The 72,089-nt window shown below is 42.9% G+C and overlaps 2 protein-coding genes across 6 annotated transcripts; one reads left to right on the top strand and one right to left on the bottom strand.

Moving 5' to 3' along the window:
• Positions 1-37,545: 37,545 nt before the first annotated feature.
• On the bottom strand, positions 37,546-68,458 carry LOC147625697 (uncharacterized). Of its 5 annotated transcripts, none has more exons than XM_086817213.1 (13): positions 68,078-68,342; positions 67,718-67,791; positions 67,454-67,544; positions 67,194-67,370; positions 40,969-41,049; positions 40,599-40,712; positions 40,040-40,501; positions 39,412-39,869; positions 39,138-39,237; positions 38,880-38,939; positions 38,689-38,781; positions 38,460-38,579; positions 37,546-38,367 (listed from the first exon to the last, which is right to left on the bottom strand). In XM_086817213.1, the coding sequence occupies exons 7-13, from the start codon at positions 40,472-40,474 to the stop codon at positions 38,047-38,049; spliced, it is 1,587 nt and encodes a 528-aa protein (XP_086673339.1). In that variant the 5' UTR covers positions 40,475-40,501; positions 40,599-40,712; positions 40,969-41,049; positions 67,194-67,370; positions 67,454-67,544; positions 67,718-67,791; positions 68,078-68,342; the 3' UTR covers positions 37,546-38,046. The 5 variants fall into 5 exon arrangements, with proteins under 5 accessions (XP_086673339.1, XP_086673340.1, XP_086673337.1 ...); XM_086817214.1 differs by having other exon boundaries at positions 67,194-67,339; positions 68,078-68,248; XM_086817211.1 differs by lacking the exon at positions 67,194-67,370 and having other exon boundaries at positions 68,078-68,458.
• Positions 59,572-60,884, top strand: LOC147625698 (uncharacterized). Its single transcript, XM_086816983.1, has 3 exons — positions 59,572-59,625; positions 59,851-60,159; positions 60,290-60,884. The coding sequence occupies exons 1-3, from the start codon at positions 59,572-59,574 to the stop codon at positions 60,713-60,715; spliced, it is 789 nt and encodes a 262-aa protein (XP_086673109.1). The 3' UTR covers positions 60,716-60,884.
• Positions 68,459-72,089: the final 3,631 nt, after the last annotated feature.

The following is a 72,089-nucleotide window of genomic DNA, read 5'->3' as shown; positions in this document are numbered from 1 at the left end:
TCGACTTGTGGTATTCCAAATCAAAGGAGCCTTGCACATTTGGGTTAAAACCAATGGATTACAGGTCATCATGGATTATCTCATCTAGCTCTTCTGTTATCATGATTTTTTGGCATCTACTATGTAGCGATATTATTTATGATACAAAGGTTACATGGTTACAAACTTATAGATGAGCATTTTTTTAAATAACCTCCTCTCAAATTTGTAGTCAAATGTTGCGACCATATGTGTTTTTCACGTCCTTAGCCGTAAACCTATGTTCTACCTATATCACCTTATCCTAGGTATATTTTTTCTTTAATTCTATGCAAAACATCAAGTTTTATGGAAAAGTTGATGTTTTGCATAAAATCAGTAAAAAATCAACTTTTTCATAAAACTTAATGTTTTACATCAACTCGATGCATAACATCGAGTTGTGTGGAAAAGTTGATGTTTTGCATCAACTCGATGCAAAATATCAACTTTTAGCCTATGCAAAACATCAACTTTTCCACACAACTCAATGTGATGCCTAAAAGTTGATATTTTGCATCGAGTTGATGCAAAACATCAACTTTTCCACACAACTCGATGTTATGCATCGAGTTGATGCAAAACATCTGTGAGAAAGAAGAGATGAGAGAAGAGACAATGTACTCAAGAACTCATCAATGAACCACTAGGCATGCCATATTTCTCAAGCAACCTTAAAGTATACTTCTTTTGACAAAGAAAGATGCCAGAAGCAAATTGCCACACTTCTAAACCAAGAAAATAGTGGAGTAGTCCAAGATCAGTCATGGCAAATGATGTTGTGAGTTGAGTTTGAACCCATTTGAGTAGGTCCAAATTAGATCCAGTGAGTGTCAAATCATCCACATAAAGCACAAGAATGCATATATCATCATCCACAATAAGCACATAAAGATTAGGATCTGCATGAGTCCTCTCAAAATGTAGAGAAAGGAGAAAACTGTCAATCTTCTGATACCAAGCTCGAGGAGCTTACTTACAACCATAAAGAGCTTTTTGTAATAAATACACATCATGTTCATGACCCTGTGCAAAGAAACCTTCATGTTATGCCACATAAACTTCCTCCTCTAAATCTCCATTCAAGAAGGCAGATTTAACATCCATTTGATATATAGGCCATGCATAGTGTGCAGCAACAGTAAAAACAACACGAATAGTAGAATATCTAGCAGTAGGAGCAAAAGTTTCATCAAAGTCTTCACCTTCTTTTTAAGCATAACCTTTAGCAATAAGTCGTGCCTTGTACTTATCAAGAGTACCATCAAAATGAAACTTGACTTTGAAAATCCACTTAACACCAATGACCTTTTTATGTGAAGGTCGTGGAACTAACTGCCATGTGTTATTAGATTCAATAGAAGAAATCTCTGCTTGCATTGCTTCACACCAATGTGGTAAGGAAAGAACTTCCTTAACCGTTTCAAGCTCAAACACATCACCAATATGAGACATCAAGGCAATATTTACTGAAGGGCGTGTACGTAAGACACATGTAGTAGATTGTTGAGCATCTGAAAGTGATATACCTGAATCCTGAAGTAGAAAGCGAACCCATTTTGGAGGACCAGAAGTCCGTGTAGAATCCAATGAAGTAGTAGGTGTCACAATCGAAATGGATGGAGGGGATGAAGTAGGAACTGATGGTGTAGATGAGGATGAGACTGTAGGGAATGAGAGAGGCTCAAGCTCAAGAGATGGAAATGGATTTGAGGGAGATGTAGAAGGTGGTAACTCATCAAGACCAAAAACATGCTCATCAAAGATGACATCACGTGAAAGCACAATATCCTCACGAGAAAGATCCCAAAAACGGAACCCTTTGGAGCGAGAAGCATATCCTGTGAATATCATAGGTTTGGACTTAGCATCAAGAGTCCTCCTCTTAGAAGAAGGCACATGCACATGAGCAACACAACCAAAGACATGAAAATGAGAAACAGTAGGCTTGTGGCCTGTGAAAGCCTCCTCTGGAGTCATGCCGTCCACTGCTTTCGTAAGAGAGGGATTGAGAAGATAAACTAAAGTAGCTATAGCCTCACCCCAAAAGGAGGAAGGTAGCTTTGCATGATGTAAGAGGGAGCGGGCCATTTCCTTCACCATTCTATTCTTTCTTTCAACCACACCATTCTGCTGAGGAGTGTAGGGTATGGTGGTTTGTCGTTGTATGTCTTTTGAAGCTAGAAAATCCTCAAATGCTGTAAACTCACCTCCATTGTCAGTCCTGAGAAAAGATACCTTTTGACTTGCTTGATTCTCCATTTGGGCAAGCCAAACCTTGAAATGAGAAAGAGCATCAGACTTCTTAGGTAAGAAATAAATCCATGATTTGCGAGAGAAGTCATCCACAAGAAGCATATAATACTTGGATCCACCAAGCGATTGTACTTCCATAGGTCCTGCAAGATCAGCATGAATAAGCTCAAGTATGCATGTGGGCCTATGAGTAGCCTCCTCTGGAAAAGAAGCCCGATGTTGCTTTCCTTGAGCACAAGAAGAATAAATGTGATGGCGAGGTTTCTGAAGCTTTGGTAGACCTGTAACCATGTCATGTGAGACAAGATGTTGCAAAGTAGCAAGAGGAACATGGCTAAAGCGAAAATGCCATAGATCACTATCTTCATTAGGAACAAGTGCTTTAGGAGAAGCAAATAATTGATGAAGATGAGACTTATGTGGTGGCAACTGTGCTATAAAAGAGCTTATATGATAAAGCCCAGCATTTTGATAACCATGTGCCACACAAGAAAGCGACTGTCTATCAATGATTTCAATCACTTCATCATCAAAGTTAACCCCAAGACCTTTAGAAGTAGCCTTAGAGATAGAAAATAAGTTGGCAGACATCTTAGGCACATGCAAAACATCATGTAAGATAGCATCTCCAAAAGAAACATCACTAATATCAATCACAGGGAGAGACGAAGCATCACCAATGTGTACTGATGAAGAGATAGACTTATGGTTTTCCAATAAGGAAGAACTATTCGTCATGTGAGAGGTAGCACCACTGTCGGCAATCCACTCATCCGCAGTATGCGTATCAAGATCTTTGATTACCACAAGTGATATGTCACATGAAGAAGTAGAAGACATAGCAACATATGCAACCTTGGCGTTGTCGTCTTCCTTCTTGTCTTTGTCTTTGTCGTGAGAAGATGTTGATGTAGAAGAACCCTTAGATTCGGATTCAAGTTCAGCTTTTACCTTCTTGGATGCTGCCTTCTTAGCAAAACAACGATCCTCCGTATGGCCACTACGACTACAGAAAGGGCACTCCTTGGAAGAATCCTTTGATTTGTCCTTGTCGCCTTTGGTTGAAGAATCTTTAGCATTGGAATTAGAGCCTTTGCGTTGATCATTCCCCTTGCCTTTGCCTTTGCCCTTGCCTTGGCTTACAACAGCCAAGTCCTTTTTGTTTTGCTTGCGAGTAAGGCACTTATCATGAAGAAGACCCATAGTCTCTTCAAAGGAAGGCAAAGGAACTCGAAGAAAGATGTTATCTTTGAATGATTCAAAAGAAGAAGGCAATTTACCAAGTAGCTTGTGGACCGGATTGCTTACCAATGTACCAAACTCTTCAAGTTATCGCTTGATTCGATTGAATTCTCCAAGCTTCTCCACTATGTTGTCGGATTCGGAGATAGACAGCTTATCCAAATCTTCTTCCAACTTAGCCATCTTAACCGTTGAAAGTCTTCCATATTGCATTTGTTTAGCGTGCCATAATTGTTGAGCCGTACTCCTTGTAGAAAGAAATTGAGACACAACTGATGTAGACATGCCATGCACAAGTAAAGCTTTGGCCCGTGCATCCATATAGGTTTGATATTGAGAAGGCACCATATGAGGAGAAGTGATTATCGACCACACCCCTTTCCAAAAGAAGTTGCATAAACAAGGACCAAGTGTGGTAGTTGTTTGGGGTAAGCTTTTGTGAATCGGAAAGACTTGGAAGACTCAAAGATTGAGTGAATGGGTTAAAGGGCTGATATGATTGAGTGGGAAGAGGAGTAGTAGTGGAAGTAGTAGAAGGAGGAATCATAGTAGATGAAGTTGCCATAAAAGGCATAGATGATGTAGGGGGATATACCATAGAGGGCATAGAAGTATGTGGATAGGAAGGCATAAAGGACAAAGAAGAAAGAGAGAAAGGATCCGTAGAAGGTAATGGATATGACGGAAAAGAGAAAGTAGAAGCACCTACCGAAGAAGGAATTGCACCAACTTCCGTTGTAGTAGTTGCCGGTCCAACCGTCGTAGGAGATGTAGGATCCATAGTATCTTCAAGTTTGCCTTTGTCTTTTGGAGTAGAGGACTTCCGAGATCCCATAGGGAGAGGAGGGTGGAAAAACACAAGGGAAGAAGTGTCGTACCTCCAAAAACGCAGCCAATAAATGGGCTGTCCACCAAGGAAGTATCTCCAAAATATGCACAAAGATAGTGCGAAAACGTAGCCACAAAACGCAGCCGATATATGAACCAATAGACTCCGTAGAAATTACCAAAAGAGGGCTGAGAATGTAGCCTTAGGTAGAAGGAGTATGGAGGAGTTGATTGTCCACAAAAACGCAAACACAAAGTGTATAGCAAAGTGGAATTTTCAGCCTCGCCAGTAGAAAGGTGTAGAAAAGAGGATGAATATGTACCTCAAAACACCATTAAGAGGGTTGAAGTTGATGATGAAAACGGAGCCAAGAAATGGCTACAAATCTCTCCACAAGAAGCCTCCAAAAAAACGCTACCGCATGTAGGAAAAACTAGTTGGCAATGTTTTCACCGCAAGTAGAGTTGCAGGACTCGGATTGAAGTGCTTTAAAAACACACTTGTAGAGGATGGTAAGGGGCTGGTTTGAAGCCTTTTGTAACATTAAATGAGTGCAAGGATGATGAGTAAGGGCTTCTGCAAAAAATGCAAGCAAAAATTCTACATGCAGGCAGTCTGCGAAGAATAACTCAAAAACGGTGAGGAATTTGCGAAAACTTTCTTCTACTAAGTTGTAGACCACAATGATTCCAATAGGGCATTGCGGGCACAATCCTCAAAAATGCATTCGTTTAGAAGAAAATCAAAAAAATAAAAAAATGCCATTGAAAAGCGGGGTTAAAGAAGAGGACTAGAGGTAGAGAGGAAGAAGGATAAGGAGGCTCTATGTGCGCCACCACCTTGCTCTGATACCATGTGAGAAAGAAGAGATGAGAGAAGAGACAATGTACTCAAGAACTCATCAATGAACCACTAGCCAACTTGATTAGAAATGAACTACAATGCCTCATATATATAGGCACAAGATGAACATATCTCTAGAAAAGTTCCTCCCCGGGGGGTTCACCTAAAAGTATGTAAGTGTAGCACGTCAGTTCATCTAAGAGGGGTATTTAAATTCCAAAAAGTTACAGGTTTACATATACAGGAGGGGCTTTTTTATCCAATTTTGAAAAAAAGTTGTAAGTTTCTTAAGAAAGAGGGGTCATTTTATTAGCCTGTGACATGTAAGTAGAGGGGTTTTTTTATTACCTCTTGAATGCACGTGATATGCAACATTTTTTAAAGGTGAACCCCCCGAGAGTTCCTCCACCCTTTCCTCCACCCAAAAATGTGTAAATAAGAAAAAATGGAAATGAATGCTATAAATCCCAAAAATGCCTAGAGGCTAAAGAGTGTGCCACTAGCGTGACACCATCTGGAGATGACACCTATCCAACAACATCAACTTTTTCACACAACTCGATGTTTTGCATCAAAGTTGATGCAAAACATCAAATTTTCCACACAACTCGATGTTTTGCATCAAAGTTGATGCAAAACATCAACTCTACCACAAAACTTGATATTTTGCATCAAGTTTGAGATGCTCTGGAGAAAAAAGTTGGAGGATCGGAGGTTAATTTTCACAAACGGACCTTTTTAGCAATTATGTTCATGCTAGTTTGCTCAGACGACCTATTCCATAAATTTTGAGTATGAACACGACTATGTTTCGATGCGATTTACAGACGTCACAAAGCAACTTGTAATGTATGCAAATTGCATCGAAACATAGTTGTGTTGGTACTCAAAATTTGTGGAATAGGTTGTCTGAGCATGTTAGCATCAACGGAATCGCTAAAACAGGCTGTTTGTGAAAATCGATCTCCGATCCTCCAACTTTCTTCTCTGAAGCATCTGAAACTTGATGCAAAACATCAAGTTTTGTGGTAGAGTTGATGTTTTGCATCAACTTTGATGCAAAACATCAAGTTGTGTGAAAATTTTGATATTTTGCATCAACTTTGATGCAAAACGAGTTGTGTGGAAAAGTTGATGTTTTGTATCAACTCGAAATGCAAAACATCGAGTTGTGTGAAAAAGTTGATGTTTTGCATCGAGTTGATGCAAAATATCAAGTTTTGCATTGAGTTGATGAAAAACATCAAGTTTTATGAAAAAGTTGATGTTTTACATCGATTTTATGTAAAACATCAACTTTTCCATAGAACTTGATGTTTTGCATCAAAGTTGATGTAAAACATCAAGTTTTGTGGGAAGTTGATGTTTTGTATAATGTTGATACAAAACATCAAGTATTGTAAAAAAGTTGATCTTTTGTATAGAAAGTTAATGTTTTGAATATAAAGTTAATGTTTTGAATATAAAGTTAAATTATATTTTACATCAACTTGATGCAAAATATCAAATTTTCGTAAAAGTTGATGTTTTGTATCAAGTTGATGGAAAACATCAACTCTTAGTTGAGAAGTTCTTACTCAGCATTAAGTTGGCTGCAAATATTATAGCTAAAACATCCTTACTATGTGTAGTAACGAGTAGGATTCGAACCTAAGTCCCTGCTGCCTGATATTTTACAAAAAAGTATTTTAGAAAGTATAAACTTTTGTTTCTTAAAGAGACATTTTTCATACTTTCTAAACTCATTTAATAACTAAAATTACCATTTAACCCTTTTTTGTCACATTAAGGACATATCTTCTTTAAAAATGAGTGTGGAATTATTTTTTAAAATTAGACAACTTTTAAATAGCTTATTCATGATATTTTAAAATTCATATATATGTAACGAACTCTTTTTAAAAAAGTATATATTATCAATTAAGAAATTGTGATACTCAAGAGCTTCAAAATGGATTTTAATACTACTCTCATCGAGAGCCAAAATAGGGTTTTACAATTAAGATAATAATTGTATCAAGATAACGCTTTTGTAATATAATTATACAAATAGTTTTTTATAGTTGCACTCTGTATTACATCCTCAATCATGCTAACATGGCAGATGACCCAAGGAGTCTAAGCTTCAAGTGTACACATAGAAGAAAAAAAATGTATTTGTGGATAGTGAAGAAGAGGATGCCTCATCTACCTTCTCAGGAGGGAAAGGCACATCGACTAGTGATGGTGTAGCAATGATTATGAGGAACCATACCTATGCCATAAGCTATATGTTTAGAAAATAGCTTCTTTTATAGTTGTATCATTTTTTTAATGGATTGAAGATGGAAATAATAAACATTGTCTCTATTTTGGCATGTTTTTTGAAAACTTAGATTTTTAATTATAATCTAAAAAAGTAAGCAAAACGAAGTCTTTTTTTTCATGTCAATTTTTGTCAAAATATTATCGTTTTTTGCAGTGTTGTATGCATGCATAGACCACTTTTTAAAAAGAGGTAAAAAACTGAACTTTTTTGGAATCTTTGAAAGATATCAAATGTTTCTCGTTTTTAGGAAATATTACCTATTTTGTCCGCAACAGTGTTGGTAGTGTGAAAAACCATGCTTTGCTACACTACAACACAACCCCCCTCCCCCCGCTTAGCAATGGGCCCGAAATGATGGGATTTTACAAAAGCATCATTTACGTGATGATGAATGTTGTATAAATGACGTTTATTTAAGGTGAAAACATTGTGTTGCATGAATCGTCACTTTTTTGACGTATCTTTTCATGTCACTTTTTTGACGTATCTTTTTATGTCACTTATACGACGCATGTAGCGATGCCTACAAACTACATTTCATCACATAAACGTTGCACCTACACCAGCGTCCTTAAGCGACCGACTCTAATATTTAAAAAAAACTCAAAACAGATGGCTCCTTTGTAATCACACAAGCCATCTCAACCACACCACCTACAATCGTCCATGCCCCAGTTAGTAGCCCATCCGTGCCCCTTCCTCATCTCGTCCACGCTGCCTTCCTGTGCACCAGGCCATTGGAGGGGGGGATGTGTGTGTGTGTGTGTGTGTGTGTGAGAGAGAGAGAGAGAGAGAGAGAGAGAGAGAGAGAGAGAGAGAGAGTGAAAGAGGGATGTGTGTGTGTGTGTGAGTGAGTGAGAGAGGGATGTGTGTGTGTGTGAGAGAGAGAGAGAGAGAGAGAGAGAGAGAGAGAGAGAGAGAGAGAGTGAGGGATGCATGTGTGTGTGTGTGAGAGAGAGAGAGAGAGGGAGAGTTGTGTGTGTGATGTGTGTGTGTGTGTGTGTGTGTGTGTGTGAGAGAGAGAGAGAGAGAGAGAGAGAGAGAGAGAGAGAGAGAGAGAGAGAGAGAGAGAGTGAGAAAGAAAGTTTTACTAACATCTTCAAAAGACCACTAGGGTCTATGAGACAAAAAGGTATTACAAAGTATCCAAGTGATACACTAATCCTGGTAAAACAAAAAAATAAAACACTGGAAAAAGACTACTACCTACAAATACAAGTAGCATCATCAGGAATACAATAGCACGATGACCCAAGGTCCTAAGAACATCAATCTAGGGTGGCTGGTGGAGAGGTCTCATCATCATCCTGATGAACTATGTAAAGGGCATCAATGTCCACATGTCGTGTGAGTGCATCTCTGTATTATCAGAGCATCTCCTAGACTTGGAACTAACGGGCGGAGCGCCTATGCAGCCCAGTAGGTCTTGGGTGCCTAGCTTACTACATTTGAACTGCCGGGTCTATGGTAACCCGGAGGAAACGGAGAGGCTCTTGTGTGCATTGTCTGACTCATCTAAGAGGTGGGGGTCCTGGGTGGGTTCCTCTCTCAGGCGGCAAGGTGAGAGGCTTCCTTGATGTGGGAGAAAAAGCTCGTGATACAAGGCTGCGAGGTATCTATGCCCAGTCATAATCAGCGTGATCCAAGTAGCTAGTTTTTGTGTCTACGCAACTCCAAAAGGTAGAGCCTGAGACAACACTGATCCGGATGACTCTAGATAATGGCCAAAACCCTCTTTGAATAAGCAGAGGAATCTCCTACGTATCTCATAATACACCGAGAATTTGCATAGTGCTCTCCTTAGTCACCACCTCCAGCGAACAAAGTGTGCATATGCGGTCCACTCTATCAATACCCCCTCAACTCTCCCCGTCTCCACTCTAAGCCTATGTGAAGAGACCCGAATCTGCCCAATAGCTATCCTTATGGCATGTGACATAGGTCAGCCGTAGGAAAACCTCTCTATAGAGTTGCATCTTTGTCCCAAGATGCTCGGGTGCTTGCCATGTGATATGAGTCTCTTGTCATCCTAAGAGGTCAGCTCATATGAGGCAGTTAATCTCCTCACATATGAGAGGCAAGAGGGGGGCATCCAAGCTATAGTTAAAGGGTGGAGGGGGCGATCGATCTGGAAACCATATATCTGGAACCATCTCAACACCCTAGCATACCACGAAGTTATAGATAGGTACTTTTCACACCTACAAACACGTGCCTCCTGGTGTCAAAATCTCATGAGATTTGGTATGTTTCAAGTACGGACATTCTCCACATAAAACCTTATACCCTAGTTCTTTTCTAGCATGAAGAAAACAGGGCTGAAACATGGCACTTTGACTAGTTTGGATTTTGGAACAAAGCAACACTGCTAGTCCCAATCTCCTACCTTCCACACTCCCACCAACTGCAAAACTTATAGTTTCAAGGATTCCACTCTGTAAACCTTGTTCCCTACTATCTCTCACCTCAACCTCCTCTCCTAGTTCCACACAGCCCCTAGAATTGCCTAAAGGATTGCCTACAATCCATAACCCACAAGAAAACACCAAGAAAGAGATAGGAAGAAACACTAATATTGGAGCCTGATGCATATAAGAAAAACCCATCATTTCATTTAGATCATCACTACTCCATAGAGCATAGCTAGCATAAGAATTAGGGCTTACATCAACATTAGAGTAGATCATCATGGGCACTTATTTGAATGTGTGTGTGCGTGTGTGTGTGTGCGTGAGAGAGAGAGAGAGAGAGAGAGAGAGAGAGAGAGAGAGAGAGAGAGAGAGAGAGAGAGATCCAAGTGTGAGCAATAAAAAGTTGTAAGAGTAATGTAACGTAATGGTCATAGTTTATTGTGTGGGAAAATCCATTAAAATCTTAATCAAAGTAATTAATTTGCACATGTTATATTCAATGGCTAGAGTTGAAACATTGACAAAGATAGTCAATGACATGTTGTTGTTGGTCACACCCCAAAACAATCAAGATGCTTACCACACTGCACTTCACAGAAAGCAGTATGTCGCATATCTTTTTTGTGTCACACTAGTGCATGCTAGGTGCACTCAAGATAACATTAATAAAGCACAAGAGAAGCTTTCAATGAGTGGAGATAGAATCGGCTTATCGATTCCACACAAGAAAGAATAGCTCATAAAATGAGCTAACCGATTTAGTGCATCGAGCTTAGCAAAATTTAGTTTAGGATGTAGGTGTAATGGAATTCTCATAATGGAGTATCATAATTATGTACTTCTCTTTTATCATGTACTTTTTCTAAAGTTTAATAGAACTATCGGGTTTATATCCCTGATAGCTTTCTCATAATGTCATCGATGTTGTTGTGTTGGTGGCATTTAGAGATACATTATGTTGTTGTTGTTGCCCTTAGTGGCATTTGGAGTTGGAGTTGTAGTTGAATATGTTGTATTTTACTGAGAATGTGACAATGGTGATTGTGTGCATGTGTTATCTTACGTATATGTACTAGTGGATTGTGAGTGTATGCTTATAGGTTTAGGATCGAGCTCCTTCTTGCATGTGTATAGACATCCATGACGGACTCTAGGAAGGTAGGTCTCTTGATAGCCATCAAGAGACTATTGTAGAGTCTCGGTTTGAGTAGGTCCAAGATAGAGGACATGGCAAAGTATTCTACGTTGAGCATTGACAAGCTGGGGACTACCGTCACTTGGCTCTCTTGCTTCTTGCGGCCCATAGTCCCTCGCAAGGGCACCTCTAGATCCTTCAGAGGAGTAGGATGATCCAGAGCAGGAGGGTCAGGAGGAGGAGGGTCAAGGTCAGGAGGAGGAGGGTCAAGGTCAGGAGGAGGATGTGGCACCAAAGGATCAAGATTAGGAGTAGGACATGGTGCTGAAGGATCAAGATCAGGAGTTGGATGTGACATAGCACAACCATATGAGTATGTATAATTTCTATAGTTTGTCTCTTTTGAGCTATCATTTGTTTAAAAATTTCTATAATAGTTATATTTGGTCAATTGTACAGGACACAGAGGAGAGGTACACATGGGCCTAGCTATGTCACCCAGGACTCTCAGTAAAGGCATCATCGACGCAGGTATGAAGTATGTTTTGTATGTTATACTAGTTATTTCAATGTCTAATAACCATTTGTTTTAATTTCCTTATAGGAGTGATGAGCGGAGTATCACAGATCTGCCTGAGCAGCCAGTCCCACCACTATTGGTGCCATGATCTTGTGTAGGGGATGTGGGCATAGAGTGCTCCACCGACAAGCAGGGACACATTGTGGATCGAGATAGAGGCAAGGTTTTCCGTCATCGGCTCTGAGACCTCGTGGTGGGGACCTCTATATGCCTAAGGTCCACAAGATATGAGGTTAAGAGATCTTTGATTGTAGTATGAGATGGTTGTAAATTGTAATTAAACTGATTAATGACCATAGAATTTTCTTTTAAATGTAGGGACCAGGACAAGTTCAGCAAGAAATTTTTCATTGCATAGCTAGAGCGAGAGTTTGGGGTCGATTGGAGCCCCAAGGGAGTTCTACAAGAATGCGCGATATTGCTTAGGCAGCACTGGAGAGATAACTCACGGTAATAATACACAACCTTGTTTGAAAGACTAAGCGGATAAACATATGTGTGATGTTTGAAAGTTTTGAAAGCATGTGTCATTGAAACTAGGGGAACCACCTCCTCTCATTCCTCATTCACATTAGATGGTCCTGGTCTATCTCCTTGAGAAATCACGATCACACTGTGTCGAAATGTGTACACTCCTCCTTAGTCACTGATGTATATTCTTGGATATCAATATGGTTGCTATCCTCGAGCAAGGAGGCAAGTGCGCTATCAATCACCATCACGCTGAGGTTGGGATGTGTACACTCCTCCTTGGTCACTAATGTATCTTCCTAGATATCAATACAATTGCTATCCTCGAGCAAGGAGGCAAGTGCGCTATCAAAAATTTATTGACCTCAAGGATTGACTTGCACAATTTACCACCATGGACTGCCATATGGATTCTTATTAAAGAATGCTTGTTCTCACAGTGCATCAGAAGAAGGTAAGGTTATTTGCTTGCTCGTATAGCAACTTGGAGGAGTCGATACACCAAAAACCCATGGGATGTCTTTTTACGGTATCATCTCTGCCTCTATATTGTGTACGAAACCAGCAAACCTTCAAAATGGCCTGTAATAAACATGCTCTAGAATTAGCACCAAATATATCAACATGTGAGAGACTGAAACAATTTCTAGTTGATTTATAATTGTTTCATAAAACGATAATTAACTTTGTATATTTGCTCTAGATCCCCCAACGTAACCTAGCTCATCATAGACAAGCTTCATGTCACGGGAATTTACATGAGATTGTTGTTGAAATGATGCAACAATACATGAGTCTTGAGTATGACGCATATCATCAATCCTTTTGACTCGAAGATGTTGTCCATAGGCTTGTCCATAGGCCAACATGCTACTATATACCTAAACCTAAAATCACAAGCGTAGAGAACGTTAACATCACAAAAGCACGCACATAGAATATTGGGAGTGTGGGCCATGCCATTTGTTACCTCCTTGTCACACCTGAGACTGATCTCAAACTCCTCACGCGTAACTTGCACACCTTCTTCTCGCACCTTTTTTACTCGCTCTTGTATCCATGTCATTGACATGGTGGGGGTCACCCGTTGCCTCTTGGGCTGTTCTTTGTATATTTTGTTGCCATTATTTATCGTGCTCTTTGATCCATTTTAACCTACATTCTAAATTATAGATCATGAAAATACTTAAATTCTCTCGCTCGTCGTGATCAAGACATGCTAGAAGTCTCTTTCCACATAACACATCTTCTGATAATTTACTTGATTCTTCTCCCATCCAAACAGGGGGGAGCCTCCTCATCAACAAGCTACAAGTACTCATAGAGATAGCACATGCACTCATGATGCAACCATCCCTATGCAATAGATTCTTCAGGCCTTGCCCTCTGATGCACAAAACCCCTCAAGAATCCCATGAATCTTTCAACCCAAAACATCCATCGTGTGCTTACAACTCCAGCAAACTCTATCTCCTCAACAAGGTGGATAAGCACATGGACTTGGATGTCAAAAAAGGATGTAGGAAATTCTTTTTCCATCAAGCATAAGAGCTCTATGCAATCCAAAAAAAATTTGTGGAATCTCCAGAGTGTCTATTTTCTTTGACGTGATCCAATTGGCAAATGACAAAACACCAATCGATAACTAACTTCAATTGTAAAAGAACAACCCTAGACACTTTTTTGAAGGAGAAGTACCTTGCAAGCGACCCCAAAAGGTATACGATATCTCAAATTCCCTTTGTTAAGAATCCATCAATTACAAGTGGCAAGATATGCTGCAAATAGTCCACCTTTGATGTTAGTATTCAATTAACAAATGTCAAGAATAAGATTCAGAGCCATGGCCTACCTTTAGTAAGTTATGCTAGTCATGTGTCTTTAATCCAGAAAGACAGTTATCGTCCATAGTAAACATGTTTCGTAATGATGCACCATAGCATGTAAGTGTACGTATCGATCTCATGCTATCATTGATCATGTTCATCTTGTCCTTTGTTAGTACCCATGGTGTGTGATGATAAGTCATCTTTCCTGTTTTAGGACTTACAATAGGCCATAAAGATGGTTTATAGTTTTGTTCCTTTAAATCCACCCTCGCAGCCTTTATATCTTTGATACCCACAAGATGTTTCCAAAGTGAGTCCATTTTTGAAAATATGCATGGGGTCAAGAATGTGTGATTTCCAATATTCCAAGCTATACCATATTAAATCTTGGGTGCCATTGATTTTTTCCTTTTGTCTCTGTGACAATCCTTATCTTCCTCATCGCTTATGAGCTCTGCATTTGGGCCTAATTGTCCATTTTATGTACCAGGTCCAAAAGGAGTCATTTGTATAGCGCACACTCCACTCTCAATCCTTCTATTGAAATGTCTTGCTTATTCTTTCTATCGCAAAATATGTGTCCTTCAGGCAGAAATCTTCTATGTCAAAGATATATAATCTTGTTGAGATTCTTGCTATATTTTGATTGTAGCCGTATGGTGGACATGCCTTGTAACCCTTTATTGATAAACCTATGAACAATCAAAGTCTTAGTGCAATTGTTATTCCACGTCACTTTCAAATCCAAACAAAGTAACTCTAATCATGTACGTGAAGAACAACTGTAGGAAAGATAGTCATGAATAGCCCGTGTTAGAATGTCGTGAACCTCAAAGCTTCGTTCGCATGTAGGCTTAGACATGTCAAGCACTTTTATCCCTTTCCATAGTTGTTGTAGATCTTTGATTAGTGTTGTGCTTGAGCAAAATTTCATGTTTCCTTGTTTACTTTAATAATCCTTTCTTGTTATACATTTCCCCCATCCAAATTTCAAACTTCTTTTCCATGGAAAACTCATTGGCTATAGGTGGATGTAGGTGTTTCCATAACATCTTTCAACTAATTGGCTATAGGTGGATGTGGGTGCTTCCATAATATCTTCACACCCCCTTCAAATCTTGGTTGCATCCAACTCATATACTTCTATAAGGGTTGTGGGATTCATATTCTGCAAGCTTGGCCTCTACCCTAATGAGCAAGATCTTGTCTTTATCCTCCCTTACCAGCATGTCATTAACTACCTCTAAGTGCCCTTTTAACATGATGTCTGGATTTTGGGTTGTTGTTACTTTGGTAGTGGCTTCCTCCATCCTCTCCTTAATTTATCTTGTCTCTTGGTCTCTTGCCTAGCCAATGTAACCTTTAAGGACCCTGTTTCTTTTGCCAAGCTTTTGGGCTGTTGTTACTTTGGTAGTGGTTTCCTCCATCCTCTCCTTAATTTATCTTGTCTCTTGGTCTCTTGCCTAGCCAATGTAACCTTTAAGGACCCTGTTTCTTTTGCCAAGCTTTTGTTAATTTCTTGTAAACCCAACCTCTATGTTTCAATCTTTTCTACTTCTGTAGCTTAGCTTTTAGGAGTACTAGATCCTTGTGGTCTTCTTTTAAATTGATCTCTCTTTCCTTCATTGCATCCTTAAGCCTCCTTCTCCCTGCGACCTTTTGCTACACATGTTTGCTGCCTTGATTTCAACCTCGCCCTGTATGGTAGCTTAAATACTTCTGCTACATAAGAGAGACTGGCAAAAACTTCACATTCTTATCAAATGGTCGTTTCATCATGTTTGATTTCTATAACTTGGTTAGTTGCTTTTCTACATGTAGATTAAATGGAAGTTCCTCCCATGGTAACTCTCCAAACTCTTTGGGGCCTACTCTCTATAGCCATTTTGCATGCTTCTTTAAGGATAGTAGAGCTCAAGTGTCCAAATTCCACCATCTTGTTTGGGACATTTGATTGGGTTGGTTGATGATAAAGTAAGGGACACAGAAAGAAAGATTGCAGAGGTAGCAATGCTCAAAAGGCTCAAAGCAATAGTGAAGGGTATCACATAGTTTATGGAGCTCAAGAACATGCTATAGTCACTAATGGCCATTGGCTTCGAGTGCACTTTTTAATATGTACACCACTAAGATCCTCATGATTGAGCACGATCTCCTGCTTTTTGAGTAGTTTTGGAAAGAAGGTACACAAAATAATTCAAATCATGAGGGGGTAGGGGGCGACCATTTTCTAATGTGACCTTCATACACTTTTCCCTATGCTTATTATTTATGGATATTTCCTTTGGCATTATTGGTATCACCAGCCCCACAATTCGTTCCTCTTCTCCCATTATCAGATCAATCATAAGAACAACAGTCATAATATCAACTACCTCTTGGTCCGGATCTTTTTTTTTTTGGATTTGGTTTCTTAAGCTATTTTTCCAGAACAAATTTATGGTAAAGCTTCATCTTATACCCATTTACTATCTTTTGGATTTGTTTTTTTGAGCTGCTTTTCCAAAAAAACTCCATGGTATGACTGTAGCCTATACCCATTGACTGTCTTTGGTAGTCTTTTGTCATCCATTCTAATTCAAATGTTTATGTACCCGGCTTCCTGAAGATTTTATATGGTCCGGCCCATCTCATTTTCAGCTTTTCTGGTTGTGTGAATCCATCTTGGAATTGAACAACATCACTACATCTCCTTCCTCAAAGATTTTGAATTTTGAGTTCCTCTCCACTTGGATCTTTCTTCTATTCTAAACCACTTCAATTGTCCATGCACACTGAATAGCCTTCCCTCATCCAGCTTTAGGAGATTCTCTATCCTATGCTTCTTAGACTCCTCCAAAGAGAGCCTTTTTGCGATAGCTAGGCACAACCGCCTCCAACTCATACACCATGCTAAAGGATGTAAGACCTGTGGTGTTCTTGTAAGCTGGTCTAAATTCACACTGTAGCTTCATGTTCGATTATCATTTTTAGTCTTGACTAGTATCCCCTTTAGGATTTGGTTTGTAGATATTTCTTAACCATTGACTTGGCTTGTGCATAATACACAATTGACTTCTTGTGTATCACCTTGTGTTATTTCGTTAATTTCTTGATTACCTCATTCAAAAAGGGTGTCCCTTGGTAACTCATTAGTTTGAATATTGGTATCCAAATCTTGTTGATAACCTCATATAGGAATTTGGGCACTGATGTTGCTCTGCACTCCCATTGCTTGTGCTTCAACCCACTTTGTACAATAGTTTATTGCCACTAAGATGTACTTGTTTCATGTTATTTGGGCTTTAGATTTGAATGGTTCTACAGAGCCTAGGCCTCATTTTTGGAAGGTTGAAGAGGTAGCACTGGGTTTAGTGGAATTTTGTTTGATGCATTCGATTGTCCCATCGTTTGGCACGTGTCACATTCTTTTGTAAAAGTGTGAGCATCCTTGAGTGTTTTTGCTATCATAGTCCTTCTTAAAACACTTTTCTTCTTGTTATCTCTCCAAAGAAGTGTCCTCCACTAACTTGTTGATGTGGCTACTCATGCTTTGGGAACCTCTTCAGTATTTTATCTCCATCTTATAGAGTTGCCCAGCCACCACCATGAATAACTTACTCCTAAGGGTCATCTTCTTTCTCTGGTCCATTGACATATAATTGGAAAAAGATAATTCAATCATGAATTACAACATCTCTTGGTACCAGTTTAATTTTGCACTATCCACTGCAAATAGTTATGCATCTACTAGAAAGTCATCCTCTACCCATGTTGGAGCTTCTCCAGTCCAAACTCAATAGCAAATCAACTACCACATGCTTATTACCCTCAAGATTTTTTTGATGGTGTAGCAACATCCGTTGTGCCAACTTTCCTACAAGATCAAGTTTGTTCACCAAATACAAAAGTGCCTTGCGGTCCACATGGAACTCAAAAATATTGCCCAGTACCTAAACTTTTTGATGGAATAGATCATCTCTAATGATTCCTTTCCTATGATGGAATAGTTCTTTTGTGATTTAGATAGCCTTCTGCTAGCTTATTACACTAGTCAAAACCATCCTTCTTATGCCATCATGATACTTTCTATGGCCACATCTGAGGAATCCACAAAAACATAAAGCTGAGTTCATAGTTGGGATGTTAAAGTATGGGTGTGGAAGCCAGTATTTTCTTCAACTGTCCAGACGACATACTCTGCATACTTTATTGTCAAAACTAATATAGAGGCATAGCCACATCAACTAGAAACTTCATAAACATGATGTGCTAATCTGGCTTAGAAATCTAGGTAATTCCTTTGCATTTCTTGGTACTTGCAGTTTTACAATACTTCAATCTTGGTTGTATCCACCACTGCCAATCCATCTATTGACACTGTGTGTCCTAGCAAGGATCCATTTGTAAAATACAAAAGCACACTTTATTGGGTTCAAGCTAAGCCTTGTCTCTCTACATTTTTTAAGGCATATTGTAAGGTGGTGAAGTGATCCGCCTTTTTTCCAAATAGTCTAAAATCATCCATGAAAACTCTCATGGAAGGTGGTCATGTACTCATAGAAGATCTGTTGACCATCCTTTGGAAAGTTACCTGTATATTTTTTAGTCCAAATGTCATCACATTAGAAGCAAACAAATGCTCCCCATTCTGTTACAAAGGTAATTTTTTCTTTGTCCTTTGTGGCCGTCTAAACCTAATTATACCCACTAAATCCATCCAACAATGAGTATATTTCATGGCCTGCCACCACTAAATCCAACAAAGAATCTATGAAAGGAATAGGAAATGGATCCGCAACAATTGTGGATGCATTGAGTTTCTTGAAATCTATGCAGACTCTCAGCTTCCCATTCTCCTTTGGGACTTCTTTGGGATGATGACTATGGGTGACCATTTTGCTTTGTCCATGAGATAGATGAAACCAACCTTCAGCAGCTTGTCTATTTCCTCCTTGACTTACCTTACATAGTTTCAGTTCATCTTATATTTTCCTTATCAAATGGGTGTTGTGTCTTCCTTTAGAATAATCATATGCTGGTAGAAGCTTGGTTTAATTCCTTTCATGTATGTGTAGCTCCACCCTTGTATAAAGTTAGCAATTCCCTTCTTCGGAGTTAAGCCCAGTCTTGCACTTACTCTCACCAGGTGGGGTTCTCAATCATTACCAATATTTATTTATGTAAGCTCAAGTTCATGCACTTTGATGTTATGCTTTTTTCTCTCTTCATTCATTAGCTCTTTGAGTGCAAGAATGGTCTTGTCCTACTGTGTTGGCTCTTCTTACCATCTTTGAGTGTCTTATGGTTCTTCTTTAGTTGCTTCCTCTCGTTTTTCCTTGGCAACAAGTAGCTCTTCTAGTTGAACTGTCAAGATTTCTTGATCATATTTCAATATGATAAGTTCCACATGTATCTCAAATAATGAGAGAAAGTCTAGGTTTTCACTTAGAATTTCCTCTTCCTCATCATCCTCTATGCCTTCTAGGTAGTTCAACCCTTTTGCATACAAAGGCCAACTGGCTAGATTTATCTTATCCTTGGCTACACTGACATTCAAACTTTATTTTTACCTTTTCTAATGGAAATTGAGTAAGTTTCATAGTTGTGCTTGATCATGCTTCTCTTGAGCCATGGCTATCATAAAAGCATGGGGTAGTCTCTTGATATTTCTACCATCTTTAAGACAATAAACACCACAAGAAATTTACATCTTGCTATTTCAATTTCTTCGCCCCTGTTAATGCCAACTTACTAGACCCTTGTTTGATCTATCATTCTCACTTAGAACGGGACTAGTTACTTGGGACACCACATGTCCTCTTATGCTAACCGTAACTTCAAGAACTACAATGTCCCAATCATGTAATTTTTCTACATTCTTGTAGTCCGTGGATGTTGCTTCCGTATCAATGCTTGGAAGTTCCACCAACTTCTATGTGGCCACTATTTCCTAGAGCACTTTTTGTATGTAGTTAGGTGTGAAATGTTGAGACTCATTTTGATAAGGTCTTCCCATAGATCATACCCACTCTAGTTCCACTAATCTCTTACTTGATCGACTCCCCTTGCTTGGTCTAGAGTGATGTTGAGACTCATTTTGCTAAGGTCTTCCCATAGATCATATCCCACTCTAGTTCCACTAATCTCTTGCTTGCTCGACTCCCCTTGCTTCAGGTTTCTAATTTCCTTCCCATTTTTGGTCCATACTATATTTGCATCGTGCATGATTTCCTTACAACAAGGAGTCTTTAATAATCTAGTTTGTTCTGGATATCTTGCATCCTTTCATGTAATGCATTCATGTTGCCTTACTTGCAGCCATTTCTTCTTTCCTCTTAGCCATGTCCAGATTTTCTGCAGCTTCTTGCCCTTGGATTTTCCTCCATTGTCCAAATCACTCCTTGTGCATAGTGAATAAGCTTGGTGACTTTTCGTGGTTCTTCTGCCCCACCCGTTGTTCTGGCTATGGATGTGTTTTCGAATCAGATCTTTTCTCTGCCATATCCTTTCTAGATCCTTGTGACCTTGTCACTACTAACACACATGGGGGATCTTCCCACAATCTCCTGGGTGCAGCATCCGCTTTTACCATGTTCGCAGTTGGATCAAGTCCTCCTAGAATTTCATATCTTGCAAGTTCTTCTAATGTTTGTTCAAGATAGGATAGTCTACTCGTTTGTGATCAGGTGTGTTATAATAATAGCATGTTAATCCTTCCTCTTTGGCCAAAACTTCCACCACCTCCTCTTCTATAAGGTGGTTAGTTTGAGGCCCTAGTAGTACGTGATTGATGTCTAGTGCCGGTTTGCTAACATTGCTGTGTCTCCATCACCCTAGGATTATTCTTCCTAGTGTTATAGTTTGTTAGTGGTGTGGTTCGTCTTGTTGCAGATAGTGCATAGCTGATGAGCAAGAGGGAGCTGAGACTCCTCTTTAGCTGATGAGCAAGAGGGAGCTGAGACTCCTCTTTAGCTGATGAGCAAGAGGGAGCTGACACTCCTCTTTAGTGTGACCCTAATTTTTACAATTTATACAAGCCTTGATCTAGATTCATTTTTGCTCTTACAAGCTTTGCTAGGGGGGCCTTTAGATTTTTATGAACATCCCACTTACTTCCTACCTTTCTTCTTCCAAGGTTTTCGCTCTTCTTCAATATCTGAATCTAATCTCTAGTCTAAGTCAACGTATTCATCAGATTCTAACGCTGGGGACTCTTCTTCTCTCTCTTTACCATTCTCTGATTCTTCTTTTTAGTTCTTTCTTGCTTTTTCCCAAGACACTCTTTCTCAGATACCTTTCTCAGACTTCCTCTTCTTCTTTAGTTCTCTCTTTCTTTTTCTTAGGATCCTCTTTGCTCTCATTGCTCATGCTACGACTTGTCCAAATATGAGAGTTTTCAGATTAGATGATGCCACAGTCATCTGAAGCACTGTGCGCTTTTGCCGCACAGGTCGTAGCTGGGGACTTGCCAGACACCGTATGCGAGCCACGAATGGCTACAAGCATACAACCAGGGAAGGAAGCTCAAACAGAATGCCAAAGGGTGTGTCACTCACCGCTTAACTGCTGCCTTGAAGGATTCCCGCGTCGCAGCCGTGAAGGAGGAGCCGCCGTCGCCGCTCTACCGCCTCTCCGCCGTCTCGCCGTGCCGCTACACAGTGCGCTCGATCGCTCTCTCACTCTCTCTCTCTCTCTCTCTCACACACGCAGGAGAAGGAAAACAAGGAGATAAGGCAAGAGCACTCTTCTATTCACAACACATGAGAATGAGGATTTTAGGGTTACATTTGACTCATATAGGTGACTTGGCCGTTCACACTTGGGCGCCCATACATGGCCGGCCGACCCTAACCCTTATCCTACTGATATCCAAGGTGCGCCTCTCATCGGCGATCACCCAATCCCTTCATCCTTAACATATGGTGCCGACAAGCCCGGCCCATGACTCAGAATATTTAAATTAATGACGTAAAATATAGTATGTCGCAATGTCCGCCATGGGTTAACATGCCCCCCTTCCTGATGTAGATTCCGTCCTCGGAAGCTATGGTATGGTAAGCTCGAGAGGGTTGTTGTGGTAGACCGTCTGCAAAACAGGGATGTAGAGTGAAGGTATCAAAAGATATAAAGTGTATAAATTCAAGCGTGTGAGACCACAATGGATGATGCTATTAGAACTTAGTTTAAGGGTACATGAGTGAGCTAGTGTAGCAAATTAATAGGAGTTTAAAATTATTGAAAGGAATTCAAGAGTTAGCAAGGTGTCAAAGGTTAATCAAGGTTTATAACTGGCCTAAGTCAAGGAAAATAACCAAGCTTAATAAATAAACAGATGACCATACTATGTCTACTCTAAGAACAAGTAGTTACCACGAGCCTAGGGACACAAGAAACATCAGAGTTACAAGAGCCTTTTGCCTTTATTTTTTTTTTTTTTTTGCACATGACAATTTTTATACACAATGGCGACCTTCCTAAGGCAAAACTAACATCGATCCTGGTACCATGTTTAACACAAGGCATTATCCAGGAATCTATTAGCTCACTTTAGGCAAGGCTACCCCCTACCAACCAAGGCATCGGTCTGGAGTAGAATACTCCTCGCCTACCAAGTATCAATAAGGCGATAGGCCAACATTAAAGCACATCATAGACTTGTATTGCCATTTATTGTAGGCTTTTTTTTTTAAAAAAAGTTTGTTTTGATCTTCGCTCCTGAACAAAAATGTGTTCTTACATCTTTTCGACAAGGGGTAAAATCTATGTCCTAGAGGTCAACACACACACAGCCAGGTGTTCAAACATTAAGATGGTTTGACCCTAGACCTAAGACAATCGTATTCCAAGGTTAACTAAAGACGTCATGCTGCCTAGGAATATTTCCAATAAAGTTAAGCTCATTAATGATTTACACTAGCATGCAAGCAACTTCAAAAACTAAGTAGTACATTGATAATTTCCATGTGGTCATGCATTATAGTTTATGCAATTGATTGAACAGTAAAAACGAAAGAGAGTGGGTATGGAAGAATTACACCTGTAATTGGAGATCTCCTTGATTTGACGGGACAGCTTGCAATTTGATGTAGATATATTTTGATGAACGTTACGGCAGTCTCTGGACTTGGAAGCGAACCCACCTCAAACTTTTTAACCTGTACAATCAACTAACAAGCACTATACCTCGAGAGGCACATCAGTGTGAAAATTTCAAGACTTGTTTAAGGAATCTAAACTAGAAAAAACTTGGAAACGCTAACCTACCTACCAGTCACCACACTACTACTGAGGATACGGTAAGAGGATGTTGTAGAGTCCTGGCTCTAGCCCTAAGGCTAAGCCTCTATCCGCATCATCCAAATAAATAAAATCAACCTCAGTAGTGCCATGAGTTTCATCCGTCCATTCATCATTGTCAGATATTTCCTTTTCATTTTCCCATCCACATAAACTCATCAAAAATGTAACCATGCGAGGATAGTCATCTTGTGGAAAAGGAAAGCATTGGGCTATCGGGGATATGTCCTCTACGGAGTAGGGGTCGGTCATGGTCAATAGGCGAATTAGCCATTCTAATTCCTCAATATTTTCCTCTCTGGCTAGTACATCTATATGATCCCATTCAGTTTCAATTACAGGATAGCACATGTGGAATATCTGAGAAAGGTACAGATGATACCTCTCACCAAAGGTAGGAGTGGATGAAGTGTATGATGATCGGCATCTGCCATATCTGCAAACACAGATATAGCATCAGTAGGTTTATGACAGGACAATCTAGTTCTTGATTGTATACGGATATCTCTGCTCTTAACGTGCTCTTGCTCTTTTTACTATTTTTTTATTTTGTTTTCTTTGTTTTGTTTATGTATGAAGCTATATATATACATCCCCTTGAATTTGGCAATTACATGGTCAGGGGAGAAGGTTAAGGAGGAAGCATTAGAATGTCGAGCGTGAGTACATGCTCCCCCTTCCTTGGGTAGATCATATTATTTGCAATGATGTTGCAGCCTCTTGGAACCAATTTGTCCAGCGGCGGGTCATAGGTTGTGATGTGGGCAAATAGCTTTTTATGACCCTTGTGGCCACATCCAATTGTAGAGATGGTAGTGTACGCTCCCATTGACGAATGGAGGAAATGGTTTCCGACGATACTATTACAAGGGGAGACGTAGACTCATCGGTTTTTTGTTGGGTGTTGACAAGAGTAGGTGTAGAGTATGTAGAAACTTCTATATGATTGTGTACCTGGCATGAGGAGCTAGAAGCTTCATGTGGCTCCCCCCTTCCTGAGCTAGGTGGTAATGATCGATATCGTTTGGGAATCCAAACTAACTCTGGAAGTGGTGCGGAGCACTCTGTTACCTTTCCCTTACCACGGTCTTGAATTGTCATTGGGGTGGCAACAATTGGTTTGCAAGGTTTTATAGGTGATGTAGAGGGATTCACCTTATGTTTAGGAACCCAAATCTGGTCATTCCCCTCGTAGTACCCTTGGGCTACTAATAATTTTTTAGGGATCCACCGCAATGTTACATTGCCCTTTCTCGGGTGGGTAGCTACTTTCCTTTTACGAGGCTTCTTGGTGGCTGAACGAGATTGAGCAGGGGAAGTAGCTGTTAACGAAGCTTTGGGGACCCATTTATATGTACTCTTTGGCATAGTAAGCGAAGCTTTAGGGACCACCTTGCCTGTTTCCACTCTTGGCGTTGAAGCGTTAGAGGGGTGGCCAACAATCGAAGATGGTTTTGCCACTGGACTTTGTGATTTTTCGTTATCTAATATTTGAGTGGATGACTTAGGTGCGGGATTTTGAGCGGTCAGACCTAGTGTTGGTTCTTGCGTTGTGACTTGTCTGGTTGCCCAATCGATATTGCACTTGGTGGCCATCATCCATTTACGCCCTAAGATTACAGTCCCTTCCATGGTACCAGCAGGCATAACCAAAAAGCTTTGAATTATGGTTCCCTTGTCATAAGCAACCGGAGTGTGCAGAATTCCTGAGACAGGGGTTTTCTTCTTGCTAATTCCTTGAACTTGGATAGAACTCTTGGATAAAGGTGGTTTTCCCAGTTGACACCACACGCCATATGATAGCAAATTGTGTTGAGCTCCTGTATCCAATAATGCATTATACAGCACCTCCCCGTAAGGACTCTGTAACTCAATTGGGTATCTTAGAGGTGGGTCAGATTCCAATGCATCCTCCTCTGCTTTCTCGAAAAATACTTGCGTAATTCCCAAGTTGGCTTCTCGTTGTCTCCTAGCACGCTGTTGACGTTCTTTGGCTTCGACTCTTGCTTGTATCTTTTTAAGCTCAGCCTGTTCTTTAGCTACCTTCTTTTGATGGATTGCGTGTAACTCCTCCTGGCTCAGGGGGTCATAGTATCTTTTGAATTTACTCCCATTAAGGAATCCAATGGTTTCAACTCCGTCGAGAGTCTCCACTCTGATGGTACCTTGCGGTGTAATTTCACATACTCTATATGGTCCCTTACCAGCATATTTGAGCTTCTTCTTTTCGTTTCGCACTCCATATATCAGGACTTTATCCCCAACCTTGATGTCCTTGTCCTTTAGATGGCGATCAAACCATTTTTTCCTTCTATCCTTCTCCACAAGGGCATTGTATACAGCCAATTGTCTTTCTTCGTTTAGTCGCTCAAGGATATACAGACGCTCTGCTAAGGGATTACCATCCCAACCCTCTTGAGTAGCAACACGAAGACTAGGAATGACAAATTCTCACGGCATGACTGCTTCTTGGCCATATACCATTTTGAATGGTGTGCAATTAATAGCCACTTTGTACGCAGTACGATAGGCCCATAAAGCTGTCGTGAGCTTTAGATCCCAATCCGTGCGATGAGCTTCAACTGTCTTTGTCAAAACGGAGATTAATGTCTTGTTTGTACTCTCGGCTTGGCCATTCGCTTGCGGATAATAAGGAGTAGATTTGTGATGGGATATCATGAAATTTGTTGTGAGCTCCTTAATCACGTCATTTATAAAATGCGTTCCATTGTCGCTCACAAGTTCAAAAGGACAACCGAAGCGTGTGATTATATTTTCAAAGAGGAACTTGGCTGTTGTCCTCGCATCTGCCTTACGTGTCGCTTTCGCTTCAGCCCATTTGGTCATATAGTCAGTGGCCACAATAATATAGCGAGATTGTGTGTTTCGGGCCGCTGGGCTAATTGGACCTACAAAGTCTAAACCCCACTTTTCAAATGGTTGGTTTACTTTGATTGGATGTAGGGGCATCTGATCTTTCCTTTGGGGTTTCTTATATCGTTGGCATTCATCGCAACCCTTCACAAAGAGTGATGCATCTTGGAACATAGTGGGCCACCAATACCCTGATTGTAAGATCTTTCGCGCAGTTAAGTCTCCTGAGAAGTGACCACCGGCTACACCCATATGTGCCTCTTGCAAAATGTATAGATACTCATCTTCTCGGGCACAACGCCTAAGAACGTCATCCTTTCCTCTTTTATAAAGAGTCCCGGCTATCAGGCAATAGGGTTCGCATTCTTTGATCAGCTTTCGAGCTAGATCTTTACGAAGCTCCTTGGGTGGAAAGCCATTAACCAAAAAGTTAACAATCTTCTCACTCCATTCAGGCATTGTCTCCACCATGAACAGGGAAGTGTCAGGTAAGTCATCATCAACCCCTGTAGGAGCCTCACCATTGGGTATGCGAGACAAATGATCAGCCATAACATGTTTCTTGCCAGGTCTCACAACAACCGTGAAATCAAACTCAAGAAGAATCAATAGCCATCGTGTGATTCTTCCTGTGGAGCATGGTTTATTTACCAGATACAACAATGCTTGATGATCCACATAGAAAACAAACTTGGTGGCAAGGAGGTAATAACGAAATTTCCTTACTGCATATATCATTGCCAACCCTTCTCGCTCCGTAGTGGTATAGTTCATCTCAGCATCGTTCAACTGGCGACTGGCAAAGCTAATGGGGTAGTCTAGCTTATGTTCTCCAGGTTGAGTTAACACACACCCAATAGCAAAGTTTGATGCATCAATATGCACATGGAAGAGTAAATCCCAGTTAGGCATTCTCAAGATTGGATCACTCGCCAAGGCCTTCTTTAATAGCTCATAGGCACGGTCACATTCTTCGGTCCAAATAAACTCGATGAGAAGCTTATACAATGGTCGAGCTATCTCGGCGAAGAAGAGAATAAATCTTCGATAATAACCAACGTGGCCCATAAAGCGTTGGACTCCCTTGTAGTTGGTGGGTGGGGGTAATTCCAGAATGACCTTGATTTTACTCTCGTCAGTGGAAATCCCATTTTTGGACACTATATGCCCTAAGATAACTCCGTGTTTAACCCAGAATTGGCATTTGAAAGGATTCAAGGAGATGCGATATAATCTACACCTTTCAAATATTTTTCGTAAACACATCAAGTGCTCGTTCCAAGAGGAATGAACACAAAGATCATCTAAGAAAGCTTCACAGAAGTCCCTTAGATATTCCTTAAAGGCCGTGTTTATCAATCGTTGGAATGTTGCAGGTGCATTGGTCAAGCCAAAAGCCATGACGCGAAAGGCAAACACTCCAAACTCCGTGATAAATGCTGTTTTAGCTTGGTCCTCGACTGCAATTGTGATCTGATTGTAACCCGAGTACCCATCTAAAAAGCTATATGCCTCCTTGCCGGCCACTCTTTCAAGCACATGTTCAGAATACGGCAAGGGGTAATGATCCCTTCTGGTGGCTGCATTAACCTTTTTGAGATCAACGCACACTCTGAGTTTCCCATTCTTCTTTGGTACGATGACTATCGGAGAAACCCATTCTGAGTGCTCAATAGGATATATGAATCCACATTTTACCAGCTTTTCAATTTTCTCTTGTACAATCTTTGCGTACTTAGGATTCATTGGGTAGGGACGTTGCTGGACTGGTTTAGCAGTGCTAATCATTGGAATCGTGTGTTGCACCACCGAGGGTGGAACACCCTTCATATCATGATATGTCCAAGCAAATATGTCCTTGAATTCTTTAAGAAGCTTCGTAAGTGCAGCTTCTTCCGCCTTGGTGAGGTCTTGAGCAATATAAACTGGTTTAGACTCCTCACCCGGATCTGCTAAGTCAATCTCCTTAACTACCGCAGGGCCATCGTAGACACCGCTACTCCCATTGGTAGGTGTTCGTTGGGCTTTTGTGTAGACTACTTTACGTTCCCTTGTGGTGAATGATTTGAAATGCTCGGGTGCGGGGTGTAAGTCTACTGGTTCCTGTTGTGCCAGACTTTTTTCTTTCAATTCCGCTTCCTTTTGCTGCTGAGCCAACTCTTGGTTTTGTCGCCTTCTTGCAGCACGACTTAGTTTTGGCTTCTCTTCGATTTCTAATTGGGCGATGTCATGAGGTTGCGGAATACACCACATGACACTTTGGAGGTATTGTCCCCAATTATCCGCTATCTTCCGATGAGCATCAATGGCTCCTACATAACTAAGCCATTCTGCAGTGGATCGCTCCTTGTTTATTGCAGTTCGTACCTTAGCTCGATAGCGTTGGCGCTTATGTCTTGTTTTCTTCTTACCAAGTTTTTGATTTTTGTTTCTATCAGATTCGAACTCACTTGGTCGATCTTCACTTTCGGATGAACTGCAAGAGGTCACTGTCTTAGGCCTTGAGCACCTTGCTTCCACATTTGGGTGAATATTTGATTCATTTTCCCCATCAGGCTTAGGGTCAGTTTCTTCTTGAGATTCATACTCAGAGTTGCATTGGTCAGAGTCTTCGCTACTTTCAGTGTCGGTGGAGTTTGCCACGTTCTCGCCATCAGGAGTCAAGTGCATAACACCTATCATGTTTATTGGCACTAACGGTGGCATATCTTGCCCCTCAGGTGTTACCCAACTTGTGCCTCTATTTCCCCATGTGTCTATGGTTGCCGCTAGGTGTACCCAATCCACGTTATCCGACTCAGTCATACCCGGTAGGACATCCATATAAGGAGAATCTTTCCCATCATCAGTCTCTTTTTTGCATGTATAGCAATACCTTAATGGGGCAAAATGAACAGTGGTATCCGATCGATTATCGATGATAACCTTGCTTCCTAAAGGATGTGCACGACCATTCTCAAGATCAACTCGAATGATAGAGTCCTGGAATTGTAGGTAGACATGGTTTTTCGACCAGTCATGTACCATTTGTGCTTCCCTCATGAAAGGACGTCCTAAGATCATTTGATATGACATAGGATGCTTGGAGAAATCCATTACAATGAAGGTATGTTTTACCTTGTATCCCAGGACCTTGATCTTGAGGTCCCTTAACATTCCAATAGGTTTAGCTATGGTTCCGTTTGCCATCTTAACCACTATGTTTGTGACTTCGAGGTGAGGTCTTCCCATGGATTCCCAACAGTTTTTAGTCACAATGCTCACTCCAGCACCACCATCAAGGATTCCCTTTAGAGTTAATCCCTTGGTAGTAATGGGGAGGGTGGCATTAGATTCATCCCCTTCAAAGTACTGTTCCAACTTGTTAACAGGTATTTCAACGACCGAATCTTCATCTAAGTTGGGTTGTAGATCCCAATGTTCCCCTTCATCTTGAAGCGTGTCGGGTCTATCCATATTTGCAAATTGTGGTAGCCCCGCCTTTAGTTCTCCATTGAGAAATGCCCGAAGAGCTAAGAATAGCTCAGGATCTCCGTATAATTTGGATATGATCGTGGTTCTGATCTCAGAGGACATGAAATCCATTAGCTTAGACACATTCAACGGTACTTTTCGAGACATCGCCCCTTGACTAGGGACTGGTGAAGATGGAATCACTTCCTCTTCAATGGGGTCAGGCATTCCCTCACTAAACATTCTTTCAAGCAAAAAGGGTGTTTGCCCACTTCCTGATGTTCTATCCTCACTTTCTTCTCGAATGATACTCGGTATAGCTAACGGTTTATGGTTCCTGTGAGGCTGAACTTGCGTAGGAAACACTGTGTCTGGAATTTTGATTTTTCTCGGGTTTGGCTCCAGTTCTGTTTGTGTTTCTTCCACCAAACCCCTTAAGTGTTGCACTTGTTCAATCTCCTCAATTGGGTTTGGGTAAGTACCAATCTTTTTCTTGAGGGTTTTTGGCCCACGTGGCTTGTCTTGGGGAGTCTCAGTCAGTTTGGGTGGTCGAGAGGGCATTAACTGACTTGGTTGTGGGGCCGAGGAAGTTTCCTTCTGTTTCCCCTTATTTTTGTACTCGCTTGATTCTCCTTCATTGAGCTCCCGAGTGGGTTCCTCCCTTAAGGTAGTGGCTTTGGTCCCCATGGTTTCTATTGAATCGGAATCATCTTCAGGATCATTCATATACACGGGGTCGTCTCCTGTCCCTATGTTAGTCTTTGAACTGGGCTTGGAGCTCGTGGCATTAAGCGATCTCTTTCGTCGTGTTTTCTTTTTCTTTGCCTGAGTGATTGATGCAGTATCCCTCTCTTCAAGAATGTAGTTTTGATTTTGAAGCATTGACCGTGTAACTACATTCACGGGTACAACGGGTGTGGTTCTTCGTGCTTGGTTGGTGACCTCAACCAAATTCAATGGTGTAATCTTGGGTGCATTAGGATTATGTGGACATTGAGCGATCAAATGATCTATGCCACAACGATTACATGTAAGTACCGGCATTCCCGATGTGCTCCCTTGATTTGGTTGCATTTGAGTGGCGATCTTCCGTAGCCTATTAGGGCACTCCGCTACACGATGCCGTCCACCACACTCGTAGCATTGAAGAGGTGGTCTCCTCGCCAAGGTATTAAGGTTTTGTCCCCTTGTGGCGAGAGCAGCCGCTTGATATACAGGCTTAACTTGCCCGAAATGGTCCTCCATGTAGTACTGGGGAATCATTTCAAACGTATCAATCCCATATGGAGCAGTAGGGTCTATCTCCTCTTCATAATCCCCACATGCACTATGTGACTCACAACCCATCTGGTTTATTGGGGTAATCCTTGGATGTGGAGGTTGTGGTCCTAGCACTGGCGGTGGTAACGGCACAGACTGGACTACATTCGGATTCCTTGGAACTATGTGCTGTGACGGTTGCTCGATAGGTTGTGCAGGCATTAGCGCGGGTACTTGAGGTGTGTTTGACCAAGCTAGTGGTGCCTGGTTTGCCAACATTCGCTTAAGTGTTAGGCAATCTTTAGATTGATGGCCATACTTACCACATGCATTGCAATTTCCATTGAATTTGACTCTAAATGTGGGACATTCACTCGTGCTATGTGGTCCTAAGCACACCGAACACCATTGTTGCTCTCTCCTTGGGTACATATGGCTATTCTGAGGAGCTCGATTACCCCTAAAGTATTCTTGGAGAGCCTTAGTAAGGTCGGTCACAGACATTTCAGATATCTTGGGCTCCTTGGCAATAGGTTTTACCGTCATTGGCTCGTGCCCAGATACTTGCGAACTAACGGATTTTGTTTCTGAAGACACCTTTTTACCTGCAATCATCAAGTTGTCTTCTAACTGGATTGCATTGGCAGTGACTGCTTCCCACGTTGTAAGACCTCTAATGACTAGGCCATTGTAAATGTCCTCATGGCGCAATCCTCGGATGAATCTATCGAGGAGTTGGTTGTTATTGAAGCGTTCATCGGGAGTGCAGCGAGAATTTAGATGCTTCAATCGACTTATAAAGTCTCTCACTGACTCCCCTTCCTCGCGTTCAGCTTTTTGGAGTTGAGATGCTACCCCCCAAAGCACACCCTCACGTATGTATTCTTTCAAGAACAATCTCTTGAGAGTGGGGTAGTGAGTGCGCTCTTCAACCCTTAAGGTTCGATACCAATCTCCGGCCTTCCCACTCAAGGTTAAGCCTAAGGCTTTACACTTATGCAGCTCATTGTGTTCTTCCAAGGAATCACACACGTGCTCAAAGACTTCAATGTGCTTCCTAACATCCTCGTTACCACTGAAGTTTTGAGTGAGCTTAGCCACTTGTACTGCCTTGCTTCTAGGTTCTCTCTCAGGCATACCCCGCATGTTTTCCGCAATAGATCGTCCGATCGTCTGAGTAAACGCTGCGAGATCACCTAGGTGAGCAGGCATAGTTGGTGGAGGCACTTCTGGGATAGCTTGGCTGATAGGAGTTGGCGTTGGTCTGAGTAGGTTGGCAAATGACGTAGGATATGATATGTGACTAGGCCTAGCTCCCCTTGGATAATGGTTATGATAAGGCGGTCTTGGAGCATACGCCATTGGCATACTAGGAGGCGTAGGAGCTACATGAGCATGAGTAACAATAGGTACATAAGGCCGATAGGCACTGGCACGCACTGTTGTAGGTACTGTTCCACTAGGTAGCGGTGTCGTACTAACTACAGCGGCAACAGGTGCACTTTCAGCTATGCTCATCATTGGGGTAGGCATTGCAGATTCCCTAATGGAAAGTTGAGCCAAGGTTGGAAAGCTAAAGTTACTGCTCGTGGGCTCAACCTGCATTGAGACTCCAGGCGAAACAACATATGAAGGGTCTATGGGACTCACCGAGGGAGTCTCCAATTGTGATAGGGTTGGTTGTTTTGCCTTGCCCGTATCCAAAAATCTCATAGGGCCAGTGGAAACTAAGTTCACTCCCCTATTTTGCCTCTCAATTTGGATAATTCTATGAATCACCTCACATATCATGTGTTGTTGCTCCTCTAGATTAGTGGCGCTAGATGTAGATCGTAGGACTTCTAACCAACCTACATGATATGTGTAACCCGTGTATAGGTCCGTTAGAGTCTCTGTGTGTAGATCATATTCCCAATTTTCATTGAGAAATATCCCATCCAGACTTGGTGTGCCAAACGGTTCTCTTGAAGTGGACGCAATGTCACTTCTTATGGATTGGCTCCTAGGGACCTCTACTTTAGGAGGAGCATCGGAATGTGGTAGCTCAGTAGGGCCCTCATTGAACGAAGTGGGTAGAATATCCACATGGACACTCTTTGGGAGGGTAGGGTCTACATAAGATGTGAATGGCGAATCTACTACCCCTCCTTCCTCATTTACTTCGCTTGTCGCATGTTCAGAGCGTGTAGCTCTACTAAAGGTCTCTATTAGACGACTAAACATGCTAGATCCGGGTTGTGGGGCCCACACTGGCATGTTTTGGCTTGTCTCCTCAGGGTTCTTGGTAGGGTGTCCTTCCATGGCTTCTGAGTCAGAAGACGAGTCACTATCCACTATTCGTGGATCTTGGGTTGCACTCCCTTGGGTTCCAGCCGAAGGCCAAGATGCCAACGTGGAGGGATGGTGTGAGCCTGCGTAGACTGAAATGCTTTCTAGTGGCTCAGACTCCAGCACCCGACCAGAGCGTAGATGCATGTGATGTGGGTACCCTACGTGCGTTGGTAACTACCCTTGAAACTCACACAAGTGGTTTCTTAGGGTATTTTGCACCTCGTTTTTAACTCGTTTTTAGATCGTTTTTGACCCCCTTACTTACGGTCGAACTTGGGCTAGGGCGTGTGATAGCTCGAAACGAGCGTATCGTTTAAAGGGTCCTAGTGTGCTTTACAGCACCGTGTTCGCCTATCTAGAGCTCCTGTAGTCCTCAAAATAGTCCGTTTCCTTTGGGGGGAAGGGGCAAAAGCCTATTTGCTTGTGGAGGAAAGGGTGAGGGCTTTATCCCACATGCTCTCTTTACTCCTTGGGGAGTGGGCTACATATAGGGCACGACTTCCCATAAGCTCTCACTTGAGAGAAAGCTATGGAGGCTCACTCTCCTATATATATATATCAAAAGACCGAGACCGAGACCGGGGCCGTGGGTCGTGGGTCAATTGGGGTTCTTTCTTTTCAAATTTTTTTTCTCTGATTAGAAAATCTTTCCTCTCCACATGTTTGGTTCTTTCTTTCAAAATAAAATTTAATTTTTTATTTTTTGTTTTTTATTTTTTAGAATTTTTATTTTCTGTTTTTTTCTGGATAAGTTTTCTAGGGTTTCTAGCCTTGGCCGCAGCGCAGTTCGTGCACACAGCACAGATCTGGGGATTCAGAAACCCCCTCACACGCAGAAAACCAGATAACCGATCGTGCGCCCACACGCGGAGCGGAAAAATAACAAAAGAAACAGAAATGCAGAAGACAAATTGCAGAAACAGAGATTGCAAAACACAGAAACACCTCAACAACAAACACACAGTCGCTTTCCTACAGTGCAGATTAAACTTCACGCAGCAGTCGAGCTGCAAACTGGAGCTTGGTGCAGGGCAACTCCCCGGCAGCGGCGCCAAAAATGTGCGCTTTTGCCGCACAGGTCGTAGCTGGGGACTTGCCAGACACCGTATGCGAGCCACGAATGGCTACAAGCATACAACCAGGGAAGGAAGCTCAAACAGAATGCCAAAGGGTGTGTCACTCACCGCTTAACTGCTGCCTTGAAGGATTCCCGCGTCGCAGCCGTGAAGGAGGAGCCGCCGTCGCCGCTCTACCGCCTCTCCGCCGTCTCGCCGTGCCGCTACACAGTGCGCTCGATCGCTCTCTCACTCACTCTCTCTCTCTCTCTCACACACGCAGGAGAAGGAAAACAAGGAGATAAGGCAAGAGCACTCTTCTATTCACAACACATGAGAATGAGGATTTTAGGGTTACATTTGACTCATATAGGTGACTTGGCCGTTCACACTTGGGCGCCCATACATGGCCGACCGACCCTAACCCTTATCCTACTGATATCCAAGGTGCGCCTCTCATCGGCGATCACCCAATCCCTTCATCCTTAACATATGGTGCCGACAAGCCCGGCCCATGACTCAGAATATTTAAATTAATGACGTAAAATATAGTATGTCGCAATGTCCGCCATGGGTTAACAAGCACTAACCACAAACCTCCCATAAACCATTAGCTTAGGGTATGCTACTAGCTTATCAACTTGATCAGGTCTCATCAAGAGTGCCTTGAACGTAGCATCATATGTGTAGCTTGACTAGCACTTCCATCGTCTTCTGTGGGTTTTTTCTTTTGAGTGAGTCTTTACAGCTTCACTAGCACCTTCCAGAATCTCTTCAAGAAGGCAAACTTGAGCTCATCAAACGTTTGGAAGTGATCCAGATCATATGATGCACTAGTAGCCTTACCACTCATCAGTGTTGTTGCAAAGAGCTCTATTTTGTGGGCTATTGGAAATCTTATGGCTAAACATATGGTTAGAAGACATGAGCATCTAGATCTTCATCACTCTTTTCCTTGAACTTTGGATATTTTAGTGCCATTGCTATTGATCGAAGTTTTCTGGCTTCCCTTTTGTCTTCCCGCTTTCTGTTTTTATACTCCACCATTACCTTGTCCTTCTTGAAATTCTTGATCATCTTGAATTTCTTCAATTCCGTAGTCTTACTCTTGATCTTGGAATTTGACCTCCCTCACAACTTCTTGTTGTTGTTGCTTCTGCTATCTCCCCAGAGTTGATTAGTATGTTATGGCTCACCACCATTTTAGCTTGGCCTTGGCTGCCTACATCGATAACTCATTGCTCTGGATGAGTGTCCCCATCATCCTCCATGTGGCTTCTATATGCACAGCTTCTAAGAACCTCTTGTTGTTTGCCATAGCTCCTATTATGACATACTGATCCTAGACTTTTCACAATTGGTCCCCACTTTTGGTGTTCACCCCTACATCTAGCATACTCCTCATCAACTTGAATGTGCAAATCAACTTTCCTCTTACTATTTATAATGTTTACATTTGTGAGTGAGTGGGAGTGAGAGAAGCAAACCATGAGAGCCAAAGATAAGGAGTGCAATGTAGGATAGATGAAAAAAGAAAATTGTTCTATGGAAGTTGGGAAATGGAGCAAAAAAACTACAACAATGAAATCTATAGATGGAGAGGTATTATTAAAGTGCTTAGCTCACATCCAAGAAGTATTTTTTACTCTTAAAGATTACAGAGAATTAACAGAAACTCCATTGCAACACTTGAAAAGGAAAGGTGGGATGCCACAGGAGATGTGATGAGGCATGATTATGTACAAAGAGGGGAGAGGTAAGAAGCAATGATCATGGAGCGTAATCTATTATTACAAAGAAAAAAAAGCATGTTTTGATGATAGGTATATATGGGATACATTCTTGTGGTGTAGTGTGGTGGTCCAGATTTATAAAAAACAAAAGGAGTGATTTATGGAATCTAATGCCTCAAAATTCCATGTTAAGCTCTTGATAAACTGATCTTCCATCAAGTTTCAAGGAAAGATAACTACACATGTAAAAAAAACAACACAAAAGCCATAAGCATATGATTTATTCCAAATATGAAAATTAATTATAATTAATTTGATTAAGTACAAAGTCCATGTGGTCCCTTACAATTGGGTGGAAACTTACATTGTTTGGGCCAATATTCAAATCACGTGTTACGTTGTTGCAAGCAAACCAACTTGTTGAAATTGATCAACCTTCCTTTCCAATAATTTTCTATCTTTGTCGTTCGCGATTTCAGGCTCGATGGGGGCCTATTACGAGCTACATAAACACCCAAGAGAGTCTTTTTTGAATGTTTCTCCCTTCAATGTCCATGGCTATGGAGAAGAGCTTGAAGAAGAAAGCTCTAAATTTTTCTTATCCCTAAGTCGATGGAAAAAGCTAAAGAATATGATGAGATATGATGAGAGAACAATATTACCACATTGAGCGTAGTCCCACGCACATATGTTGAGTGGTAAGCATGATGATTTGATCAAGTATAGAAAAAAATATTGGTTATTTCCTTCTTTTTCCCTTAAGAATAGCTAAGTACCCTTTTCGAGTGTGCTAATGTGACTCCAAGAAAATAGCAAATACAATTGAAGCTCCCTTATCCGTGGAATGGACATCTTCTTTAAAGGGTTAACACAACCCTCTAGGTGCCACTCTCGGGCTCTAAGGCCCAAAATAGGGGTGACTCAGTGTTGGGATACATTTTGGGGTGAACCTGACATGAATCCTTCTCACCATGGGTTGAAGAGGAAAATGCAATAATTTCATCAGGATTCCGATTACTACTATTTTCTGAAAAATTGGAGGGAGCATTTTTCCTTCTCCTCTCAACATAAGTTAGATTTTTTCAAAAGTTGAGCAAACTCTAAATCCGGCTTTGCCCCACGTGCATGACTAACCAAGCAAGTTTAAAAGGAGACTTTCCTGGAGGCCTCGGGAGGCAGCTCTAAGAGGGTCTTCTTCTGACAATGGGTTAAATGCCTGCAGGGCCTTTGCATTCTCGTGCCCACAAGCTTTGTCATGCTGATTGCATGGCGCAGTTGAAGCAAGAGAAACCCTAAATAAGAGAGACCTAACTGTGCCAAAATCTGGCACAGTTGGGCTTTAATCAAGGAGACCCAGTTAACCTCGCCCCTGGGAACGCCCAGTAAGATTCTAAATTGGAAGCAGTGGCGGTTCAAGAACCTAGTAGCAATCGGTGGCGTTGGCTCTACAAATGCCACAGTTATCATCAAAGCTCTATAATATTAAGAGGAAACATAAATCTTTCGTCTCAACCTTCTTTATGAGGAGTTGGTAATCAAGTAGCAACAGACGGCATCAAAACCTGATTAAGCACTCTAATAGAATGTCATTACAAATCACCATTGTCTCCTCAGCTGTGAGCTAATGACAAATGATTATAGAAATGAAGATATAATTATTAGAAAAACCTGGCTTGAGAGCCATGCTACACTAATCTCTTTTCTTTTTGCAGATAAACACTCTTTAGGAAAAGCCCGATCCCGGAAACAAGAGACTCAACACTTGGCATTACAAATATGTGGCCAAGGTCTAATGGAATTCTTATGACTGTACAAATGGGGAAGGCAAACATTTTGTTTGCACAAAGTAGTATCAATTGAATGCCTAAGCAATGCACATGAGAGCAAGCTCCGTATACGGTACTATATGCAAGAAAGCTCTCTGCAGCTGGTGGGAGCAGAAATATCAAGAGATTGAAGGCCTGCAATGCACATTGTGGACACCATCTAACTGTACATGGGTGATGGTACCTGCAGGACTCTTTGCAGCGGGCGGGAACAGAAGTATGAAGCTGGTGGTACTTATATGCTCATGCTGAGGGCATTTCTGTTTGAACAAACACCAGCTAACAATGCAAGTAGTATGGCGCTCATGTTTTCCTATGTTCCTTGCTTTTGCCCCAGTAAGAACAAGTATTGGAATCTGAAATCAAAGGGTATGACAGAAAAATGTTTGGAGTTCAGAAATTTGTTTTGCTGAATCCTCGAGCAATTCCTTATCAGACTAGACTCTTGGCAAGGTAAGAATTGCCGTATCCAGTCCACGATTTCACCTTCTCCGACTAAGTCACACCCAAATTCAAACAACAACTTTGGTATCAGCAGTTTTCCCCTGGCACTCACTCCCACTGATGCACGAGCATAATCTTGCAGTGAGGATTGCAACTCCTCATGTACATTCTCTGCCGTGTACACCCGAACCTGCAAACAAGTAGTGAAATTTTACCCCTTTCTTTGCTCATGTATTAGGCTAGCGTTCTTGCAACAGAAGAGCCTGCACAAAACATAATTACCGCAGGAGAAGAACTGGCTCCAAAACTTAGACTGAATGTCACCAATGGCTCCACATGATCGATCGCAAACATGCTGACCTCTTCTCTTAGCCTCAGTTTCTGATGTGCCAGCAGTAGTGCCTGCATTTACCCATTATTGTCAAGTGTAGCAGAGCCAAGGTGAAAGCGGCCATTGTAACCTACAAATGGTATTTCAATTGCCTTGAGATGGGTTTTTCTAGCAACTCACAATTTGAGGTCTATACCATTGAGCTTTTGTCTTCAGCAAAAGGTGCTCAATGACAACTGCATTGAATGAGTGCCCTCCAACTGTGTAGGCCGCCTGCACAATCGCAAATCTAGCCTGATGGTGTAATGCAAAGTCTTTTCACCTAGGCCTTTCTTGCCAAATTAAAAAGAACATTTATTCTAAAAACAAACCTTTTGCATCAGTGAAAAGAATTTGAAATCATTTTTGGGTACTCCATATGCAAGATACGCCTAAACAAGGTGTACAGAAAAGTTCGATTACACAGATGAATGTTAAACACAATGGTTCATCGAACATCATCCTCCAGCCCTCTCTCTCTCACACACACACACATCCTCCAGCCCTCTCTCTCTCTCACACACACATCTCAAGTTTTTCTAGAAAACACATATGCAACAAATGAAGGTAAAGGGTCATGAGCAACCAACATGCATCATCAAAGCATTGTAGACGTTGATCCAAAATGCCAACTTCTCCTTGTGTTTCATGCTGCTTGGATCAACTCGAGATAATTGCTCCACAAGAGACCTTTTAGTGAATGTTTCACCACAAATGACACGAGTTAGCTCAATGGATGATTTTTCTTCAAACTTGCAAGTGCCTAAGCTTGTAACCAAGAGCTGTTTATCTAACACATGCATATGAAGCTCCAATAACAAGGTCATATTTCATGGTTTCCTTGTAAGCTGCTTGTAAGCTCACCTGAACATCCGAAGGGCCTCAGCAGCATACTCCAGTTGCTCCTTCCCAACACACATCTCAGAAACTTCAATGGCTGTGCCATAACTGCCAATATCTACCCAAGGAAGTTTCTCTGGTGTTTTATAAGGATCAAAGGAACTTTTGGTTCCTAACTCATTCTTTTGGAAGTCAATTGCTGGACTTCGAGTAAATGACATTAAAGATGATTCAGAAAGAGAGGACACAGAGGAGGCTGTGATGTTTCCATAGGGTGAAGTTGGGGAAGAATTCCTTTTGGATGAAGGAAGACCGTCTGTACGATCTGCCAAGTGCTGATAAATACTGACCATACAGTTCACCATTTCTTGTGATAACTTGTTTGGCTGACGCCAAGACTTTTTCACGTCCATGACTGTCTCTTTACTTCCCATTTCTCCATATAATGTGGCACTTGAAAGAGCAGAGTGCTTTAATTTCAACTGCAAAAGCAAGCAGATTCTCTCTCTCTCTCTCTCTCTCTCTCTCAGAGTAAGTAATAGTAGGATATGACCAAAACACTTATTTTTTTGGTTCTTATCACCAGAAAAACCTTGAACTTGTAAAAAGTTTCTATTCTGCCAGAGTAAGCAAGCATGCACTGGGTAGATACCTTTTCAGGAGAAAAAAAGCTTGATTGCTGACAGAAATGTCTGCACCCCAAATTTGCATTTTGAACCAGGCAGTAAGATTGTGAGCCACTTTCATTATCTCCAGAGTAGAAGTTCTGAAATAAACCTTGCTTGGCAGGACTTGTAAAGAACCCCCCTGAGTTATGACTGCGGCTGCTTTTAGATGGAGAAGTAGGGTTACAAATTCTAGGAGATAAGGGATTTGCCAAAGCAGTTGGTGTAGGGCAACAAGGCTGTTGTATAGAGCAAGACTGGTTGCATCTTGACTCTCTTAGTTGAGCTTCTTGACCTGGGACTTGCATAGGAAGTTTCAATAGTGTACCTTCTGCTCTTTGTCGTTCCCTTCGCTCATAGCCTAGCTGCCAGGTTAAGGAAGCAATCCGCTCCTCAAGGTCTGAGATAGACTCTTCCAGCATGGCAACATCTGTAACAAGTTCTTGTGCCTGCAGGTATAAATATTGCATTTTGGTAATGAAAATTTGCAGACACTTAAACCAGTAAAAATAGAATTTGACAATCTAAGCTGACTAGGGAACATACTTGTACAGGAAGATTAGGAAATGTTGAGAAAACTCCAGCTTCTTGCCTGAATGCATTCTCTAATGCATAATGCAGGTCAACCTCTTGTTGAAGCTTATTCTGTAGCCTAAAGACCTGCATCCTCCAGAAAAAAGCAAGGGGATCAGTTTACATGTCATGAACTTCATTTCATAATGCATACACAAATTCTGTTTATTAATGTGCTGAGGCTAAGGGTGAAGATAACTAAAGAGATGCAGCATATGACCACTTTTATAGTTGTGACAACACATCAACACAATAGGAAACAAATGTATACATCTATACAAATCATTGTCAGCAATTAGTGCAGCACAACAGCCTAAGTAAAAACGAAGGGCATGGCACATACATCTTTCTCCAATTGATGGCGCTGTGCTTTCAAGAAATAAATTCCACTTTCATGACTTTCATTCTCTCCAACCAAAGCATCCTGATCAACAATATAGGTTGCACTTTTAGAAAGAATCAAAACTCTCTTAGGATGTTACTATTTTCATTCTTTCTTTCAGATTTGTTATGATGAGACATCATCATCACCAGTTGTACCTTGTTTTGGTCTCATGGGCCATTTCGGCCTTTAGGAGACGTTAATATATCTTTCTTTCTCTCTCTCTCTCTCTCTCTCTCTCTCTCTCTCTCTCCATATCTGCATACATATATATATATACATATATATACATATATATACATATATATATATATATATATATACATATATATATATATACATATATATATATATATACATATATATATATATATATATAATTTAGATAAGTGTGTGTATGTATATATACACAAAAAATGTGGGAAATTTATGGAAATTGTCAAATTAAAAGTAAAGTGTATCCGCCCTTCCAGAGACACCTTCCACGGCTGCTGCAGCTGTCGCGGCCAGTGCTGATGGGGTACCACGAGTCACGATACTCGCCACTGACCCTTGTTTTACAGATGAACATGTGATGCTGCCAAGACTAAATGGCTCTTTATTCAGACAGCGTATGGAGATTGCCGGTAGACCAGACCAATGCAGTGTCTGTCGACAACAGGGCCACATTGCCATAGATTCTCCCAGAGCCAGGGGATGCACTAGGAGACGGCACAAACACGCCCCCCAGACGACACAGCAGACGGTCCCGCTTCCCCCAAACTTCAGCTTTTTTGGGTTTATAAAGAAGTCGACAGACATGCACCCATTCTTGATTCACCCGATGATCACATGAGACCATGTTGTAGTGGGACAGCTGTGGATGTTAAATTGGCATAAGTCTGATGGATTTTTGGTCGGTGACCTTGAAAGGACTGATTGGGGCACAGATGTTGGCTTCACATGGATTGAGAGAGGACACATTGCCAGATACCTTGGATGCCAGGTAGGGACGACGGCCCAACAATTTTCCCCTATGCTCATGAGCCTAAAGAAAAAGGTCCTTCATTGGAGCTCAAAGAAGCTCAATCTGGCATCTAGAGCACCATCGATGCATTAAATAGTAGCGGAGGGTGATCCGCAACTTATGGTGGTCAGGACTTGATGCCACAACAAATACCATGGCCAGAGTTGCTTGGGAAACTATTATCCTTCCCAAGCATGAAGGGGGATTGAATATCTTTGATCGAGAGATCCAATGTAAATCTCTACTTTGCAAGTTGGTGGTTAGAACATTCCTTCCTGGTACTGACCCTTGGCAGGATTTCTTCAAGTGTCCTCGTACTGACCCCTCGCCTTGAGAGCGGTGGTGATCGTAGGCCCCCAAGCTGAGTAGATGAGGTTGTCAGGCAGCCCATTATGTGGAACAACTTTATCAAAGATGACCTTGGCAGACACCTGGGTGCAGCTAGATTGGGAGAGATGCACAGCAACAATACCTAACTGCCTGGAAGAATTTTAAGAGTCTTGCAGATGATCAGAGAGAGGCAGCTACCCAGCATCTTAGAGGGAGTCACCGATGGATTGCACAGATTGATGCAGAAATACCTAACCATTGGATCACTGATACAATTTTACACGAGTATCATCACTTGTGGTTGGGAGTTTTTCTGGAACAGGTGTTCTCCTTGAGGTGTTGGGATTCCCTAAGCCAGAGGAGGAAGAGGCTATTGTCTTCTATCCATTCAATATGAATTGAGGATGGAGATGTTAAGAATCATGGGTCAAGCTGTCCTAATGACAAGACATCTACATAATTAGAAACACTAATCCTACACTAATGACTACACTAATCGAAGGTGGATAGAAATGAAGAATACTCACTATGAGTGTATGCTAATTAAGATGCACTCAAGTACAATTAGACACCAAGATGAATTATCTTGGATACATAAAGAGACTTGAGATAAGTGCAAGTGATATGTTCATTGTTTGAAAATGGTCCCCTTTTATATGAGAAGGTACACCTTTTGGTTTGATAATGTTGGATAATTTCCTTTGCTCATGTGGCTTCATGCTAGACTTTGCTCTTGCTTGGCTACTCATTCTCACTCCCTACCTCTTCCTTGTACTCAATGGTATCACATTTCTCAGCATCCCCCCTTGGTGCCATATTTCTAGGCTACTGCAAGGTGGTCAGATGCGAGGTTACAATAGTTCCATCACCCCCTCTAATTTCTAACTTGGCTAGGTAACTTAAAAGCTCTTTTGGCTTGGTTACTCTCTAGCTCAGAGGTTATTTTAGAGATGGTCGGGTTAATTTTGACTCCCCCAGGGTGCTACTTTGGCTACTCTCTGGTGGTCGAGTGTTCTCAAAACATATCAATTTGTCTACTCATTTGGTGCCTTTTTACAACATATGCTTTAGGTTAGGGAAGTGGTTTGTTGATTGCTTATGCTTGTTGTTTATGGTTTACTGATGACGATGTCGACGTTGTGGTAGCCTCTTTGGTTAGTGTGATCTTGACTCCACTTCTTTGTTCTTTTTGTTGATGACGTCCTAGCTTTGTGTTGATGGAGTGTCTACCATTTAGCCTTGTCTCATTCATTGTGTCTTTGGTGTAGACCTCATGCTCTTTGCCACTAACACACATTTGACATATTTTTGTGTGCTCATTTGGCCGCATTTACATCCTATTTTTGACTCATAGTCGGGGCAGGACACCCACACACTTGGAGAGATGCACTCTTCCTTGGACTCACACATCACACATAAAAGAAAACTCATGGATGCTTGATTGTATTGGCGGCTTACAAAAGATGTGTGAAAGCTTTTGCCAAGATTGATGATGTTTGTGTATTTGCAAAAGCATTTGTTGATGATGGCCAAGTCATGCATCCATGTGAACATTATTGTATCCTCTTCTGCAAGTCATCCAGCCCACAGCCCTAGTCGGCCAGTGTTTCCAGCCGTGTAACCCCTAAATAAGTGTGCTCCAGCCCTTATGCTCAGCATAAGACAACTTTGCAGGAATACCCGCATTGTGTGCAAGCCCCGGGCAGCCCACAGGCACGCATGATAGACAATGCCATGGCAATCCGACACCGTGTGCGGCACCCAACACCCACCCGCACCTGACCCCCTTCTCCAACTTCTTCTTTTACCCCCGAGCACACTTTTTCTATTGAGCATCAGAAACTTGAGTAGGCTCACAAGATGGCCATGCGCTAGATGGAGCTGCAGCTCAAGGCCCAACGACTTGACCACAAAATGTAATCGAGAATTTGCAACAAAAGAAAGCAGCCAGAGACGATGCACGAAAGGGCATGATCGATTCCTTTCCGTGTCTGCTGCTGCCGACTCCTTTTTAACCAAGCACACTTTTGCTATTGAGCACCATAAATTTTAGCAGACTCACAAAATGGAAATGCACCAGATGGAGCTGCAGTTCAAGGCCCAACGACATGACTAGGAGCAACAACAAAAGGTAATCAAGGATTTGCACATGAGAGAAAGCAGCCAAAGACGGTGCACGACCACAAGAGGCACATGATCAGTTCCTATCCGCCCTTGGCCACAAGCACTACGACAACGGTTTACATAGAGGTCACCAACTTCCAAGAGGACAAACGAAAGCATTAGGTGCTGCCCGGCAGTATAGCAAAAAGGCGTCCAGGACAACCCCTCTCTAATTATCCACTTGATCCAGGGAGGAGAGGTGGAGGGGCACAACTTCTTCTACTATTATGGTGCACCTGACGAGGGGGCCCAGCCCTCATGAGTACCTATATGGCATGACATGCTTCTCATGATGTACACTTATAGCATGCTGCATAGCTTTTTGATTTTCATTTCAGTTTCAGTTCTAGTTTCACACATTTCAGTTTCATTATGCTTTCCGATGAGGCTCCCGAGCGCATCGACTTATGTATTCATGTATGTTCGACATGTGTCTCATGGACCCGTTATGGTCCTTCGAAGACAACAATAAAATTTCATTTCATTTCATTTTCATTTCTGAGGTGCTCTGCACGAGTCCAAGGTCAGTGTTTTGATGCTGATTTATAGCCCATAGTCAGTCCATACACATTCAGCAATACAAGAAAATACACCTTCACGGTGGGGGCCCTAAAGAGGGTTAGTTGGGACCCAAAACAATGTATTCTTTACTCTCTCTCTCTAACTTTTTCATGCACAAATCGTCAAGTTTATGAATGTTGCTGAATTATGCGGTAATCAAGTTAACCATTCTATCTCCAAGATTCCACATGCAACATTGGTATCAGAGATTTAACACTTGGTCGACAATTAAACCAGATTTTTTTCTTCTATTGTGGATGGTTTACCAGTGCTCCAGGGCATCCTGTAAGAGCAACATGAATGGTTTACTTATGGCCAAAAAGAACCTTGATTGCTCCCACCATGGCGACTTCCGATGACGAGAGAGAGCAAGAGGTACAAGAAACATCGACTCACATGACCATCCGGAGCATTGTGCCCATTCCCGCATTGGTCCCAGTAGCATGTTGCCCGAACAGGTTTTCCAGATGATGCAAGCCATGATAGACAACACCATGGAAATCCGAGACACTGTGGTGGCTGTCCAACAGCCACCCGCACTGCTACCCCCTTCTCTGACGACAACTTTAACCCCCGAGCACAGTTTCGATCTTGAACAGGAGAAACGTGAACATGCTCACAAGATGACCATGTGCCAAATGGAGATGCAATTCGAGGCCAACAACATGACCAGAAGTGGCAACAAAAGGTAATTGAGGATTTGCGATGAGAGCAAGCAGCCAAAGATGATGCACAACAGCAAGAGGAGTATGATTGATTCCTCTCCGCCCTCGACCACAAGACCACACCACGGCTTACGTAGAGGTCTCTAGGAGGGCAAACACAAACATCAAGTGCTGCCCGGCAGTACCACAGAAACGCAGCCATTCTCTTAGGTGCTGTGCACGAGTCCAAGGTCAGTTTTTCGGTGCTGATTTGCAGCCCACAGTCAGTCTATACATATTCAGCAATACAAGCAAATACACTCACAAAGGGATAGCTGGGACCCAGTATGGTGTACTCTCTACTGTCTCTCACTCTCTTTCACTTTTTCATGTGCAAATCCTCAAGTTTATGAATGCTGAATTATGCTCTAATGAAGTTTAAGATTCTATCTCCAAGCTTCTACATGCAATATTGGTATCAGAGCTTTGACACTTGGTCAACAATTCAACCAGATTTTTTTTTTCTCCTAGTGTGGATGGTTTACTAGTGCTCTAGGCATCCTATAAGAGCGGCGCACACCTACAGTGGATGTTTTACTTGTGGCCAGCAAGAACCTTGACCGCTCCCACTATGGTGACTTCTGATCATACAAGAAGAAATTGTGACATTGACTGAACCGAACATAGGGAGCATTGTGCCCATTCCGCATAGTCACAGGGAACAGAAGGGACGGATGCTTGGAGTGGAAGGATGCCGAGTCGGGACGGATCAGGAACGGGGACGGTAGGGGACGGCAGGGGACGGTCGGATGTCCCCCTGGAGGCATCCCTCACAAGGGACGGAGACGGGGATGGCTGCAGGAGCAGGGACGGCTGTGGGGGACGGCAGGGAGCTATTGCGCGCTGTCCCAACTGTTTTTTGCCTATTTTTTTGGCCGTTTCTAACCGTTTATGGCTGTTTGGGTGGCCGTTTGGGGATGCTGAAACCGGCCTCAGGTAGAAACCAAAGTGCGGTAGACTAGCAGTCACCCTTCCACTTGTAGTCCAGATATAAAAGCAAATTTGATTGGAGCTAGAGTGCCCCAAATCTGAAATAAAACCGACACCTGGTGGCCCCAAAGCTTGGCGCCCCTTTCGGTATTTCTTTATTCAAATTCAAAATGATGTAAAGCTGAGTACAACAAAACCAGCCAGGAGAATACACCTGTATGTCCAATCTGGCAGCCCACAATACCTCTTAGCACAGAGGAGTCACACACAAATCTGTGTCCCACAAAAGCAACACTCTGTGTTTCCCTTTGATCAGCCAAGACCATTCAACAGGGCAGCCTTGAGCACACATCTGGCATATCCCATGTACATGGTTTCACAATTCAGCATAATCATACATCCACTGTCCAATCTCTGTCTCCACCCTTTCAATCTGCCATACCCCTCCTCTCACAAGGGGCCAGATAGCACGACTCTGCTGCAGACATAAGCCAATGAAAAGAAAGATAGATGGACGAGTTCAGAGCTTACCAAAATCAGCTCGTGGATCTGCATCGGAGGAAGTGACTGTACCAATCTGTACTTGCAATCGCTTGTTTCAACAACTCTGCTTCACACGTGTGCACTTGACTGTACAAATCTGCATGCGCAACATGTGTGTGTACCTGTCTGTACCTTCCTCCCTGCAGCCGCCTCAGTGCTGTACCTGCAGCTCTCTGATGATGCGCCGAGACTGTATCAAGAAAGGCGCCGCCTGCAGCTGTACAATACTATACGGCTCTGTCTGTACCAGCTGGACAGAACTGCAGCAGTGCACCCTAAACGTGTGTGTACCTGCTGGACAGTTTTGCGCCTGCAACTGTCTGGACAGTACTGCAGTAGTACAAGCTGCACGTGTGTGTGTACCTGCTAGACAAGTCTGCGCCTGCAACAGTACGTACAGGTCTGTACCTGCTCCACAACACCAAAATAACCTGGATGCATAGTCTACTGAGGAATAGATGGCTGTCCAAAGAAGGAACTCTGAGAGTTAGCACCATAAGCATGCTGCATGTTCGGAAACTGTCCAAAAGATGGATCCTGTGGGAAGGCACCACTATGACCCTGAGGAAGGTTCTTAGAACGCACCTTCTTCTTCTTCTTTTCAAGCTTTGTACGGGATCTCATAAATTCAGTAAACTTCTCACTTTGTGTGAGCTGCATAAACACATCCATAACACCAGCCAAACGATTTTTAAACTGAGCATCATCTTCCTCCTTATTAGGCACATCTTCTGGCTGTGTTACATCCTCATATTGCTCATCATCTGCCGCCTGTTCTCCTGCAAGAATGTCCTCAGATTCATTTCTGTCAGGAGAGGTCTCTCGCTCTTCCTCTTCATGATAAAAGTACTCGTCTTCTGTATCAGACATGTTGCTGAATTTTTCAGCGATGACTTTCCTCGAGCCAACGACGAGCTCACCCCCTTAAGAAAGTTGATGATAGGTCCCGGCAACGGAACCTTGAGACCGGCCTTTGGTAGAAACCAAAGTGCGGTAGACTAGCAGTCACCCTTCCACTTGTAGTCCAGATATAAAAACAAATTTGATTGGAGCTAGAGTGCCCCAAATCTGAAATAAAACCGACACCTGTTGGCCCCAAAGCTTGGCGTCCCTTTCGGTATTTCTTTATTCAAATTCAAAATGATGTAAAGCTGAGTACAACAAAACCAGCCAAGAGAATACACCTGTATGTCCAATCTGGCAGCCCACAATACCTCTTAGCACAGAGGAGTCACACACAGATCTGTGTCCCACAAAAGCAACACTCTGTGTTTCCCTCTGATCAACCAAGACCATTCAACAGGGCAGCCTTGAGCACACATCTGGCATATCCCATGTACATGGTTTCACAATTCAGCATAATCATACATCCGCTCGTGGATCTGCACACCGGAGGAAGTGATTGTACCAATCTGTACTTGCAGTCGCTTGTTTCAACAACTCTGCTTCACACGTGTGCACTTGACTGTATGAATCTGCATGCGCAACACGTGTGTGTACCTATCTGTACCTTCCTCCCTGCAGCCGCCTCAGTGCTGTACCTGCAGCTCTCTGCTTCACACGTGTGCACTTGACTGTATGAATCTGCATGCGCAACACGTGTGTGTACCTGTCTGTACCTTCCTCCCTGCAGCCGCCTCAGTGCTGTACTTGCAGCTCTCTGATGATGCGCCGAATGTACCAAGTGAGGCGCTGCCTGCAGCTGTACAATACTGTACGGCTCTGTCTGTACCAGTTGGACAGAACTGTAGCAGTGCACCATGCACGTGTGTGTACCTGCTGGACAGTTCTGCGCCTGCAAAACTGTCTGGACAGTACTGCAGTAGTACAAGCTGCACGTGTGTGTGTACCTGCTGGACTGGTCTGCGCCTGCAACACTACGTACAGGTCTGTATATGTCACCAATTGGCTGACCATTTGGTCCATTCCTTGTTTTTGCGTCTCGTTCACTTGAGGCCAGGCCGGTGTCTCGTGTGAAGAGGCCAGTATTTTTGCTGACATGGACGGGAGCCAGACTGGTGCCACCCGTGTGTTAGCAGGATGGTGTCGTATGGACGGGAGCCAGACCAGTGCCACCGTGTATGACCTGGACTGTGTTCGATCCATGGGACTGTCACGCCATGGAAGAGCCAGTATTCGTGCCGTGTTTTGCCTATGGGACTGTCACACCATAGGGAGACTCGTGCCTAGAACTGTGTCTTACCTATGGGACTGTCACTCCATAGGAAGACCAGGCTTTTATGTTTTTATGTCGTGCCAGTTTTGTGCCGACAGATATTTTGTACATGTTCCATGAACGGGAGATATGTCCATGTTACTTTTGCACATGCACACATATTTTGCATGCTTGAAACTGTTTTCGCATGACATGTATTCGTGTGTTTGCCTGCTTGACGTGTTACTTACTGAGCGGGGACGCCTGATTTTTCAGATTTGAGTAAAGTGTTTTATATTTAAATCTGATAAAAGATTCATCCCGCACGGCCAACACCCGTTCGGTGCCGGGTTGTCCAAGCTTTGTTGGAGAACCTCGGTCCAAAGGTGCTGAGATCGGGAGAGCCAGGCGTTAGTACGAGAGCGCCTGTTTGTGCGTGGTCTCGGAACACCAGTGAGGCGCTCTCCGCGGAGTCCAGTGAAAGCAGAGGACCGTAGAGATTGGGCCACACTAGTGGTCGTTCTGCTTCGAGTTTTCTTCATCGAAATCCGAGCCTATTTGTTTGGTACTGTTTTCATATGTACATGGACATTATCTGGTTCTCAGAACCCATGGAGCATTGTATTCATTAAATACTCCCAATAAATATATCATATATTGAGGGGGGGGTCGGCCCGTTCCGGCCCCAGTGCTGGTGTCCATCTTTCCATTTCTGTTCAATTAAATTCAAGTTGTTTTAAAGTTGTCCATTTTAAATTTGTGGTTTTAAAGTTGTGCTATTAAGCGTGTGGGTGTCCAACGGAGTCCTTCCCACTTGACGGGATCGGTTTCATTGGTATCAGAGCACGGTTGTTTCCCTCTTCCTAGTGGGGAAACGAACCTGTGTACTGGACATCCCGCTTTTAGCAAACTTTGAACACAATGGACAGCCAAGGCAACCCTTTGGAAGTACCAAATTCGAGGGGTCCATCTAGTGCCTCTCGTGGGTCTGATGCCCTGCATGGTAGACACAAGCCCCTTGAAAGGGTTATGGATAGTGAATCCAAGGGTCAACTGTCTCCAGGAAAGACAGTTATGCTTGAACAAGACCCTGATGCTATGAAAGCTGAAATGGAACATATGAGAAAACTTTTGCAGGCTCAAGAGCAAGAATTGAAGTTTTTACATGAAGATCCACATTTGCAAAGTGCTATTGAAGCCAGGAAGGCTGATGCTATGGTTGATGTAACCTTTGAATCAATGGCTCGTGAAGTGGGCAAGAAACCAAGGGAGTTGGCACTTGCCTATCTCCTTCGCAAAGGTGATATCAAAGAGGGGGATGACGGAGAGCTGATTTTCAGAAATCCACCTCGTTTGAAGCATGGAGATCCCGCATCCCAGAGGCTGAAATCTTTTATGCAAAAGGAAGAGGTGACTGTCACCTCTCGACATGCATCCTCTCCCCAAGGCACTAAGCCTGACAGATTTATGTATGCCAGTGCTCATGGAGAGACTATGCCATATGCAGGTAAGTCACATGCATCTGAGCTTCGAGTTCGTGGAGCACATGCCACCGTGCCCCATGAAGCTTCTATGACGGCCCATGGAGCCCATGCAGACAGGGCTACCCCGTTGGATAAGGGGAAAAGAAAAAGAGAGGACCATGAGCCTCATGCCAGGAAGCTCAAGGAGTTCAAAGCAGGTGATAAATCTGTCAAATTCGATGTCTTTCATGGTGAACATGATGCTTCTAAGGTGCTAGCGTTTGTGGCACAGTTCGACATTGCTTTTAGCGATGAGGATTTCACAGAAAAGTCAAAGGTGCGCCATGCTAGCATGTTTCTAAAAGGGACTGCTGCCCATTGGTGGATCACCGAAAAGATCACCAAGGATCCCATCTCTACTTGGAAGGAATTCAAAGACAGATTTTATGCTCAGTTCTTGCCACCCAATGCAGAGCAAACTCTCACTCAAAAGTGGGACAGGCTGGAACAAAAAGATAATGAGAGTGTGCAACAGTATGTTAACAAATTTTGGAAAGTGTTGCTGGAAGTGACTCCCTTCATGCTAATATCAGAGGATGAAAGAAAGAGGAAGTTTCGTTCTGGATTGCAACCTGCATATAGATCGGGTATTGAATTGCACCCAAAACATACGTTGCAGCAACTCACAGCTTCTGCCCTTGCTACAGAGCAATTGGTGCTTAAGATCAAGCAGGATCAAGGAGGTTCCAAGCCGAAGGACAAGGCTGCCCCAAATCAGCAAAAGGGCGGACAGCCATCTAAAAAGAACTTCCGGGAGCCTTACAAGGGTGGTAAAGCTGAAAATTACACATCCAAAGAACAGGGCCCAAGAAAGAACAAATTTGGATTAACCCCGGAGCAAAGAGAGCAATATGCTAAGGATGGAAAATGCTTTTCTTGTGGTAGCAAAGACCACATGTTTCGGCAATGCCCAGATCGCAAACCAAAGCACGAGGACAAGCACACCAAAGCAAATGTTCTTGCAGTTCCTGATGTGCAAGGTAATACAGGTCATGATGCAAAAGAGCGTATGGTTTGCAAGGCTTGGGGGCAAATCAAGGATCAGCCCGCATTATTCATGTTTGATGATTGTGCAACTGACAATTTCATCTCTATGCAAATGGCAGCTGCATTGGGTATTGAGGTTGAAAACATGGGACCTCAGATTGAAGCCGAAGCTGCATTTATTGGTAAAGAGGTGCAGGTTACCCCTTTGATTGGGAAGTTGCGTATCCATATACAGGGCTATCTTGATAATGAGCATTTCTTAGTTGCTCCTTTGAATGGATGTGATGTATTGTTGGGCAAGCCGTGGCATCATAGGCTTGAGCCCCGCAAAGACTACAAGTCCAATATGATTTCTTTTATGCATAAAGGCCGCATGCACTTTATTGATGCTGGCAAAGAAGGGGATTCTATCCCAGTTGTATCACACATCCAAATTAATAAAGCAATGAAAAAGAGTCTTTCAGCGTACTTGGTTTTTGTGCGTGATAATCTTGTGCCAAATCATCAAAATGTGGATGCTATGTCTAATGATAGGCTGAATTTTCTCAATGCATTCAAAGACTGTTTTGCTGACTCGTTGCCAGGTGAATTACCTCCCCAAAGGCCCGAAGATCACCGCATAGATCTTGTGCCAGGTAGTTCTCCACCTAACAAACCCGCATACCGAGTGAGTGCTACACAACAAGAAGAAATTATGAAGCAGGTAAACGAGCTTTTAGAGAAAGGTTTGGTTCAGCCCAGTTCCTCACCTTACTGCTCTCCTGTGCTTCTTGTTCAAAAGAAGGACGGATCATTCCGTATGTGTGTAGACTATAGAGCTTTAAACAAGCTTACCATCAAGAACACATTCCCAATTCCACGTATTGATGATATCTTGGATAAACTTGATGGCTCAGCTTGCTTTAGCAGACTTGATTTGAAGAGTGGTTATCACCAAATACGCGTGGTGCCACAAGATGTCCATAAGACTGCTTTCAGGACAGCCTTCGGATTATATGAATTCTTGGTAATGCCTTTTGGTCTCACAAATGCTCCTGCTACTTTTAATCGTATGATGGATAGGATATTCCGACCCCATCGCAAGTTTACAGGAGTCTTCTTTGATGATATCTTGGTTTTCTCCAAGAATGAGCAGGAACACAGAACTCATTTGGTCACAGTGTTCGAAGAGTTGCGAAAGCATAAACTTTTCGTCAATGCCAAGAAAAGTGAGTTTTTCCTTTCAGAGATTCATTATCTGGGACATATTGTATCCAAGGATGGAGTTACCATGGATCCTGCAAAGATAGAGACTATTCGGAATTGGCCCGAATTGCAAAACGTACATCAAGTACGTAGTTTTCTGGGATTATGTTCGTACTACAGGCGTTTCGCCATGATTGCCACTCCTCTACATGATCTCACGAAGAAAAAAACTGCTTTTAAATGGACTTCAAAGGAACAGGATGCTTTCGTGCAGCTCAAGCATGCGATCATATGTGGTCCAGTATTGATTGTTCCTGACTTGCACAAGTCATTCGTGGTTGAATGTGATGCTTGTGGTGATTGCATAGGAGCTGTCCTAAATCAGGAAGGGCATGCAGTTGCATACGAGAGCCGTCGTTTGCATGATGCTGAGCTTCATATGGATATCTATGAGAAAGAGCTCTTGGCTGTAATTCACGCCTTAAAGATTTGGAAACACTACCTTCTTGGGGCTGAATTTGTAGTCAAGACAGATCATCAAAGCTTGAGATACTTTCTATCTCAAACCAAGCTTTCAGAGAAGCAGATGAGAATGGCAAATTTTCTTTCCATGTTTCATTTTCAGATTGTGCATACTCTAGGAAAGAAAAATGTGGTGGCCGATGCACTATCTAGGAGGCCTTATGTTGCTGCAGTCTCAGTGGCCTCTCATGGAGATCTATCTGCTATGAGAGATTTGTATCATTTGGATGCTGATTTTTGCCATATATGGACTGATTTGATGGCTGGCCATTCACATGCCTCTTATGTTATCAACGAGGGTTATCTCATGAAGAATAATTGTCTATGTGTGGTGAAGGATTTGCGTCCAAAGGTTATGGACGAATGTCACGCTCCACCTTATGCTGGTCATAGAGGTATTATGCCTACTACTCGCATGATTCAGAGGTATTTCTTTTGGCCAAGCATGCGTAAAGACATTGAGGCTTATGTGCGTGCATGTATTGCTTGCCAAAAGGTGAAATTTGACAGGCAAAAGCCTCCAGGTTTGCTTCAGCCATTGCCTATTCCCTCGCAACCTTGGGAAAGTATCACGATGGATTTTATTATGGATTTGCCTAGATCCCAGCACGGGAATGATGCTATTTGGACTATTGTGGACAGGTTTAGCAAGCAAGCTCATTTCTTGCCCGTCAAGAAAACTATCAAAGCTGATCATATGGTAAAGCTTTTTCTTGCTAATATTTTCAAGCATCATGGTATGCCTAAATCCATTGTTGGGGATAGAGATCCCAGGACTACAAGCCTATTTTGGAGGGCTTTGTTTGATAATATGGGTACTAAGCTTGAGTTTTCATCAGCTTATCATCCCCAAACGGATGGCCAAAGTGAAGCTGCAAATTCAGCCGTGTTGGATTTGTTGAAATGTTATGTAGCAGCTCAAAAGAGTGCATGGGAGAAGTATCTTCCACTTGTTGAGTTTGCCTACAACAATACGATCCATGCTTCCACAGGAAAGGCTCCGTTTGAGACTATTTATGGCAGAGTGGTCTTGCCACCCATCCTTCGAACAAAGGATGAGATTTTTGCAGCTGATGAATATGTTCGTGACTTGGATGTTGCCTTTGGTCAGGTGCGGACAGCCATTGCAAGATCTCAGGATAAGCATAAAAAGGCTGCTGACAAGCATAGAAGGGACATGGAAGTCAAAGAAGGTGATTGGGTATTGCTGAAATTTGAGAAGGCTAGGCTTCGGAAGAGGCCAGGACGAGAAGGATCATATCCTAAGCTTTCTCCTCGCTATTATGGACCCTTCAAGGTGATTCACAAGATCAATGAAGTGTCCTACAGGCTTGCTTTACCTAGTCATTGGAAGATTCACAATGCTTTTCATGTGAGTCTATTTCGGAAATATGTGGGGCCAGATCCTGATGAGCCTGTCACAGAAGATCTGCCAGAAATTGAAGAGCTTGAGGAGATCCTCCAGCCAGAACAGATTGTTTTTCACAAGGAGAGAAAGCTACCTGCAGGAAAGCTTTCCAGGAGATACCTTGTGAAGTTTAAGAATTATTTGCCTATTGATGCCAAATGGGTAAATGAAGATTACTTTGCAGATTATCCGCAATTGTTGCAGGCATATCTTGAGGCTTTTAAGTTGAGGTCAACTCTTTAGAAGCCCGGGGGGATGTCACCAATTGGCCGACCATTTGGTCCATTCCTTGTTTTTGCGTCTCGTTCACTTGAGGCCAGGCCGGTGTCTCGTGTGAAGAGGCCAGTATTTTTGCTGACATGGACGGGAGCCAGACTGGTGCCACCCGTGTGTTAGCAAGATGGTGTCGTATGGACGGGAGCCAGACCAGTGCCACCCGTGTATGACCTGGACTGTGTTCGATCCATGGGACTGTCACGCCATGGAAGAGCCAGTATTCGTGCCGTGTTTTGCCTATGGGACTATCACACCATAGGGAGACTCGTGCCTGGAACTGTGTCTTACCTATGGGACTGTCACTCCATAGGAAGACCAGGCTTTTATGTTTTTATGTCGTGCCAGTTTTGTGCCGACAGATAATTTGTACATGTTCCATGAACGGGAGATATGTCCATGTTACTTTTGCACATGCACACATATTTTGCATGCTTGAAACTGTTTTCGCATGACATGTATTCGTGTGTTTGCCTGCTTGACGTGTTACTTACTGAGCGGGGACGCCTGCCAGTGAGTCGTGAAGTTTGCCCTGTATTCTGACAAGTTTCAGTGCATGTGAACAGGTGGTAAGTATATGGTACATGTTGTTTTAATGTTTTAAATTCTAACCCTTTAATTTATAAGGTTAGGTGTTCACATTTATTTAAAAGTGGGCACCCCCTTTGGGCACCCACTTTGGGGCCAAGGTGGGGAGCCCCACTTTTAAGTAAGTGTGGGGGTGGGCATGGGCACCTACCCCCACTAATCCCCCACATGCAAGCGTGGGGAGCCAGCCCAACCAATTTGTTAAACTCCACTCAAATTTTTATAAAAAAAACCCACCACCTTCATCGTGGAGGAGAGGCGTTCATCTCTTCGCTCGTTACAGGCTGCGCCAATTGCTTTCCCTCAGCTCACGGTGGCGGCCACTTTTCTACAGGCAGCCCCTCTACCTTCAGCCGCCAGACAGCTGTGGCTGTGCGCCTCCAGACAGGCAGCCCAATAGGCTGCGCTGCCTGCCACAGCAGGTGGCTGTGCGCCAGTTTTTCTAGTCAGCACAGTTCTGCCCTCAGGCGACTGTGTGTTTGCACCATCAGGCCATCTTCTCCTCGGGCTGGAGCTAGGCGTCTGTGTACAGCAGCCAGGCGCCTACTATTCATCAGGTGGCTACACCACAATCTGACGTCTGTGCTTGCTACAGGCGGCTGACTGCCTTCTCCATACAAGCTGTGTTCACTGTTGCCTCTTCACACAGCCAACTGGGTGCTTCATCTCCAGCAGGTCATACTCTGTAGCCAGGCAGTTTCTCTTCAGAGTGGTGGTTATTACTCTATTTTCCTCCTCCACAAGAAGGTGGACACAGCAAGTGGTTAATCTCCTTGGCTGCCGTGTCTCGGTGATTCTCTCAAGTAGCTGCACACAAATACCACGGGTATTGGATTTTCTATCAACCAACTACAAGTAAGTGATTTTTCAGATTTGAGTAAAGTGTTTTATATTTAAATCTGATAAAAGATTCATCCCGCACGGCCAACACCCGTTCGGTGCCGGGTTGTCCAAGCTTTGTTGGAGAACCTCGGTCCAAAGGTGCTGAGATCGGGAGAGCCAGGCGTTAGTACGAGAGCGCCTGTTTGTGCGTGGTCTCGGAACACCAGTGAGGCGCTCTCCGCGGAGTCCAGTGAAAGCAGAGGACCGTAGAGATTGGGCCACACTAGTGGTCGTTCTGCTTCGAGTTTTCTTCATCGAAATCCGAGCCTATTTGTTTGGTACTGTTTTCATATGTACATGGACATTATCTGGTTCTCAGAACCCATGGAGCATTGTATTCATTAAATACTCCCAATAAATATATCATATATTGAGGGGGGGGTCGGCCCGTTCCGGCCCCAGTGCTGGTGTCCATCTTTCCATTTCTGTTCAATTAAATTCAAGTTGTTTTAAAGTTGTCCATTTTAAATTTGTGGTTTTAAAGTTGTGCTATTAAGCGTGTGGGTGTCCAACGGAGTCCTTCCCACTTGACGGGATCGGTTTCACCTACTCCACAACGGCCGCCTAAGCCTGCACGTGTGTACCTGTTGGACTGGTCTGTGCCTGCAACAACAGTGCACCCTGCACGTGTGTGTACCTCTGCTGGACTGGTCTGCGCCTGCAACAGTACGTACAGGTCTGTACCTGCTCCACAACCGCCGCCTAAGCCTGCAGCAGTACCTGCTGTCGTACAGCTCTGCACGGGCAGTTTCCACAGTGCTGTACGGCCTGTTTTCACACACAGAAATCAGCAGTTCTTCTCACACACAGCACCAAAAACGTATGCAGTCGACCAGCTTCTCTCCCACGCATGAGAACTTGCACCTTTTCCAAAAAGCTAGAGAGAGAGAGAGATGAGAGAGGCGTATAACTCCAAAAGTGGAGTGGCCTCTCTCCAAAATTGTCCTAGGGCCCCAACTTTAATAAACATTAAAGTTCCCTAGGGGCCACTTAGGCCTAGGGGCAACCCATTAATAAAACATTAAAACATTAATGTTCTTGTTCCCCCCTTCACACCTGGAGATGTCCACACATCATTATCTCTATCCGGGCACCCCAAATGTGAATCATTTAATATTTTTGCTTAGCAACCATCATGCCCACACTTGTGCTGTTCCATTTTCACAGGGCCATGACAGATGCCTTGAGCCTTGAGGCTTGGGCCTTGAGGCTTGGGCCTTGAGGCTTGGGCCTTGGGCCTTGGTCCTTGCCTCTCTCTTGCCTTGGCCTTTAGGCTTGGGGCCTTGGGCCTTGGCCCTTGCCTCTCTCTCTCTCTCTCTCTCGCCCTTGCCTCTCTCTCTTGCCTATCTAATATCTATATAATAACAAGGCTACAAGGCTACAAGCACACTTTCAAGGCTTCAAAGTTCAAGCAACTCTCTCTCTCAACTTTCAAGCCTCAAGCCTCAAGCCACACTCTATGAGTGTATGTACTCTCTCTAGTCTCTCTCCCTCAAGCTTCTTCTAACTTCCAACTTCCAAGTTCCAAGCCTCTAGGCCTCTCTCTCTCTCTCTCTCTCTCTCTCTCTCTCTCTCTCTCTCATTGCTCAAGGCTCAAGCCATCTTCAACCATCATACCATGGCATCCTCCTCACGTGCCGGGGCTTCCACTCTATGAGTGTATGTACTCTCTCTAGTCTCTCTCCCTCAAGCTTCTTCTAACTTCCAACTTCCAAGTTCCAAGCCTCTCACACAAGGCCCTACTCTCTACTATCTAGAATCTCTCTCTCTCTCTCTCTCTCTCTCTCTCTCTCTCTCTCTCTCTCTCACCTCTCCCTCAAGCCTCTTGAGTCTTCCAACTTCCAAGCCTCTAGGCCTCTCTCTCTCTCTCTCTCTCATTGCTCAAGGCTCAAGCCATCTTCAACCATCATACCATAGCATCCTCCTCACGTGCCGGGGCTTCCCGTAGAAGGACAACGGGATGGACATGGTGGGAGGCGGTTAACTACACCCCATCCGCTCATGGAGGCGGTTCTCGGCCATGGGCATGCAAGCTTTGCCCGTACCAGCGAATGGGTGGCGCCGACAAAGTGCGAGCCCACCTCTTGCATGATAGTGGGCATGAGGTGAGGTTTTGCACGAATGCCACGCCCGAGAAGAGACGGGAACTTCTTGACAAGCTTGCCGTCTACGAGGCGGTCGAAGCGGCAAGAAGGACACCACGAGTGGCCGTGGATATCCCGCGACCATAGTTGCAAAAAAACGCGTTTCAAACTTTAGGCTACTCGTTTGAAACGTGCAAACGTTTCAAACGTTTGAAACGCGTTTTTTTGCTGGGCCAGTTTTTTTTTATGATAGAAAACGTACGATGCAGTATCTCCTGGCATTTCAGTTTTGAAAGTGACGCTTGAAAGAGACGTTTCCAGCCTTTGAAGTCTTCCAGGTTTGCTTGCACCCCTACCTACGCACCAGTCCTTCTCCCCCGGCCCCTACGCACCGTAGGTAACAGGTTTGTACTAACCCTAAATCCTGATTTTTTCTGATTTTGGACCAAATTTCAGATTTGAAATTTGGGCATTTTTTGCCAGGTTGCCTACATTGGTGCATGCACACCTTGCCTACGCACCAAGCCTACTCCTCCGGCCCCTACGCACCCTGCTTCTCAGGTTTTTAATAACCCTAAATGCTGATTTTTTCTGATTTTGGACCAAATTTCAGATTTGAAATTTGGGCATTTCTTGCCAGGTTGCCCAAATTTCTTCATTCATTCATCATGCCTCGGGCTAAGGATGCCATGTGGAACCACGTAACTCCTGTGAGCAGATATGGGGGTTCAGGCACAGAAAGGTGGAAATGCAATTTTTGTGCCAAAGTGTCAGGTGGGTCTATTATTAGGGTAAAGGCCCATTTTACAGGAGTAAGAGGGGAAGGCATTGGCCCTTGCAGTCAAGTACCAAGAGAGGTTGTAGCGTCTCTTCAGCAATGGAAGAGAGAACATGAAGCAGCAAAGGGAATTCAGCCTATTGATGATGATGTACAGGATACAGATTCTGTAGGTGATGTGTCCAAAAGAGCTAGGCCAAGTGTCGTTGAACAGGATCCAGGACATCAGGGAGGTGTGGAACCGTAGATGGGATTGGTTTCATAGGCCAATCCATGCGGTTGCCCATATACTACACCCACTATGGCGGAATGAGGAGCAGTTCAACAATGAGGAGCTAGAAGAGGGATGGCAGTCTTACATCCAGACCTGGACTGGAGGTGATGTTCAGCTCCTCAGGAAGTTAGAGGATGAGCTCCTAGTATTTCGGAATGGGAGTCATGCCTTTGGGAGAGCCACTGCAGTTTTGAGAGAGACTCAGCTTCAGCCAGTCTCTTGGTGGGAGAAATATGGCATCGGTACTCCAGTTCTGGTAAGTGCCCACTGACAAGTTACAACTTACATGTAATAAGTTTGCACTTTGAAGTAACAACTTAGTACTTACAACTTATATAAGTTGTTTCTTCTTATTATTTATAAAGTTTTCTGTTATCTTTTGACAGAAACGCCTTGCATTACGAGTCCTCTCACAGGATTGCAGCTCTGGTCCATGTGAGAGAAACTGGAGCACATGGGCCCTCTTCCATACAAAGAAGAGGAACAAATTGTCCACTGCTCAATTAGAACGGTTGGTGTATTGTCATTGCAACCTCCGTTTAATTGAGCAGCAAGGCAATCCCATTGAGCCGCGCCAAGTGAATGTCGACAAGATCGACATAGAGAAAGTGAAGGACGTACCAGAGATCCCTGCTGAGGAGCGCGACATCTATGCCATGCTATACGAGGAGATGATGGCACCAGCTACTATGACACGATCACGGGCACCGACATCAGCAGATCATGCATCTACGAGTGCTGAGGCTGAGGCTGAGGCTTCATCTTCTTACGACACAGACTCACATTCCTCAGAGGAGGATGATGCTGAGTAGTTACTAGTTACTACTAGTGACTCTTGACTCTTGACACTTGAGTCTAGAGTTGAGAGTCCAGACTCCAGACATTGGAGACCATTTGTTTTTTCAGAGTTTTTGTATTTGGTCTTTCGGTACAGACATCTGTATTTCAGATTTCAGATTTATCATTTGACACTATTCACTAGTGCTTAGTATGTTGCTTAGTATGTTGTAAGTTGTAACTTGTAACTTCAAACTGGTTATGCTATTAATAATTATATGGGTTTTTGCCATCTATGATCTAATTCCTGATTCCTGAAGACTGCCATGTATCATGTATGATGTATCATGATTCATGTTACATGTATGATCATTGTATGATGTAAATTGTAATCATGTATGATGTATTAAGAATCAGGATTCAGTATGAAATTTGAATCATGGATTCATCATTCATGATGTATCATGATTCATGTATATGAAAGTTGAATGTAGATTTTAGCATTAAACTGTACCAAACATAAATTTATGGACACCCCCCTAAAAAAAACCTGGAAAAAACACCTGAAAAAAAATTTGAAAAAAACTTTTAAAAAACTTTTGGAAATTTGTTTGAAACGTTTTTGAAACGTTTCAAACACGTTTCAAAAACGCGTTTCAAAAAACGTGTGGCAACTATGCCCGCGACGATGGAGAGAGGAACTCAAGCCTCTACAATGGAGTCATGTGGTGGATCAGGATCATGCACGCCATCACCTTCACCATCGAGTCGGAATGTTGCTCCATCCACGACACCGGCACCCTCCATCTCCATGACCTCTCAACCATTACGTGGCCCACGGCGACAATCTACACTTAATTGGAACCCCAAGTTGAAGGAGGAGGTGGATATGGCGGTAGCCCGCTTCTTCTTCCACGACCACATTGCCTTTCAAGCGGCTAGGTAAGTGCAATCGATCATTGCCAATTCATCATTCATGTTTTCATCATCCTAGTCCCCTTCTCATTAGTAAATTGCTTTCTTGAATAGGTCGGAATACTTCAAGGTCATGGTTAAGAAGATTGGGGAGTATGGCTCAACCTATACGTCCCCCTCATTCGAGAGATTGCGCACTACATTGCTCAAGAAGGAGAAGCGCATTGTAGAGTAAGCGCCCGACAACACAAAGCGGCAATGGGAGAGGAATGGAGTCTCCCTCATTGTGGATGGATGGAGTGACACCCACAAGAGGAGTATTCATGATGTGGTTGCATATTCCTGCGGAGAGATGTACTTCATCTCATCTCATGATGCATTCGGCACTGGGAAGAGCACGGATGTGCTTGCGGCGGAGTGGGCTACCACCATGGAGATCATTGGCCCCGAGCATGTAGTGGGCTTTGTTGCGGATGGGGAGCCTTCCAATAGGGCGACGGGAGCTATCCTCCAAGGTATGTATGGACATGTCACGGTGTCCTTTTGTATGGCTCATTGCCTAAACTGAAGGAAATATGAAAACAAGAGCAAAACTAGAAATGAAACACGAACTAAATGAAAGACAAAGAGTTACCTTGAGATGAGTGTAGACAAGACACAAGATTGATACTTTCATTGATGTGACACCTACAATATATAGGTGAGAAGTACAAGATTGAGTAGACTGACTTATGGGATAAATGTAGAGATGCCACATGGCACTAGACTCAAGACACAAAGACTTAAGTGAAACTAGACTAGAAATAGTACACCTAGTGTGCACTTATTTCCAACACCCTCCTTAAGTGGACACTAGGAGGAAGAGAAAAAAAGACAAGACTAGAAGATAGACATAAAGACTGATAGACTGAGAGACTAGACATGAGAGACAAAAAGATCCTGAGACACCCCTCCTCAAGTGATATCCTCATATGGGTCCACAAGGGTAGGGACAAGATGGATCTAAAACAAGACACAGTCAGATTGATAGACAGATAGACAGACAACAGATAGATAGACAGACAAGACTAGATAGACAGAAGACTGACTGTAGAACTGACTGTAGACAAACAGATGGACCTTGAAGACATCCCTCCTCAAGGGCAATCTCTGCCTCTCAAGTAGGGACAAGAGAGAGGTCCTAAAGCAGAATGAGTAAGACATAGAACCCCTTGACCTACATCATCGGTGGTCAAAGTGGTAGACAAGAAAGGTAAAGTAATCAGAAAGCCCACTCCTCATCATAGGAATGAACAGCAAGATCTGCTGATGTAGATGCTGCAGCAACATGGGCTGAGGTAGATGCAGGGGGTGATGTAGAGGTTTTAGAATAGCAGTCCTTCTCCCGGTGATTATCACGGCCACAAATGGTGCATGGATGGGCCTTGAAGCAGTCCTTCTCCATATGATTAGTTTTTCCACAATGGATGCAAGGCTTTCTTACCTTAGAACCTCCTTTCTTTGCTAAAAATGCAGTGTCAGTTACCTTTTGTTGTTTTGTTCTTTCCTCTTCTTGGAGAGCATTGATGATACCTTCAAGAGTAGGATTATTGTGATACTTGAAGGTAGTAACAAGAGTAGCATAGGTGTCAGGTAGGCTTTTGAGAAGCACAACAATAGCAATATCTTCGGAGATGGGGGACTTCACTGATGCAAGCTGAACCATAAGACTGCGAAAATAATTGACATGAGAGGCTATAGTAGCTCCCTCCTGCATATATAGATCAAAGAATGAGATCATAAGTGCAATCTTAGAGTTTTTAGAGCGGGGTCCAAAAAGGGTATCCAAAGTGATCCATGCTCGAGAAGCAGACTGTATGTCGGAAATGTGATGAATGTAATCATCTCCAAGACCGAGCAAAATGATAGCATAGGCTTTGTCATTCTTGGCAGTGGGAGCATAAGTGATAACTTGCTCAATGTCGGAATCTTCGGGAGCAGCAGGATGAACAACGTCCCAAAGACTTTCTTTCATAAGATGGCACTTGATTTTGATTTGCCAAGTATGAAAGTTGGACCCGTTGAATTTGTCGATAGACATGAGAGAATGAGTAGAAGAGGCCATGTGGGAAGGTCTTACCTCTTGCTAAAATGCAAGGTCAGTGTCTATTCCCTTACAAGATTGCAGAAATGAATGAAAGAAGAGATCCAAAATGTTTTTAGAAGCCGGCTCTCTCACCACTTGTCAAGGCCATAGCATGTGACAGCCTATCGAGGTATGAGGAACCAGCAGTTTTCAGATATGAGCATGAACAAAAAGGAGACAATGCACAGTACCTTAGACTTTTCAAGAAGAAGTGATGGCAGAACTGAATAGTTAGGCGGCCTGAAGGGGGGAAATGCGAACTCAAGATTGTGAAGAACTATGTGATATACTCATGATTGTTGTAGGGGGCGGCGGCGGCAGCTGTAATCAGGGCGTGAGCAGACTGTTGTAGAGATAGACAGCTGTAGCAGTCGCATGCAACATCAAAAACAGGTCGGCCAGGAGCTGTGTATGAGCCTGAACACGTACAGGCTTCCGTAGCAGCTGCTGGAAAACAGGTCGGTAGCAAGAAAGTGGCCAGACGGCAACTGAACAGCTGAGCGCAGCTTAGGGAGATGAGCGCAGCGTATCCAAACAGTTGAGCGCAGCTTAGGGAGATGGTGGGCAACACAGGACAAGAGCAGTCTGCTCTGATACCATGAAGGAAATATGAAAACAAGAGCAAAACTAGAAATGAAACAAGAACTAAATAAAAGACAAAGAGTTACCTTGAGATGAGTGTAGACAAGACACAAGATTGATACTTTCATTGATGTGACACCTACAATATATAGGTGAGAAGTACAAGATTGAGTAGACTGACTTATGGGATAAATGTAGAGATGCCACATGGCACTAGACTCAAGACACAAAGACTTAAGTGAAACTAGTCTAGAAATAGTACACCTAGTGTGCACTTATTTCCAACATAAACAACCTCCTCAAAGACATAGGGGCATTGCCATGGATCACCCCGCTCATTGAGGAGGCCAACACCATGGTCTCCTTTGTCCTCAACCACCAAAGACTTCGGCATGAGTTCAACAAGAGGTCCTCTCTCTGTCTCCTCAAATATTCCGACACCCGGTTTGCCTACAACTTCCTCATGTTGGGCCGGTTGAAGGATTGTAGCGCTGCTTTGAGGGGGCTTTTCCTTAGCGACGAGTTTGTCGACATGCAAGAGTCATGTACAAACACTAGCCAAGAGTGTAGGTTACGGGCGGATGACGCCTCTTGGTGGGTGCGTGTGAAGACCACGGATGCTATGGTGAGGCCCATAGTCTACCTATTGAGGATTGTAGACGCTATGCAACCATGCATAGGCAAGGTCTACGAGGCCATGGATTGCATGATAGAGAAGTTGAAAGACTTCGTGCCTGACGAAGACAGATACGAGGAGATCCATGCCTTGTGTCTAGGAAGGTGGAATTCCTACTATCCATGCAGCAGCTTATGTGGCGGACCCATAATTCCAAGGCAACAAGCAGGAGAGCGACCGGGAGGTGAGCACTGGATGGAGGATCATCTTGGGCCGTCTTGTGCCTGATGCATCGGTTAGGCGCAAGATCAGGGACCAGCTTTCCATGTACGGGTCATTTCATGGCTCCTATGGCTGTCATGATGCACAGATCGACCGCTCCAAAGTTGGTGCTGCTCTATGGTGGGAGGACTTTGGTTCAGATGGACCGGAGCTACAACAGCTTGCCATCCGCATACTTAGCCAGGCCGTCAGCTCCTCTTGCTTGGAGCAACTTTGGAGTACCTAGAGCCACATTGCCTCTAGGAAGAGGAACCGACTCAGGATAGAGCGTGCCAATGACCTTGTCTTCGTCAACGTGAACTTACGAATGCTTTGCAAGAGCGTGACCAAGAAGGCAGATCCCTTCACCGAGTGGGAGATGAGTCAACAAGAAGGGCAACAAGAGGATGAGGTGCAGGAGCAGCATGCCAGTGAGGATGAGCTTGATGCTCCTTTGGCACAAGCTACCCATGACCATGAGGCGAGCACTTCACGTGGATGATCATTCATGGATCATGATTCATGGGCCTTACTACTTAGCTCTAGCCTCTAGCCTCTAGGCTTTAGCACGTTTTGTCATTGACTCATTTGAGTCCGTCCATGTATTCTGCCTCCTTAAGGCTTAGTCCTGACTCGAGTCATGACTCATTTTGTATCTACTTAATTATTAATACAATCAACCGTCAACACCTTCACTCTTTGATTGGCGTATTTTGTTAATATGACTCAAAAGCTTATCATTTTAGTGTAAATTTGTGCTCATTTTGATGTACTTCCAAAGTAGAATAAGTGAATAAGTGTAGAGTAAAACTTTTAAAAAAAGTATTTTTTGAGTGCTGTTCCCTCCCCCGTCCCCGTTCCCTACTTATGGCCGTCCCCCGTCCCGTCCCCGTCCCCATCCCCCGTTTTACCGTCCCCCGTCCCTTGTGACTATGCCATTCCGAGTCCTGACATCGGTCCCAGCTAGTGTGCAGCTTTTGCACAGATGCAAGCCAAGATAGATAATGCCATGGCAGCCCAAGACCATGCGGCGGTTGTCCAAGAGCAATCCGCACCTCAACCCCCTTGCCCAACAACTCCTTTTAACCCCCTTGCCCAACGACTCCTTTTAACCCCCAAGCACGCTTTTGCTATTGGGCAGCAGAAACTTGGGCGTGCTCACAGTTCAGACAGAGTTTTGATGTCTTCCACAAACAATTATGGTGCAGTCCAGGTGGTGCAGGATCTTGCTTAGATGTTGAAGCTGATTAGGGAGGAAATCAGAGGGCACATTCATGAAACAGATGAGTGCAAAAGCCTTCTTACTTCAAGGGAGATTATAAAAGCCTTGAGAAAGTTTTGGATCCAAAACAACGTAAGAAATTACAACCTGTGTGTTAGCACAAATTATAGGTTCTTCACAGAGAACAAACTAAACAATATAGAGATGGAGAATAATTTCAAATTACTGTTGCAAACTGATATTACAACTGATGTGGCAACTACCTTCCACCCATGCGCTCCTGTGGGGGAGCTTAGATCGAAATTTGGAAAGACAATGAGAAGGAGGATTGTATGTGAAAGAAGGGTGCACAGAGCAGTGCAGGTAGATCAAGTTCTAGTGGGAGAAAATATGACCCCTCTCTCTTGGCAACGTTCAAATGATGCAAATCATGAGGGTGTTTAGCAACTGGACAAGGCAAGGCAGCCTCCATCAAGGATGAGCTGTTCAAAGACAAAGCATCCAAAGCATGATCACACCTACGCATTGCCTGGAACAAGTCCTGGGCAGTTTTCACATCTTGCAAGAGGCAGCTTCCAGGAAATCTAGGCAGGTAGTACAGAGTGCCTACAGGCCAGGCAAGCAGCAGGGCAGGGCATCTTAGTGTGTGTGCACCCCAAAAGCTGGTTTTTCCCCCCCAAAAAAGAGACTTGAATTAAGTAAAAGGGAGATCTCAACCAATCGGGGGCACCATGCTTCCATAAAAGCCCAAAAAATAGCAGTAAGGGAGCCCATAAACAGGCCACCCCATACCTATTGTTGATCGTCATTGTTGCAAGTTTCTGCCTTACTGTTCCAGGCCCTCCCTCAGCATGTGAGTGGTCCCATATCAGCACCAAATCAGCAGCAGATTAGTCCCCATCATTCACCTCGCATTAACATTATCCGGGAAGGACCCCCTGTGCAAATCATTGGGAGTGTGCATAGACCCTCCTCCATACACACAACAATACTCTAAATCCATCATTCTTTTTCCCTCAAGAAAAATTGGCAACTCAAATTGAATGCTTTACCTCTTGTTCAGGTGTGTCTGGCTCCAAATACTTGTCCACGAAAATGGTATTTGTTATCGGAAGATCGAATGGAGTTTTCTCCTGGGCAGAGCTGCAATGGAAGGAAATAATAAGAACTGTAAGGTTATCACCAAGGTGAGTACTAATAGCTCTTAGCCAGAACAGCATTTTCATCCCCAAACAAGGAAAGATGACTTCAAATGCAACCACAGGAAGTATCAAGATTAAGCATGATTAAAGAATTTTTTTGGAGAATTTTTATACCTTTTTCTCTGTAGACGGACAGTCATGGTAGAGTGTGAGGGGTATTCATAAGCTTCATCTCTGGTGCAAAACATCTACAATGACATAAAAGTCAGGTCATGCATATAAAGTCCAAATTCTGATAACAAAGACCTTTTGAGCAAACAAGACAAGTGATACCAATGAGGAGAAAAACAAGCATGTGTTTTAACCAAGCTAGCAGTAATGATGGCGATCTTAGCACTAATCACGGTCATGTTAGCGCTAATCACGACCATACAAGAGTTATGTAATTGTCTAAGGAGGTAGGTTTGATGATTTGAATTCTCTTAAAAGCTAATTATTGCAGTGAGGGCTAGGAGAAGAGGTATACAATAATACCTCCTCAAGCTGGAAATCTGTTGGGAGCTCTGATGGGTAGACTCTCGACAAGATGGTGGACTTGGTCTTGTAAGCAAGTCATGGCCTGCAGGGAGGAAATTGAAGGGTTTTTGTTTGGCTATGAGCTAGAAGTGGGGAGCTTGTTCTAAGGATGTGAGAGTGATGAAGTATTGGTGCAAGGAGATCGCTGGGGGTGTTGCCATCAAAAACGCTGTGATGCACTTGGGAGATGCCGACAAGTGGAGATGGAGATCCAAAGAGCGATGGCTTGTGTAACACAAAAGGGGGAGAGAGAGAGAGAGAGAGAGATGGTGATGGTGATGAGTTTGCAAGCAAAGTGGAGTAGCCTTTGTGTGTTGTACGTGCTCTGAGGAGAACTGCATGCGTTGGAAGGGCGGCTCACTGGTTCGGTTGACTAATAAAGCAAGTAGGCCCAGCTTTTGGTGTGCCTTTTTTTCAACGGAAAATGAAGGGGAAGAAGCAAAGGTATCTGATGATGAGGATGATGATCATCATGTTGCTCGCGGGAGCAAGCAAGTCATATGGGAAAGAGGAATTAAGAACGGGCCTTGGGAAAGGCGTGCGCGCGCGCGTGTGTTGGAACTGTTGTTGGGAATTGATGTGTGAAAGGGCCGCGGCCACCTTTGCAGGACCGTGACGCAAAAATCCACTACCCAGGGCTGTGTGCGTGTGCGTGTGCGTTTAGGTGGTTAAAAAAGGTCTCCCGTGTCCGCTGGCCTTTGATGGGAAACCATCTGTCTGTCTGTTGAGCGCCTGTGGGTGGTGGACCGGTAGTTGAGAACAAATTGTCTTTTAAAATTTTGTTAACCCCCATCAATAATTACAAGATATCATAAACAAAAAAAAAGGAAAACATTTGCCAAATATTTTTAAATCACACAAAGCCAACCTTGAGAGAACTAAAGAGAGCCGTCCCCTCGGCCTTTCCAACCCAGGAAAAGCTCCGCTACACTCTGGTCAAGGCATGCACAACATCCCACCCAGCCACTCATTAATATATAACTTGCATTGAAAACCTTCTCTATATATATATTATATAAAGGAAGAGTTTCACAAAGCTGCCACTCACGTGGCAAGAAATCGGAGGTTCAGCAAGAGGAGGAGGAGGTTCGAAGAGATTGGGGTAGAATTTGAATTTGGAGGTTTGAAGACATGTGCAAAGCACGAGTCGGTCAGCCCACTAGTTCTAATCAAAGCTTCATTATTATTATTTTGCCACCTCTCAAGTCTCTATGTTGCCCAATGCCCACAATGGAAAATGTCCACACCAAAGATTGAACCTCTTACATAGAAGCTTTTTCTATTTGAGTGCATGCCAAAAGTCTCCTCCCAGTGCTTCATGGAAACACACACACTTCCTTTCACTATTAATAAATTGAAGAAAATAGCCATACTTTTAAAAAACTTTACATTATTTTTGCATTTTTTTTCAACCAACTCAATTCCTTTTTGAGATCTCTCAACCAGCTATTTTGGATTTTCATTCGATGTTTTTAAAAGGTGAGGCACATGTTCCTCCCCTTGCTTACTTACTTTACCCCTCATTGATGAAATGTCTTCTCCCTTGATGCTCTCTCCTCCGTGTGTGTGTGTGTGTGTGTGTGTGTGTGTGTGTGTGTGTGTGTGCGCGCGCGCGCGTGTGTGCGTGTGCGTGTGCGTGAGAGAGAGAGAGAGAGAGAGAGAGAGAGGAGAGGAGGAGGAGGAGGAGGAGGACACAACTACGAAAAGGAGAAAGGGGACCAGTGCTCGAAAAAAGCATGTTTTTTAACCAATCAAAATAAGGCTAACTTTTAAATCTATCCTGTTTTTGTTTTCGAAATCTCTACTATATGTGAAAAATCATTCCTTAAAATAAGGCCTACTTAATATCTCAGCCAATTTTTCCTACTTCTGGTCAGTAAAAATACACTAGAGTGATGTTGTTTTCAAGTACTAAAGGGGAGAGGAAAAGAGTAAGGACATATTAAAGAACTTTTATTTAGCTGATTATTTTGAGTTAATCTACTAAGCAAATAGGAGAAGAATCTCTCTATTTTAAGACCATTCCTTTGCTCAGAGAGAGAGAGAGAGAGAGAGAGAGAGAGAGAGAGAGAGAGAGAGAGAGAGAGAGAAATAAGTATTTTTAGCTTTTAGCAATTATTTGAGCTAAACCAAGGAAAGACAAAAATACATTGTGTTTTACTTAGGGGTGCTTCACAAACATCGGGTGTACGTGAAGCCCCAAAAATGCCTCGTCAGCAATGGTTGTGTATAATAAAAAATCCCCTTCACCAATCTTTGCATGATAAGTCAATAATAAAAAAAGAAAACCAAGTGGTGGGCCAAGTAATTTAGATGGGAATTTTTACTGGAGGAGATCATATGTAAAGGTCCCCTTTTATAATAATAAAAACTTTTGCAAAATTCAAGGGACTTAAACAAAACAAAATGAGCAGGTCACAAATCCTTGGGCAAAGATCTAGTATAATTTGGATACTTTTTCAAAACCGATCATTGGTCATAGGTGTATGCGACTCTATGGCCCAAAACCGTAGTCTACACTACACAGCCGCTAGCATTTCATACTAGTCACGGACATTTCAGTCACGTTTTGTGGCATGACGTACTTCTTCTCGAATAATCTCCACAATACCCCCCCAAAAAAAAATGCATTACCTTAACTATATTTCCCTAATGTTCCCTAGCCTAGTTTTAAAATTATTTTAAAAAAACAAGGTGCATAATTTAAAAAAAAAACAAAACAAAACACATTGTGCTCCGATTACAACCTTTTTTTTTTTAAAAGCACAGGAAGCTAAACATCCACCTCTTGACTTAATCTAAGCTAATTTCAAAGACAAACATGTACGTTATGCTGAATCTACACCAAAACATCCACCTTAACCTTAATCTAAGATAATTAGGAAATTAAGCACGCGTTTTTTTTCCGTTTGTGTGGAGATCCATCAATTAATTTTTCACGCTCCCAATTATAACCGCCACTCCAAAAGATATATATATATATATATATATATAAGGTATTGGTCCTCAAGGCTAGAGATTAGAAAGAGAATGATGGGCCCTTCAGATGATTATTATTATCATATGCTTTTTGGGATGCTCGATCTCTGTACTGTGTAGCACGTTAGAAAACTGCCAACTTTATAAAACAACAGTTTGTAGTTTGTGTGTGTGTGTATATATATATATATATATATATATAAACTCCCCCCAAAAAAAAAAACCAATACAACAAAAGGGGAGAACCAATTCCCCATGTTGTATCCGTTACTTTTCGATCACATTGCAATTTGCTATTGAAAAATCACCCACTTAAGTACAAAATAAAGGTGTGTTTCTAAAATTTCCTGTACCTTGGGGAAACAAATAAAATAAAAAAATCACCCACTTAAGTACAAAATAAAGGTGGGTTTTTTTTTGGAACAATAGTTATACACACTGTTGTGTCCAGTTCACTAACTTATACAAATTTACAATGTTCAGCTCAGCGACTTATACAATTTTTTACTTTTTTGGGAACAATAGTTATATATATTGTTATGTTCAATTCAATGACTTATACAAATTTACAATGCCCTAGTCTAGATCTTTCCTGTACCCCTCCTTATCTTTAATTCTTTGCTCAAGACCTAGAGGCTAGCATAGAAAGCTCCATACTGCAAACAAACAGTACCATATGTGCTTTGTCAATGCAAACCATACCTCCTAGTCCTCCTCTATCATCTATAGTACATGACATGAGCTACCTAATATGTGTTCATCCCCTCGTTCTTTTTTTGGGGGGAATATGTATATACATACATATGTAGAGAAATAAATTTGAGTACATCACAAACTCCTGACAATTCAACCCCTCAAATATACAAGCTGTGACCATCAAGTCATTCTTTTACACTTTCTAATAAAGGTTTTCACAACACTGTAACCTTAAGTTGAAGGATTCCCTCATGATCATCACTTGTCATTTTTTCATTAAAATATGGGCAAATTA

This window comes from Cibotium barometz, chromosome 23, assembly GCF_041138505.1.
Source record: "Cibotium barometz isolate CiBa-2024 chromosome 23, ASM4113850v1, whole genome shotgun sequence".
Lineage (NCBI taxonomy): Eukaryota > Viridiplantae > Streptophyta > Polypodiopsida > Cyatheales > Cibotiaceae > Cibotium > Cibotium barometz.
The sequence above is the reverse complement of the archived record's forward strand: the minus strand, read 5'-3'. Positions and strand labels throughout refer to the sequence as shown.

What these genes read in the sequence shown, in the direction of transcription:
- LOC147625698 (XM_086816983.1), top strand. Translation starts at nt 59,572, where the DNA reads ATGGGGGTTCAGGCACAGAAAGGTGGAAATGCAATTTTTGTGCCAAAG. An exon ending in TTTTTGTGCCAAAGTGTCAG is followed by an intron (nt 59,626 to 59,850) that starts GTGGGTCTATTA and finishes AACAGGATCCAG; the next exon opens with GACATCAGGGAGGTGTGGAA. An exon ending in GCATCGGTACTCCAGTTCTG is followed by an intron (nt 60,160 to 60,289) that starts GTAAGTGCCCAC and finishes ATCTTTTGACAG; the next exon opens with AAACGCCTTGCATTACGAGT.
- LOC147625697 (XM_086817211.1), bottom strand. Translation starts at nt 67,791, where the DNA reads ATGTTTTGCACCAGAGATGAAGCTTATGAATACCCCTCACACTCTACC. An exon ending in GAGGCCCTTCGGATGTTCAG is followed by an intron (nt 39,238 to 39,411) that starts GTGAGCTTACAA and finishes ATTCACTAAAAG; the next exon opens with GTCTCTTGTGGAGCAATTAT. An exon ending in GAGCCAGTTCTTCTCCTGCG is followed by an intron (nt 38,368 to 38,459) that starts GTAATTATGTTT and finishes ACTTGTTTGCAG; the next exon opens with GTTCGGGTGTACACGGCAGA.